The 60948-nt window shown below is 44.4% G+C and overlaps 1 protein-coding gene across 1 annotated transcript; it reads left to right on the top strand.

Annotated features, from left to right (window-relative positions):
- Positions 1-2624: 2624 nt before the first annotated feature.
- On the top strand, positions 2625-53721 carry Setd3 (SET domain containing 3, actin histidine methyltransferase). The gene is made up of 13 exons (XM_051196580.1): positions 2625-2646; positions 2759-2868; positions 4398-4490; positions 7031-7179; positions 8951-9023; positions 9299-9555; positions 41697-41755; positions 42444-42558; positions 46867-46941; positions 47762-47928; positions 48753-48838; positions 51316-51476; positions 52453-53721. The coding sequence occupies exons 2-13, from the start codon at positions 2766-2768 to the stop codon at positions 52849-52851; spliced, it is 1737 nt and encodes a 578-aa protein (XP_051052537.1). The 5' UTR covers positions 2625-2646; positions 2759-2765; the 3' UTR covers positions 52852-53721.
- The last annotated feature ends 7227 nt before the right edge of the window (positions 53722-60948 follow it).

Below are 60948 nucleotides of genomic sequence, written 5' to 3'. Positions count from 1 at the left end.
GAGTGTAAGTCTATATATCTGAAGTCCAGAGAAAGGCTAACTGATCAAGAGTGATAGAAGTTGCTTCTGGAGATGCCTGTAGACTAAGAGTGCCTAGTGGATGCTGGGGGGGGGGGTTCTTTACTGGAGGTGGTGGCTGTGTGACATATGGATAAGCCAGTGAAGCTGCGCACTGTTCTTCAGTGTGTCAAGGCCAACTGGAGACAATGGTAGAGGAGGCTGGAGTCAGAGAGGAAAGGGTCAAATCTGGCCAGGCTGAACAGCCATGGGACTTAGAAGATGACATACACATGCCCTAAATTACTGATGGGGTTTCCAAGTTTTATATTCCATACATCTGTACCTATTACTGTTTCCAAAAGCTGGCCATTTTTGAACTTAACTGTTGTATTTAGCTGTACAACAGTTACTGCCAAAAAACTCTATGGTGCTTTCATACCACTGACATAGTTAATGGTCTCTCACATGGAACAGGCATTTAACATTTTCTGTATATTACCAGGAGATAGACACTTGGCCAGCAGCTTTAGGAACACAGGTTTTGCTGTGGGAAGAGCATTAGAACTATGGGAAGAGCCGGGCGATGGTGGAGCACATCTTTAATCCCAGTTCTTGGGAGGCAGAGGCAGGGCAGGCTGATCTCTGTGAGTTTGAGATCAGCCTGGTCTACAAGAGCTAGTCCCAGGACAGGCTCCAAAGCCACACAGGGAAACCCTGTCTTGAAAAACAAAACAACCAAAAAACAAAAAATAAGAACTATGGGGAGGGCTTTCCTTGAGCTCTTAGTGTAATATCCTCTGTGGGACAAGTGCTATGTTGAGTGTTGAGGTCTGAGCTGTGGACTTGGGGTTAGGAATACAAATAAGATAGAGTGTTTCCTGAAGGGGGTCTGGGGCAAGACAGAAAGGCGTGGGGTTTGCTTCAGTGGGTTGTACCACAGTAATTGAGGGACATTCAAGAATGGTGTGTGAAGGACAGAAGACCTAGACTGGAACACTGGAAAGGCTTTCAGGGAATGCCTGGGTAGGAGTTTGAGAAAAAGCAGCTAATGAACAAGTGACTGAAGTGTTGTTGGCTGAGGACTGGCAGGGAGGAGGGGGAGGGATGTTATCAACAGTGTGCTTTCTGTAATTCTTGCCAGCCAGCAGGGCTGCTATATTTGGAAGTATGATTAAAAAGTTACTATTACAGGCACCTCAGTGGCTTTCATTTCTTGTAGACTGAGTTCTGTGACTCTCCACAGAGGTACCACCATGGACCTGGGTGGGCTTGATTCCCAGAGAAAGGCTTGAAGCTCTGTCCATTCTGTGTACTTTTTCTTAGTTGGGTGCCAGTGATGATGGAGAGCAAGCATTTGCTTCCTTTGTAAGACTCATAGGAAGAGGTGCTTAAACTGTTCCTCCTCCTGCACCCCACGTAGCTTTTGATATCAAAGCAACTACTTCCTTTTAGTTTCCTGTTTTATGTCTTTGTACTGGTGTCCTTATATCCCAGGGTGACTGACATCCAGTGTTTCACACTCTTTCACAAGATTTATGATAAGTTACATGTAATTTGATACATAAAAAAATGAAAGCGGAGATGAGCCTCTTTCTAAAGAATGCTGTTTTCCTATTTTAGTGCCTGTCTTATTTGTGTGGCTTTGGTGACAGTGACATTAGTAGGAGAATCACATTCCAAACCTTGTCCTGCCCTATCAGGTAGTTATTTCATTCCTTTTTTGATGTTGCATATTACACCCAGGTTATATACTGAACTCCATGCCCATTCCTACCCGACCCATTCATGTCTTTATTGTAATAAATGACCAGAGTTATCATCCAGGGTTCCATGAATGGGCAGTATCGCCGGGGTAACCTGTGCTCCTGTATCAAGCTCCTTCCCAGAGGGTGGGGTCCACACTTCTTCAGAAGTCCCAGCACTCTCAGTGGGTGGCTTCCTGGGCCTCCTCTCTTTGCTGCCTTGCTTCACTCTGCCCCACCTGTGAATGGTCTGAGCTTGCTTACTCTAGACATAATGTCAGCCCCTTGAGTACTTCCCAGAATGTCATTGTTAATGTCCATTGTCCCAGTATCTCCTTTGTGAAATATCCTGGTCATTTTTCACGTGTCTGGCTAAAGTGGCCAGGGACAGGAAGCCCATCTACAGCCAGGATCTTTGTGGTCCATGAAGCTTATCTTCAGCGCCTGGACTTGCTCGCATTTTGGATTTTCTATGGAACAGAAAGTGGGCATTGGAGGAGCTATCTGGAGTGTTTATTTTCAGGGTTTGTCTGGAAAGACTAAACTGTCACTGTGGGAGGTGGTTGTTTTTAAGGGGGAGTGACCGAGGATCTAATATTTCTGATGCTACCTCTCTTTCTGTCTCTCTGTGTGTGTGTGTGTGTGTGTGTGTCTGTCTGTCTGTCTGTCTGGTATATGCATCAACATTATCCTTTGGTGTTCTGCAGCAATGCTTCAGTGTATAAACCCAAGCCCTGGATAGCTAGAGCGTGTGGATTAGAAGCTGCTTCTGCTGTGCTCTCATTGGTGAGGGGTGCACTTTGACCCCAATCCTGCCTTGTGTGATTCTCTTTCCTGCTTGAGAGGCTTCAGGGCACTTAACACATTTTTTTACTGTTAAGAAAATTCAAGATGTGTTTCTGAGGTAAGATCTTAGCGTTGGAAGGTGGAAGTGTTCCCATGCCACATCTCATTTCTTGATTTTATTCTTCAGTAATATAACTTTCATTTCTTTGTCTTTTCTCTCCTCTTTATAGTCAGAAAATGGGTAAGAAGAGTCGAGTAAAAACTCAGAAATCAGGTACTGGGGCCACAGCCACCGTGTCACCAAAGGAAATCTTGAACCTGACAAGTGAGCTGTTGCAGAGTAAGTGCCTTGTTCTCTACCCCACCCCCATTTCACTTGCCATCATAGGTGACAATGGCTTTCACTCCTGTGCCTGGAGCAGGGGTATGGAGCTCCCTGAGACAGGACCTCATCAGAGCATCTTGTGCTCTGCCCATCTTAGTGTCTGTGGACATGGGCATTGGAGGGTTTCCCTCAGTCCCCTCTTCAAAGACTGTGATGTGGGTGCCTGCTGGGGCACGTGGCTGTCAGATGTCACAGCCGTGGGACATGATCCTCTCCAGAGACCCACAGGCAAGGACAGGTAACACCACTCTTCAGCAGAGTGGTCCTGTACAAACTGCTGAGACTCAGTGTCTGTCCGAAGACACAGATCGCTGTCTCTAGACCCTTGACAAGGACCACATGAGATGTGGGTTGTGAAGATGTGTCCTGGCTGTCAGGCTTACCTTTATTTTCAGCCATTACAGAAGTGTTTCTGGTTTTCACAGGAAGCCCAAGACGTTGTAGTTTGAGATAAAGTGCCATCAGTACCTACACTTGCTTTTTTTTTTTTAATGCTAAAGTACTTTGATAATTCTTGAGTTGTAAGTTTAAGCTAGTGCTGCTATTGCCTCAGACATAGCTAGAATCTTTTGCCCCTGTATTTGGGTTGACCTTTGCCCCTTTATGCCTATGTTACGTGACAGCTAAGTCTCAAGTAATAGAATAGAAATCAGCCAGTGTCAGGTCCTTCCCTGGGTTCTTTGAGCTGCATTACCCCTGCATCTCATTATTGTTACCCCCTTCCCCCTTAGGACACAGGTGGTTCTCAGCCCCGACTCCTGCTTTGCTGTTAGACTTCAGGGCCACAGACAGCACTTGGTGGGGGGGAGAATGAAGTCAGACTGGTAAAGTTCGGCGTCAGCACATAACCAGATCATGTTAATTATTTGCCACATGTTCTTTTCCTTAGTGAGGTGGGGGCAGTGGGTTTGGCAGGAGTATGGGAAGGAGACTGTCTTTAAGCTGGTGTAATATTTAATAAGGCCATGCTGCCAGGAGGCTGGCTGCCAGTGTGTTCCAGGACTGGTAGGTGTTGGCCCTGCAGTTCATCTTTTTCAGTAGACTCTCAGCTTCTTTTTCAACGTGATTGTGCCATCTTTTCTGTAGCTCCTCCAGAGTGCCTGATGCAGCCCATATGCATGGATGGGAGGTAATTGTCCGTATGTCCAGTTTAGCTGTTTTCCTCAGGGAGCGCCTTGACCATCTAGAAGAGATCAGGAAATAGTTTTACATTTCAGCTTTGCTTTCAGATTTTACCTGACATTGTATTCTGAGGAGAGTTACTACAAAGAGGTAGGCACTGGGCAGAGGTACAGTGAGGAGCATCCTTGGGTATCATGTGCTTTGAACAAAGTAAACCCACCCACTCTCTGTATATATTACCCTGGCTGGAGAGTAGTCCTGTCCTGGAATGTAAGCCAAGAACAAGATGGAAACTTTCCTTTTCCTCTAGACTGGCTGGTTAAATTGGAGGAGTGTCTTACTCAGTGGCTTTCACTTTACAGAATGCAGCAGTCCTGCACCCGGCCCAGGGAAAGAATGGGAAGAGTACACACAGATCCGGGCTCTGGTTGAGAAAATAAGAAAGAAGCAAAAAGGTACAGTTGTTGGAATGATGTGGTTGTTGTTTCTGAGTGGTCAAGCCTCAGGTCATTGTGCCTGTCTAGAGGAAAGGAGTCAGTCTCTCAGAGAGACCCCCAGAGACTGTTGTCCACTTGAGAGTGAAAGGCACAAGTGCTGAGCTATGGGGGGAAACATTTGTGCCTGATTTTTATTTTATGATATGTGTGAGCCTTGTTTTAACTGTTTCTTTGGGCATGTCAAGTGGTGTTGATTTGATTAGTATATTATCAAGTGTTTATGACTGACTCTAGCCCATCTCTTGTTTCTGTGAGACAGAGTCTTGCTATGCAGCCCTGGCTAGCCTTGCACTCATGGCAGCCCTTTTGTGTCAGTCTTTCTAGCTGTTGGGTTACAGGTACAAACCGCCACATCCAGCTCCAGCCCATGTTGATTAACAGATAAATTTCTTAAGCTGTGTGGGTTTGTGATTTTGTGTGTGTGTGTGTGTGTGTGTGTGTGTGTGTGTGTGTGTGTGTGTGTTGCTGCTGAGGATTGAACCCAGGGTACATTCTAGGCAAGCCCTCTACCACTGAACTATACCCTAATGCTTTTTTTTTCTTTTAAGATTTGCTTTTATTTTACACGTATGAATATTTTGCCTGCATGTGTGTGTACTAGTGCAATGCTCGTGGAAGCCAGAAGAGGGTGTCAGATCCCAGGAGCTGCAGTTACAAATGGTTGTGCTCCACCATGTGGGGCTGGGGATTAATTGGACCTGGGTCTTCTGAAGAGCAGCCGGTGCTCTTAACTGCTGACTCACTGCGTCTACTCTCTAGCCTCTGCACCCTGCCTCTTAAGCTGGGTTTTTACAGGACATATTTGGTAGCCATCTTAATTATTCTTAGGCAGTTGGCAAAGGGACTGTTCATGATAACCATTGTTTTGTCCTGTAAAGCATGAAAAAGATCGCTATGCACAGCCACATGAAAGGTAGCAAAGACACATTGCAAAAGATGAGACCCCTCTTTGGAGTCTGACAAATAAAGTGGTTGTTCCCCACTTGTCTGAAGTAATCAAGCTGCTCTTCTGTCTGTACACCTGTGACGATGTGGTCTGTAGCTATAGCTCAGATGGCCTTGGACTCCCAGGTGGAGAGCAGGTCCTTTTCAATTGGTTTATTTGGACTTGATGGTATTAGTCATCTCCCATCAAGTAGCCAAAAAAGTCAGTATCTCTCTTAGTAAATACTGTCACTGGGCTGCAATAAAGTTACTGAAGGAGGAGGACTCAGTTCTATTTTAAACTTTACCCAGCTCAACCTTAGTTTCTGTGCATACCTGGCATGGCCTAGAAGAGTGTCAGGAAATACACAGGGAGGTGAAATGGGTTGGGGTCTGTGCTGTTCTTATGCTAATAGCATGCCTCGTGTTGCCCACCTTATCAGAATGTAATAGTTGATTTCTCACCTCCCTGAGTATTGTAAACTTGATGGCAAGTCCAGAAAAGAAGGTGGCTGAGACTCTCCTACCTGGATCGAAAACTTGCTGAACTTATATTGGCTTAGGTCTTCCCTCCTTCCTTCCCACTCGCTTGTCTCTACCACCTTTCTTTTGATTTTTGTATTTGGTTTAAGAAATAAAATATTTCAGATAGAGCTGCAGTTCAATACTCTTCTTTCTTTCAAAGGTATTTGTCTCTACTGTGAACATTTTTATACACACTCTAAATACAAACATTACATAAATACTACCATGCTTGAGTTCAACTTTTTTTCTTTAGTTATACTTTATTATTTTGTGTGTGTGAATGTTTTACTTACATGTATGTAAATATATCATGTGTATGTCTGGTGCTTTAGAGGCCAGAAGAGGGTATCAGATCCTCTGGGACTGGAGTTATGAACTACCACGTGGGTGCTGGGAATCGAACCTAGATCCCTTTTGAGAATAGCCAGTGCTCTTAATTGCTGACTCATCTCTGCAACCACATGCTTGAGTTTTAAGCATACGGTATCACTGATGGTGTTTTATCTGTGGACCCCCTCAGCTCCCACTCAGAGACTCCTCTAGTTGCTGTGTTAGCCCTGCATCTCTGTGTTCCAAATGTCAGGTCTCAAGGCATTCTCATTTCTTCCCGAGCGTCAGTGCACAGAGACTTGCTGCTGATCTTATTTGATTGAGTTTTGTGTTATGGACATTGTGATGAGTGAGATGGCATGTCAGACTTGAGGGGAAAGCTGCTGTGTGGCAGATCCCAGCCACAGTTGTGGTAGCTAAGTCTTCTCTGCCTTTGCCGTTAGCACTATCTATGGTAGCAGCACCCGATGTGCAATGCTCTTGTCATACAGTGTCAGGATGGACTTCTCTGTGACTGGCAGGGAGTTTGGGATTTTAATTCATTTTTCCTGGAGCTTGCTCAGGTATGTAGCATGACTACCTGGTGGTTAGTTTTGATTATTTCAAGACATGGGTGTTAACACATGAGCCAGTGTGAGCTGTGTTCTGCCTGTATGCTCTCGAGCCATGTGATGACATGTGTCCTAAAGTAGCTCTTGTTTCCAACATGGATGATTTAGGTCTGTCTGTTACTTTTGATGGGAAAAGAGAAGATTACTTCCCTGATCTAATGAAATGGGCCTCTGAAAACGGGGCTTCTGTCGAGGGTTTTGAAATGGTTAACTTCAAAGAAGAGGGCTTTGGTTTGAGAGCAACAAGAGACATCAAGGTGAGTTTATTTTCTGTTGGTCTAAGGGGGTTTAAGTGTGTTTGAACCATTGTGTGGTATTGAGATTGAGCTCAAGGTATGGGACAGAGACATTGAGACTTGTCTAAAGCTTTGTGGTTACATAGGCAGCATTCCCCATCCTTTACCTGGCTACATGGGCCGTGAAGAGCCTCAGTCTGACAGTGTTCTAGGAGTCCTGCCCGCTTATGGGGAGATGTGTCATTAATCCCGTCTTAGAGCAAGGCATTTACAAGCCTCCATGCGGAGACAGCAGAGCATACCCGATAGGGTTTTGAGACTTAACTAAGGAAAAGGTGGACGGAGATGGGGGAAGGATAACTGAAAGTGCCACTCATGGAGAGGCAGCACCATAAACGGGCTGGGGAGGGGAGGGGAGGGGAGGGGGAAGGGGAGGAGAGGAGAACTAGACATCTGGAGGGATGCTTTCCCTATAGCCTTCTGCTCTTCAGTCCTGTTGTCCTAAAGAAGAAGGGAAACTTAGTCTGTTTGCCAGTTGGGGAGAAGGAACTGGGTGGTGTGGGTGCTGCTTGCTCAGGATGTTCATTCTGCTTTGTGTTCTCTACCTGTGCCTTACAGGGCAAGCTCACATAAGGGGCCTGTGGGGAGCCAGTGTGCTGTGACTAGGTGTGAGCTTCTGCCTGCTTCTTGAACTCAGCAGGTTATATATTGAGTGACCCATATCTTTCAGTTAGTGAAGAACTTGGGTAGAGGAAATGGATGTTGTTATTTGGTCCCCTCATAACCTCCAACAGCTTTTTGGCCAAGCTCTCATTAACCATTTGTCCTCACAATGCTGACATATTAGATATCTGTTGAGTCTGTACTGTGTGAGAGATAATTCATTTGTTATTATGCTAGATTTATAGAAAAACCTAGAGTTTCTTCCTGTGTGATACTTACAATCTACAGTAGGGAACAACACAGAAAAGTATTCAGACAGTAGACACTGGTAGAGGCAAGATGCCACAGGCATTTTGTGTATCAGGTAAGAAGCCTTACTTATGCCAGGCCTGCCCACTGTTTTAGCTATGTCCAGTCTTACTGGTTCTTTTCTTGGGAACATTTGTCCTCGTAGTCTGGAGGCTGGGAGGTGCAGGGTTAAAGTGCTGTGCATTGAGTTCCACTGAGGCCCTGCTTCTAGTTCTCACCTGGCCCAGTCCCAGCCCTGTCCTCCGGGACAGAGCTCTAGGCATGGGTTAAGCAGCAGAGGTAAACACAGACTTTCATATATCTAAAGATGTGGTAATATGTTGGGCACAGATTAGTGAGGTCAGAGATGTTTGTGGGCTGGTGCTTTAGCTGGCGTTGTCATTTGTATCCCTGTGCAGCATGATTCTGCTCTGCTTCTTGACCTCAGCAGAAGTACTTCACTTTTAACACATGAGGGGTTGGGTTAGAGGTAGGGATTATTTCAGTTTTAGAACTTGAAAGTCTTAAGTATAGCAAGCAGGACAACACACATGATCTACTCCAGATGTTTTACTTGTTTCAAATTACAGCTGAAAGTCTTGTTTTGTTTCATCGGCATAAAAACTATATCATGCTAGTTCTCCTCACAAATAGGATTTTACATCATGCTTCTACTCATTTAACTATAGTAAGTACACATGGAGATATTTAAAACATACCTGATCTTAAAAAGTACTGATGGACAGCTCTGTTGTGTTTCCTTGTGGGCTTTTAGACAGTAGATATGGCTGAAATCATTGTAGCATGTTGTGAGATTCTACTGTTTTCTTTTTTTCTCTAGGCAGAAGAATTGTTTTTATGGGTTCCACGAAAGTTATTAATGACTGTTGAATCTGCTAAGAATTCAGTATTGGGTAAGTATAATTTGTTTATGGCAATGTTCAAGTTATACACATATATAAAATTTCATCTCTGACAACAAAAGATCATATTGGCTGTTTTTCAACTGATGACATAGTCCCTCAAATCCATATTAAATGTTTTCCATTCTATGTCCGAAGAAGGATATATGTGACATGAAATGTTTTATAAGACCTTGGAGTTTTGTGCTGTGATTTTGGTATGTTTGGGTTGTGGCTTTTAAAAGGAGTCCATGGCACTTACACCTCTAACTTCTGGATTGACTCAGGGCCCCTGTATTCTCAAGACCGAATTCTCCAAGCCATGGGAAACATTGCGCTGGCCTTTCATCTGCTGTGTGAGCGAGCCAGCCCCAACTCTTTCTGGCAGCCATACATTCAGACCCTCCCCAGTGAGTATGACACCCCTCTCTACTTTGAAGAAGAGGAAGTACGATGTCTTCAGTCGACACAAGCCATCCATGATGTCTTCAGCCAGTATAAAAACACAGCACGCCAGTATGCCTATTTCTATAAAGTCATCCAGGTGAGCAGGGTGGGGAAGAACGGACCTGCTACTTGTGTCCATTTGACATTGTTCTTACAGGTCTCTAAGCACTTTGCTAAAGAGTATTCAGTACCTTTCTTTGATAATTTCTGTTTTTGCAGAACTACTATCACATAGCTCGAAATGTATCTGGCTTCCTCAGCATTCAGGATCAATACAAGCATCATTTGTTTCTCACTGATTAAAGTCACTAAGCTTTTTGAAAGTGAGATTATAAAAATATTTTACAAGCTGTGAACTTTATGGAATATAAAAAGGTTCCCTGTGTGTAATGTTTCTAGGAAAATTAAAATTGATTTCTAGGGGCAGGAGGCTCAGAGGTTAGGAGCTGATGTTGCTCTTGCATAAGAATGGGGGCTCACTTCCCAGCACTTAGAAGACAGTTTACAGCCATCTGTAATTCCAGTTCCAGGGGATTTGATTTATGCTCTTCTGTGACTTCCTTGGGCAGAAGGCAGTCAAATAGTACACAGACATACATTTGGACAAAAGAGTCATAGATAAAATGAACAAATTTAATAAAAATTAAAAACTTCAAAAAATAGGAAACAGAAATTGCTAAAAGTTAAAAAAATTAGTTTCTATTATATTCATTAGTTGAAAAAATTGACAGTTATGTAAACTTCAAGGTGCTTATGTTTTTCTGTGTGTACTATGTACACATTGTACTATGTACTATGTAGTTGTAAGTGAAAGTGTCATTCACAAATCTCTTTTTGGGAGGGTTGCTTTTGGCCTTCTGTGTTTGGGGTCCATCACTCTGCTCCAGGAAGGGGCAGAGCCAGCATTGCAGTGCCCCCCTGAGCTGAGCGTCTGTCCTGCTGCTCCTCACTGCAGAACAGGAATGAATGATAACGGCTTGTCCTTCCCTTTCATTGGCTGTTGACAGCCTGAACTGGGCTGCTGTAGTTCTTTTAGATATCACTTGTCCCAGAGTGTTTTGTTATGATTTGAAACTGTGGTGATCTTATTTTATTGCTTTATGGAACAGTTTTACTCGCTTTATTTTTATTTATTTATTTACTTATTTTAAAGATGACTTAATTTGTATGTATGTCTCTCTCTCTCTCTCTCTCTCTCTCTCTCTCTGTGTGTGTGTGTGTGTGTCTGTCTGCCTGTCTGTGTGTGTGTCTGTGTGCATGTACACACACTGTGGATGGAACCTGGGGCCAGCACTCTCCCACAAATGTCCATTCATTGTTTTAGCTTTGTAGCATGATTACAACAGAGGAATATCCCTCTCAGAAATACATTTCCCCTCTTGCCACATATTTCAACTATTTCTAAAGTCACATGATCCTTGCCTCATAGAAATTGCTTTGCTTTTCTAGCTTAGGACATTATGAAGAATGGTAATACATAGCTTTTATTTCAGGTTTTCCTAATTAAAAACTGTCGATGGAATCATATTAAATTTTATTTACAATGTCCTGGAGTCTTACACCTGCCATTTCGTGTGGCTTTTTGTCATTTGAAAGTGTTATGCTTTTATTCTTAATTCTCATTTGAGCACCTTGGCAATGTGTATGCCTCTGTGTGTCTGTGTGTCTGTCTGTGTATCTGTCTGTGTGTATTTGTATGTGTGTGTGGAATTTAGGTTATGGAGTGTAGTCACTTATGTGGCTTAGCTGGGAGGCCTTATTAGTAAGGGCATTTGAGTGATGGTCCCTAAACTGGAGGATCCTCTGAGTGTAGCACAGGCAGAACAAAGCCATAGAGGGTAAGCTATGTGACGAAAGCCTAGTGGCCGTGTGGGAAGAGCACGGGTGTGCATCAGGAGATACAGTGACAGATTTAAGGAACAGCTGCTCTGCATTAGCCAGGGACACAGAACGGATGGAATGAACAGGCTGTGGTCCAAGGAGTTCAACATGTGTCTCACTACAGAAAAGTCAAGAATCTGGTAGTTGTTTAGTCCACAAGCCTGGAAGTCTCTGTAGTTGCAGTCTGGTGCTGAAGTTCTAGAGGGTTCCTGGAGAGCTACTGGTCTTCAGTCTATGTGAGGATTCTTAAGAAGTTAAATTTAGTACTGACTGTTGAAACAGGACAGTACATTTGCCAGTAAGAGTGGAGGCAAGCAGGGAAAAACAAAAACAACCCCCCCCCAAAAAAAAAAACCAGTTTCCTTCTTCCATGTCTTTTTATGTGGACCACCACCAGAAGGTGCTACCGGGTTAGGTAGATCTTTCTTCAAATAATCCAGTTAAATGAAATCTCTTAATAGGAGTGTCTGTCAGTTCTGGATGCAGTCAAGTTGACAACCAAGATTAGCCATCACATTCATTGAAAACCATCTTTTGAGTCCAGCTGTTTTTTCTTGTTTTAGAATAGTCTCACTTCTGAAAGTGTTGAGTCACAAATCAGAGTAAATACAGATGTCACTATTGTTTGTTGTGTGTGTGCCGTTGCCGTCTCTCCTCCGGAGCAGTGAAGGTCTCTTTCTCATGCTTTTCCAGGCTGCTGCTCAGTGCATTATCATTGTCTTAGCTCTCAGGAAGACAGAAGAGATATTATTAGCATTTTCATCACTTGATCTGCATTTAGGGGGATCTGTGTTTTGTTTGTTTATGGTTTCTTTCTTTTGTTTCTTTTTCTTTTTTTGCATTGAGGATCTTTTTTTCCTGGAACATGAAAACCCTTCCCCAGGGAAATATGTGTGAGATTTGTCATAGACCTTTCTAGGTCATATTCCATTTGTAGTTACTATGATTTCCACATGTCTGTATATTGCTTTAGAACTGTTCTCATAGGACTGCTGGCTTTGTCAAGGCTCAGAGTAAGTGCTCCGCACCTCTGTGTGTCTTTGGTGTGACCCTAGACAGACCTGTGCTCATTAGTAGAGAGCATCACATCATTCCCTAGTGTTTGGAGTTTCCTTCTAAATGCATCATGACTAATTTCTAGTAATCAGACATTTCTTTAGGATTTTCTTTCTGTTGCTTTTTTATTTTAATTTTTTTTTTTTTTTTTTTTTTTTTTTTTTTTTGTCTTCTATTTCTTGATTGTCTAGAACCTAGACAAAGTGTTTCCTGTGTTCTCTTTTCCCAACATGTTTCTTTGGTCAAGGGCTTTTTGGTGTGGGCACTTTGTTAGTTCAAGTGAAATGACTTTAACTTGCTTCATAGAGTTTGTTTTAAAATGGAGTCTTGCCAGGCCTCTGTTCTTCTCCCTTGTGTACTGGAGGCTTGGGTGTCTGGTCTTCCAGGCATCCTTCCAGATCCTGCATTGTAGTCTTTTCTTCCCTTTTTTTTTTTTTTTTTTTTCCCTAAGAGCAGGCAAGTAAGACTTTATTGAGGAGTAACAGCTCCTGCAGCAGGGAGAACCTGAAAATAGGTTATCAGAGATTGTATTCTTAGGTGCTTAGCAATCTTTGTATCCTACAAGGGCATAAATGAGCATATGATGGCCTCAGGCAGGCATTCAGAGTCCACCTGGTGTTGACACAGCACCTGCTGGTGGAGCATTGTACTGCAGTTTGATTTTACCGCTCCAAGTACCAGAGCTAAGTTTAGAAAGTGAGTGAGCCACATGCTAGAAAAGGCTGCTAATGGGTGAGAGCCCTCAATAGGGGTAAAATTCCCATTGGTTGCAAACAGGAGCCGGAGAAGAAAGCTCTGTTGGTAGAAGGCAGAACCTGGCTTTTCCAGCTTGCAGCTCTATAGCTGTGCAGATGCTCCTAGCAAATCAGGGCATAACCACAGGTCAGCTCCATGTGAGGCTTTCACATGGCAACACGTAACCAGTTTCGTAGTAGAAGTCAGTAGAAAAGTAGGATTGGGCTTACACTTGGATTTAAAAAGCAGGCACTTGTGTGAAAGTGAATCGACTCCAGTTAGGTTTTACTCCTTATTATGCTGAGTGATCAAGTGGAAAACAGATCTGAGGGTGAGCTGTCCGTTTAACTGATAACTGTATCATGTAGCATTTCAGATGGGGACATGGAGCATCAGCTTGCGTTGATGATAAGAATTTTCATAAAGACCCATTTTCCTGTGTTGAGACTTTAAAATCTGATACAGGTTTAATGGGATTTAAAATTCATTCATTTCCCAGTTTATCTGAATTGTTGCATGTTACTTGGATTTCTTCTTGTGGAAAAAATGATTTGTGTATTAGTTGTATATCTTGTTTAAATATGAGAGAATTCATTTGTAGCAAGTTCCCACTCTCTTTCCTCTTTTTCTACTTCAGAGTGGAATATGGCAGTCTTGAACTGGGCATCTTTCCTGGACAAGCAACTTCCAGCTAGCCAGGGCTATGGTGAACAACCATAGTTCCAGTTACTGCTGCACCTGCTGCAGCCTTTTCTTAGTATGGGACTCTGCCAAGAAGCAGAAGGAGATGCCACTTTTGTTTCTTGGTGTGCCATGGCAGTTGTGGCTAAAAACAGTTGTTTGTTCTGTTTGCTGTGGCTTTACTTGTATCTGTCACATAGCAGCACAGGATGTGCACTTGCTGTCACATGGGAAAATCCTTTAACACACAAGCCTTTTAGGAACGTGCACTCAATTATGTGGAAGACTTATGTGAGCTCTAGCTTGTAATGTATACTGTCTTTAGATGCTTTGTAGGATTAGAGGTCAGAAACTGTAGGTGGTATCCAACTGTGTGTGTGTGTGTGTGTGTGTTGTTAGGGCCATTGGGCCACACTTCCAACTTCACAAAGGTTTTCTGTGACCCTGGCACTCTTTTGGAGGGTACTTGGTAGAAATCACTCTTTTGTAATTTCCTGATAATTTCTCAAGTTAGTTTGAGATTATGCATTTTTGGCAATAATGTGTAGAAGTTACACCCTGCTCAGTTGTTTACCTTTTAGTCTGAAATACTTTTATCCTCATAGACAAGTTATAAAAATAAGGTGTAGAGTTCATACTTTGCCTAGTTTGGCTTAGTAACGCCTTATGCAACCACAGTGTACCAGAGTGTAAGATGTGAGCTAGGTGGTCAGTGGTGGCACAGAGCTCCCCCTAGCCTTACCTCGCTGCTGACAGTTTATCTTCTCAGTCACCTCCAGACCCTGGCACTGTTTTGAAGAGTACTCTGGAAGCCACTTTGTACACAACTTTCATTTAATATTTATCTGAAGTTTTTTTTTTTCCCACGTTAAACTGAGATTATGTTTTTGGCAAGAGTACCATAGAAGTCAAATTGTGTCCTTCTCAGGGAACACATAAATTAATGTTCTTTATTAATGTCTGTTCCAATGAGGTGGATGCTTTGACAGTAAGCAGATACCCTGTTCTCAATTACTAGTTTTGTGCCTATCACTGTCCTCTGCAGTAGGCATATATGACTATAGTGTGTGCCAACTGGAAGTTTTCTGTTCTGTTTTTCTTCTACTTGGAGGAATAGCTGCCCCTACTTCCCTATTTGTTGATTTATTCAGTGGTTCATGTCAACAAGGATTCCTAGATACTTGTTTAATTTGATAGGTTTTGTGATCCATTGCTTTCACTATTGATTTGATACACAATGTTGTTCTTTGGTTTGAACTATTTGGTTCCTGTGTACAGTAGCTGTTGGAGCCACGGTGGAAGTTAGGAGGTGTAAAAGGGCAGTCACAATTTTTGCTTTCATGGTGTTCCTTTGACTTTTCTGGGAGCCTTTTCTGTTCAGGTTAGCAACATCCTTTTATGGAATGCTTGTGGGGTTATCCTGAAGAAGCACAGGGCTGAGGGTGGGTAGGAGGGACATATCATTAGCAATTCATGGCTGCAAATGGCAGTTCCTGTGGGGCAGAGCTGTGACCATGCCTTTGTGGCTGGAGAGGAGAAGCACAGGGACAGGGCTCCCGGCTGTTGCTTGTTTTATCAGAGGTGCGCCGGGGTGGAGTGTGTGGGAGAAGCACTCTATACCCACTACACCCTCAGACCTCCTTGATTCTCGTCCAAGTGCTTCGCTCTTTCCAGTGTTCCAGAGGGAGGGATGTGTCTCCATTGTGCACGTGAGGAATGGAAGATGCGGGAGCTGCTTTCTGGTGCTGTTTTGTGTGTATTTTAAAAATCTGGTTTAGGGCAATCCTGTTGTACCCAGGCCTTGAGCTTCTAACTGCAGCTCAGTGGGCCAGTCTTTGTTTTTAAGCTTATTTTTGGTTTTAATTTTGGAATCAAGAAGTTGTAGTTTGGGGCTGGAGAGATGGCTCAGAGGTTAAGAGCACTGACTGCTCTTTCAGAGGACCCAGGTTTGATTCCCAGCCTGTACTTGGTGGCTCACAACCATCTGTAATGAAATCTGGTGCCCTCTTCTGGCCTTCAGGCAAGAAATAAATCTTTGAAAAAAGAAAGAAAGGAAGGAAGGAAGAAAGAGAAGTTGTAGTGTAAAGGCAGAGCAGTCTGGTGTAAAATCTTTCAAGGTATTACATGTACAGGACCAGGGTGTGGCCTATTGACTGGGTGTCGTGTCCTTACAGGCAGGGCCATTCTTTGAGCCTGCTGGACATTTCTTTCAGAACATTAATGAAGTGTCCAGTCCCTTAGACTACCTCTCTGCCAGAATTGGACAGTATATGTCCTTGGAAGACATAAATTCTTCACATTCATCCTTGGGTTCTGCAGAAGCTGGCAGTGTGCCAGTCCTTCTTCATTGTCATCCTTACCTAGCCAACTTTTCACGGTACAGAAAAAAGCAAATAACCAGAAGCTGAGGAGGAGCCCAGGCTGGTATGTCCACTGGAGCTGTCAGTGCCCCTGCTGTCTTGGCTGCAGCTGCTGGCTATCTTGAAATGTCTTGAACTGTGTCCTTGCTTGTTCCTGATAGGCATTCTCGTCATTTCTCATGTGAGTTCAGTGTGTAAGAGTGTCTTTGTTCTTTGTGAGGTTCCCACATTTGTGCATTATTACTCATTTAAACATGTATCTGATGTTCATTTTCACAAGAAAAGGCTGTGGAGGTGCCGTCTTAAATCTGAGTTTCTCACTGTGCCCGCTTGTTTTGTATAATGCCATTGCAATTCCAATAGAGTCTTCCTTTATTAGACTCTTCAGGAGTTTAGTGCCTTTGTTTCCTCTATTTTTTCTGCCTTTAGTTTCAGTGACCTCTGGGAGAGTTTTTCCTGTGTCCATGGTTCTGTTTGGGGAAAATATACCTCGTATCATGTTTGTGCTGAGAGGTGGGCCCTGGACTGCACGTAGTGCTGTGTCCATATGAGTCTGGGACACTGTACCTATTCTCATGTCCTTCTATGGGAGCTCCTCAGATTAGACTCCAGCATGTGCAGCCAGCCCTGTTCACTGTAGCACTCCTACCCTCTGGTGCCCCATGCTGAACCCTGGCCTCCCTGCCTGCCTGGCCTGTTAGAATTCAAACTTGTGGCTCAGCTTAGGAGTAGACATCCAATAAAGTAATATATTTGTATTCTCCCTAGTACCAGATGTTCACCTGGTAGAGAAGCACCCGTATGGATGCCGTACATACAAAATCCCTGGTAACAGGACCCAGGCCTGATAATTCTCCAAAAAAGGAGAGAGGAAGGAAAATGACACCATCCATGCTCATTGGCATTTCAGTTTTAGCTGCTGCTCCAGCATCCTAGAGGTGTGTCCCAGTGTTCCATGTCCTTTGGCCTTGGTTTCTGTCCTAAAGCAGACCGATATCTGGTAGCATATCATGTTTCCTTACTTCCTTCTCCTCAGCTAGAATGCTACTGGCTGAAGTCAGGATAGCTAGAGACGACACAGAGAGAGTGCTTGGTAATTATTTATTGACTGAAGTCATAGCTGAAGTAGCAAACAACTGCCATTCAAAGTAAAACAAAACTGGTGGGCATGCACTCTGCAGCCCACTGGAGCTGTGCTTATATCGGCATCATTGAGGAACTGCGTGTTGGGATGGATCCCAGGGATGGTGGACACGCATTGTCCCCTGAGCTGCAGCCCTGTGTTGACTATAAGTTCAGTTTGGAAGGTTCCAGAGCCAGCACTCTAATCTGCTGGCCTCCCAGGTCAGTTCAGAATCACTAAAGCCACTGTTGACATTGTGTGATGGGCTCTTTCACAGACTGCAATGGGCCAGGTGTTCTAGCCTGTCAAGTATTCTGCTACACCCTCAGCCCTCCCCACTTTTCTGAGATGGCATTGTTATCTAGTGCAAGGTGGCCCAAACTTTGCATCTAGCCTTTACTAGTTTCAAATATGTTATCTTCCTGACTTGGCCACCCCAACTGCTGGGATTACAGGTGTGTTGCCAGCATGTCTTGTTAAGTCTGTTCTTTTTAAATGGGGGTGTTTGTCTGTATCTTGTGTTCACATTTTGGAGTTTCCAGGATTTGTAGAAGATCCTCAGCCATGTTTCCACGACAATGTGGATGAACTCTCTGTAGATTCGGGGTCAGGCTTTTTTCTGTAGATTGTGAAGTGCTGTCATTCATTTAGATACACTTTTCTTCATCCTGGAATGGCTTTTGACCCTTCCAGCCTAGGAACATCTACACAGCTATCAGGGATCTTTTTGGAATATAGATGACACCCTTTCACCCCCCTACCTCCCCTTATACTTGGAGTAAACTGGGAAGGCAAGGCTGCTCTGGCGCTGGTTGGTCCCACCCCTCTCAACACTCCCTTTCTTCTGGCCTTCCCTCAAAGCTCCTAGGACTTGATGAGCCTTTGCTCCCACAAGAGCCTTCCCCAAATCTCCAAAGCAACTCTTCACCTTACGGTTTTAGCTTAGAGTCTTCCTGAGTGTGCATTTCCCTGATAGGATTCCCTGTCACCCTTGCTGTGTGCTGCTCATTTCTTTATAGCCTCAGCACTATCTGGAGCTGGAGTTGCTTTTGTCTTTGTTACCTCTGTCCTCTGTCATGTGAGCATCTTGGACAGGCCCTCACCCCCACCCCCTCTCGGGTATCAGTGTCGAAACTGAATGAGAGAAGCCATTGCCCTCTTGTTCTGCAGGTCACATTGGCCAGGGCCTGTTGAGCTTCTGCACACTGAGCGCTTGGTTAGAGCATGAATGAAGCCCAGCCCAGCCAGGAGGCCAGTTTGTCTGGTAATCTCTGAGATGTTTACAGCTAGAACTGACAGTTTCTTGTAACAAACTGAGTATGAAGAGTTTGGGAGAACCATAGAGGATCTTACGGCTTTTTGAGTGTACTGTTTCCAAGTTTGTCTTGTTCTTTCTAGGCCTGGACTGGAAATTGTTGATAATAAATTCCCAACTTACTCTAATTTGTCAAAGCCTAAAGTGCATCATGAGTAACCTACTGAGCTTTATCTGGATTTCATTTGGACTTAGAGGGCTTTGTTTCAAACAGATGCCCTTTGTATGCAAAAATCAAGTTTGGAGCAAATTTTCATTGTTAAATTGTTAAGTTTGTGAAAGTTTATGGTTTAATGGAAGTGTTCACCTAGCCCTTTCTATGGTGACATATGAGTGTGTCTGAAGGAAAAGTATCAGAATGAACAGATTTCACTATATGCCACGGACTTTAGGACCAACTCTAATGAGTTCTAAAATTTTTGTGTCCGTCTTGTGTTTTTTCTTAAATGCTGTGAAGGCATTTAAAATTAATATGCCATTTTTTTTAATTTGCTAGTATTTACATCAGGCAAGATGTTGTTAGCCTTGAAATTCTTGCTCTTATGTTGCCTTTTTAAAGTTTCTAGTGAGTTAGAGGCCCTGGCCCCTGAACGGAAGGACATCCATCGGCTTTGTATTAGCGGCCGTGTCTCCTGTGACCTGTATGACGTGATTACTGGCACCTGAAAGTAGACCTTTGCTCAGTTATTGCTTGTGGATTTATTCTACAGTGATAGCAATATTAGGAGTGGGTCTCCAAAACTGAAAAGATCTATACGGAAGGGGTACGTCTGTCTGCTCATGCAGGTACCTCATTACATAAAAGTTCTGCATGTCTGGTGACTCTGACCCCTCTGTCTGTTTTATGGAGGGAAGGCAAACCAGGTTTTACTGAAAGTGACAGTGCTTCCTATAGCAGAGAAGGGTTTCCAGAATGGGTTGCCCTCTAGTGGCCTTTCTGATTTGGCCTTTCCCACTTAGGTACATTCGAAGTGTCACTCATACATAAGGAGCTTTGCCAGGTGCTAGCTCTGAAGAGGCTGTGAGCTTCTGTCCACAAGGAGCTGTGTGTTAAATCCAGTCCCAGAGCAGGAGTGGGATCCATTCACAGGGAGAGGAGCAGCAGAAGTAGAGACTCAGACACACAGGTAGGGCTCCTCACTGAAGGTCGCCTGGGGTGTGGTGTGATATGAAGTAGGCAGAGGAGGTGAAGGAGGGAATGTAGAAGAGAGGGAAGAGCATTAGCAAGGTCATACATACACTTTCTTAAGATCTGCATTGTGTGTAGCTATGAGAGCTCATCAGATTCCTCCCACTTGGCAGGTGAGGAACTTGCCATGAAAGTATCCTTTGTTTGAGGACTTTGATCCTACTAATTAGTGATTTGTCTGTATTTAATGGCATTTCTAACTTCTTTGTTCAAGGTGCCAAGCTCACTTTGTCTTGAACCCCCCCTTTTTTTTTTTAAATGTCTCACCGTGTCCAGTTAGTACTGCCTGCCCATTTGCACATGGGTGTGAGCTCTCCCCAGAGCATAGGCAACCTACCAGTTGCTACAACCCCAAAGAAAAGTGACTCTTCCTCCTTTAGCTGTCAACAACTATCACCTATGCTGTGTCTCTTCCTTAGGCTGCCTTTCACAGCACCCCTCCCCACCCTCTAGCTGGTCCCTTCTTTCTGTCTGCTTGTCGTCCCAGGTAGAGCTGAGCACTCACAGTCTAAAGTAAACCCTTTGAAGGATTGTTTACAGTTTATTCAGGCCGTGTAGATGGCAAATAACAGGAAAAGAGGAAGGCGTGACAACTGATAAATGGCTATTAATAATGAGCAGACTCCATTGACTCTCAGAATAGCCAATGTTAATATAGTATGTAACTTAAGAAGAGGTATCTTATAGCAAAGATGAACAACTTGGGGAATTATCCTGTTGGCTTTTAGCCTTTTTTGTTTTTTGTTTTAAATGAAATGTAAGCAACACTGTATAAAGTTGCCATGCATTGCATATGGTACTCACAGTTAAGGTTAGGGTATGGCAGCTCTCCAGTATCCTTTCCCAGTCAGTAGCCACCCTTTTCAATGTGTCTTAACTGTCACCAAACCTTGCTTACAAACCTCCTGTAGGTAGAGGTGAGCCCATGGACTCTTTTGTGTCTATTGCTCTAGCCCCATGTAATGTTTTTGAGATTTGTCCATGTTGTTGGGTATGGCAACAGGCTAACCCCTTCTCATTGTTCTGTAAGCTTCCTTGTACAAATTTTCTCTTTCTTCTTTTTGTGAGGTAGGGCCTTACCCTGTAGCCTAGGCTAGACTACGACTCTCAGTGCAGCCCTACAGCTGTCTTCTTGCAGACATTGCTTGAATATGGTTGTAAGGAGTAAGGTTTTTCCTCCCGCCGCCGAGTCTTGTTCCACCGCTGCACCAGCCCCAATTAACACACTAAGACTCTGTATTTGATATAATTCTGTTGGCCCGTTACTAGTTTCTTATCGGCTAGCTCTGTCTTAAATATTAACCCATTTCTATGTATTTCCACGTGGTCTTACCGAGAGCAGAGGAATGGCGGTTCTGTTCTCTCCAGACTCTCCATCTTGACTCTCCTTCCTCCTTCCTATTTCCCCCTCGTCTCCTAGTCCCGCCTATCTAGCTTTCCTATTGGCCAACAGTGCTTTATTCATTAACCAGTATGAGAAACATATACATCTCCCATCATATGGTGTCAGTTTTCTTACCTCAGTCTCCCAGGCTCTGAAGCCTGGTTTCTTCTGCTCATGGAGACTGGTTGTTGGCTGGCTTGGGCTGTGTGCTAGTGTCTTTTCTCATTGCTGTGACAATAGTCAGAAAGCAACTTAAGGAAGGAAGCTCTTTAGAGACTATCCCCTGTGTCTGGTCACATCACAAAGGGGCCTTAATGCTCATCTGTTGACTCAGTCCAGGGTTTTCCCTCCTTAGTATACTTCTGAAACAGCCTCACGGGCACTCCCTGAGGTATGACTTCTGAGGGATTCTAAATCCAGTGAAGTTGACAGAGAAATTAACCATCATGGGCAGGTATGGATGAGAGTGGGAGAAAGAGAGACAGAGAGAGAGACAGGGAGGGAGGGAGGGAGGGAGAGAATGAGAATGTCTGTCTATACACGTGTACCCATGCATTTGTACATGTGTCACAACGGCTTGTGGAGGTCAGTTCTTTCCTTCTACTTTACATGGGATCCAGGGATGGAACTCAGGTCATCAGGCTTGTACAGAAACACCTTTACCCACTGGGCCAGCTTTCTGGCACACTTGTAAGTAGTCTTCTATGTGTCTTCCTTTGGATATGCAGGCCCCTTCCTTCTGGGCCTCTCTTGGGAGAGGCTTATGGGAGTATTGCATGGTTGCTCAGTTAGTCTCAGCAGACATTGCTTAAAGCAGTTTGCACTCCCACCAGCAGTCATGTCTGGTTGTTCTTCTTTACCAACACTTTGTCCTCTGGGACTTGGGGTGGGTGTGCACCTAGCTTCTTGTAGTTCTGATTTCTACTGGTGACTGAAAGTGGGTTGCATGCTTCTGTTTGCTTACTAGCTCCATGGACTCTGTCGGAAAAGCCGTGCAGCTCTTCTGCTCATTTAAAATATGTTTTATTCAGTCCTGTGGATCTAAAGTTCATCCTATAAACACATAATCAGTATCAAATTATTAAATACTAGGCATAATTTGAAATTTTTTTGAGATCCTGTGTCTGTTTTTGGGAGGGTTATATAACATTATTTTATGATTTCAGAAAAACACATATAACTTACTTTCATAGTGTTACATAATCTTCACTAAGTATTTCCTAAGCTTTTCTACCACTTGGGATAGAAATTCTCAACATGAAGTAATAACTCCCTCCTTGTTGGCTGCTTTTAGTTTGTCCCTCTCTTCTCGATATGTATCCTTCAAGATGTAGGATTTGTACTGTCTTTTAGTTTGTGACTTGTGGAGTCACTTTCCAAATGAAAGTTTGATGTTACCAGTCTTATTTTAAAGATAGTGCCTTTTGTAGTCATCTCAAGAATGTTTTGTCCAGCCCAGAACTTATCAACTGTGATGGTTTGTTCTTTGGGAAGTGGAGACATTTTTGGCTGTCACAACTGGTCCACGGATGGTGTAAACATCCCTGGATATCAACAGATGAAGTTGGCTCAGGCCAGCTGTGAGATGTGATACTGTGTTTATGTATGTATTTGCTTCTGGAAGTGTTACAGTCTCTGGAAAGAAATCTTGGTCTTTCTAACATGTGTGCCCCTAGCCTTTTATTTAAAACAAAACTCAGTTTTGTGTCTGATGGAGAGCTTTGTATGGGTCATATTGACAGGTGGAACTAAGATGGTGTTTGGTGGTTTAAAGGCAGTATCTGAACATTAGGGAAAAAGACCTGGCCTTTGCAGAGGTTGGGGACTTTATCCGTTTCAGTCTGACCACTGTGCAGATTTTCATGCAGGCAGAACACTCACGCACATAAACAATCTTTCAGAACCCAGGGTTTCTTGATGTTGCTTGACTTTAAGGTTATAGCTGTAATGAGAGCTGAAATCCTGACTGCTTTCCTGAACAAAAGAGAATTCAGGAAACAACTTGACTGTGAAGTGTGCTCTCATAAGACTTGCCAGCTGGTTCTTGCACACACGTGTGATGGTAACCGGATGCTTGCTGGATGGGGAGGAATTTGTCCTTTCATTTTTATCGTTGTAGTTCAGTTGTGTTTCCACCTATCAGGTGAGTCATAAAGTTGACTGTTTCAGTGTGCAGACTGTGGTAAGCTTCCCATGTGATCGTGTAGGAGAGCAGGGAGGAGAAGCACACTGGACCTTGTGGGAGATGGTGCTCAGCAGGCAGTGGTGTGGGGACACTCCCTTCCATTCACAGCCTGAGTAAATTCGTAAGAGTCTTAGCATTAAAATCTACTTACTTTGAAACCAGAATCAGCACTGTAGGGTGGTCAGATGAGGAAATTATCGTGTCCAGTGTGTATTCTGGGAGGGATGGTAACTGTTCTGCTGGTAGTGACCCCAGGAAGACTGATTTAACAGTTAATAAACCAGTTGATGTGAGTTGATCAGTGTCAGGGTTTTGTTTTAAAACTTACAAACACAAGCTGTTGGGGTACTGCCGTGGCCTCTGGTACTGTTCCATCTTGTGTGAGCACTACTGCTGGAAGGAGTATGAGCTTGGAGTTAGAATCACTATGTTGAGGCCACTGTGGGGTTGTCAGGTCACTTCATCTCAGTTTCCTCATCCAGTAATGAGGGTGCCAGTGACCGTCTTAGGTTGGGAAGATTGGCTGACAAGTTTGAGTGTTTTCTGGAAGGGCCTTGCTGTGTGGACCTTTTCTGCATTTTCACCCCGTGTGTTCTGTGCTGTATCTGTGTACAAAGCATTGTGGCAGGTAGATGGAGTCTAGGGACCTTCTATACATAGTAGGTGGGTGACCTAGAGTTTTTTCCAGGCCTTAGTTTATATGAAGTGAAGGTGGTGACAGTACTAGTCACATGGAAGTATTGTGACATTTAAATCCATTAGCACCTGTAAAACATTCAGCATAATTATGAGCCCAACACCTGTGGACACTCAGTGAATGTTGGTTGTCCCCTTGCAGTTACTGTCGGAGCTGATTTGGATAAGAGTGAAATCCAGGACTGCTCAAGCCCACCCGTACCCTGCACTAACCAGCACTGACACCAGATGGGGTTGGCTCTTAAAGCAAAACACTGGGCAGTGCAGTAGGCATTATAGGTGGTGGGGGATGTGATGTGGTGGTGAGTCAGGTGCCCAACGGCTGCAGGTACCTGCTGAGTGAATCCCCATCATTGTCCGGCATGTGCTGAGTGAATCCCCATCATTGTCCGGCATGTTAGGGTGTAATAGGCCCGTGTCCTGGAAAGGGAAAGGCCACAGACCCAGAAAGCTGCCTGCAGCCATTAGAACTGCTATAGGAGCTCATGCTGTTTCCCTCTGCTTCACAGCTTTCATCTGTTTCAAGGAATGAAAGCAGGTGTGTGGTGTTGATGAGACCAAAGCAAACCCTTAGTGTACATGGTAAGCCTTATGGGGGTCTTCCAATGACCTGATTTTCATATGTACCTTATGTACATGGTAAGCCTTATGGGGGTCTTCCAATGACCTGATTTCCAATGCAACTTTGCAGATGTTCAGGTGGGTCCTGTGTTGGATTTGGTTCTGGTTAAGATCCAGCAAAGACACATTGGTGTGATGCATTCATTGTAACTGGCTAGAGTACATAGCATGCATTTAAAAAGATTTGCATGTGCCTGAGAGCCATATATTTGGAGCTAAAATAGAGTATTGTCCTGAGGTGAGTCAAAGTGGAGCATAAATGGGGACAGGACGGGTAAGAAGCTGTCCCTGTGCTAACAGCAGTTCTAATAGGCCAATGCCCTCCAGCTTCACTGACTGACTCTTGCCTCTAGCTGAAGAGAAGCAGTGTCTTCACCTTCACTGGTCCCTCCCCCTCACCAGTCATCACCCTTCTCCTTTCACCATTCTCCCGGCAGCAGAGCACACCCTTGTCTTCCTTAGAGGCAGAGAGACTACCAAGTGCCTTGTTGGAATGAGGGAGCCAAGGCATCACCAGCCTGCAGCAGACACACATGGAGTGAGGCCAATCGTGCAGTTGTTGGGCAGCCCTGAGATTTCACTTTACTGTGGCAAATCCTAGACCATCTTTACTGAGAACGTGTGATGTGCTTGTGTGAACTTTCTTTGATATGTGTACTTGGAAGTTAATTTTTAAAAATTTGTTTTCTAGAGGCTTAAAACAACACATATATTATCTCATGTTTCCTAGAGGTTTAAAACAACATTATCTTGTATTGTCTCTAGGCCAAGAGTGCAGGTCTGGCCTGACTGGGTGCCTGCTTCCCTGGCTCTTACAGGGGCATAGTCACATGTGGTTCTGCCTGAGGGTTCAGCTGCTGAGCTTGCCTCCAGGACTGGCTGTAGGGTGTACCTCCTTAGGCCCTTGGCATCTTGTTGTTGGCTGGAGGCCGCTCTCCATTCCTTGCCATATTAGGTCCTTATATGTTGGTGTTGGTGTTGGTGGTATTGGGGTTGAACCTAAGGCCTTACACTCTATCATTGAGCTATGCCCACAACTTTTCTCTTTAAGATGGAATCTCACTAAGTTGTCCATCCTGGCTTTGAAATCAATCTGTAGTCTAAGAAGGCTTTGAACTTAAGATCTTCCTGCATCAGCCTCCTTGGAAGCTGGGACTGTAGGTCTATGCCACTGGGCCTGGTTAGGCCCTTATTTTTTTTTTTTTTTTTTAATATTCTCAAACCTTGTTGCCCTCTGTGGTGGTTAGAATGAGTTGTTCCCTGTAGTTTCAAGCGTTTGAATACTTGGGCCCCACTTGTTTCAAAGCCTTGCACCATTTCCAGTTCACTCTCTATTTCCTGCTTATGGCTTAAGTTGAAAGCTGGGCATGGTGGCACACGCCTTTCTTTAATCCTAGCACTGGGGAGGCAGACGGATCTCTGTGAGTTCAAGGCCAGCCTAGTCTACAAAATTGAGTTCCAGAATGGCCAGGACTATTTATTACACAGAGAAACCCCATCTCGCCCCCCCCCCCAAAGGGATGTAAGTTCTCATCCTGTTGCTCCAGCTACCATACCTGCTGCTTCCCTGCTGTGAAAATTCTGGAACCATAAGCCCTCCCCTCTATAAGTTGCCTTAGTCTTGGTGTTTTATCACCTCAATAGAAAAATAACTAAAACAGCCTTTCTCTTCTCCTTCTGTTAGATCTACCCTTTAGTAGACTGCCTTCCTCAAAGGAGAGAGAACCTTATTTCCATTTTACTTACCAGGGTTTCCTAATCCTGTTTTTTTTTTTTTTCTGGAAAGATAAAATTCATTGGTGTGTCTCAGATACCAGACCAGTTGGTGGTAGGCATTGTATTTGTTTTATATATGTGGAAACTAAGATCAGAGAAGGGGAACTGCTCAGGGCCCCATAGGTAGATGAGCTGAGCCCTGGGCCCTCCCCTGGGCTACGTCTCCACTGTGGGACCTTGTGTGTTTGGATGCCACCAGCTTTGCTTCTTTTACCCTCCACTCTCTTGCATCCAGTCCTTGAGCAAGCACTTCCTATTCTTACCTTGCCTTATGCTTTCTGCCCCAAATGTCAAAGCTTGGCTTTGTCTAGAGCCCCACCCCTTAACCACCCGCGAGATCAGCTTCTGCTGATAGTGCCTGCGGCCTCTGCTGAGTAGTTCCAGCATGTGCCTAGCATTCTAGTGTTGATATTTTCAGCATTTGGACTCCAACCTTGGTGTTAATTTCTGGGGAGGACAGAAGGCCCCTCTGATATTGTATCCCCTGTGAAGACTGGTGCATGGCAAACAGCATCAGTTGGAGTTGGTGGAATATACCCTGCTTCAGTGTTTTGGTAGAATAGATAGGACATGGGACATCCCAGGTAAAGTTTTGTCCTGACTTCAGCCTTAATTATTTTCTTTGAAGGAATAATCAGTTACTTTAACTTGGTTATTTTTCTGAGGTTGATAAAAACCTTTTGTAAAGATTTTACACTTGCCCCCATCCCCTTTTTTAGTTGTTGCTGATATAGTTCATCCCATAGTCTTCACATCTATTTGCTTATGAGAATTTCACAGAAAAAGAAACAAAACAAAGCACATTTATTTCACTAGTACTTGCTTTTTAAAAAAAGATAAGAAAAAACAAAGGACAGTGTCTCATATAGCCCAGACTCCCTTTAAATGAAGAGGCCTTTCTCCCTCCTTCCTCCTGTGCTGTTATTTGGGTGTACACCACACCTGGTGACATAAACAGATAGCAGACTGAAAGATACAGCTATTTACTGTAAGTTTCCACTGAAGCAAATGGGTTCACTGTCTGGTCTGTAACCAGAGCTTTGTTGATACAGATTATAATAAGGACCTGACTAGAAATACTCCAGACATTCCTGCCACCCACCAAGTCCCCTCAGGACCCCTCAGAACATCTTGGGCCTAGTCTGCAGCTTCTTTCTGCCTGCTGTTCCTATGGAATTCATTGTTGGGGGCAGACAGCATCCAGTGTTGGAGAGAGAAGACTGAGTGCAGGAACAGGAAAGCAAAGCCTCTACCATCTTGATGGGCAGGGCCTTCGGCAGGCACAGGAAGCCAGGATGTTCTGGGCCTCTCTCCTGTCTTGCCCTAGTCTTCTGGTGTTCACTGAAATTGCACCAAGCCTTTGAGGATGCCCTTCTTTTCTTTGTTTTTTGTTCTGAAGATAAAGTAAAGGATTGAAAAGGAATTCATACATTGGCTGTGTGTAGGACAAGAGGAGTAGACACTTACTTTTCGTTCAAACTGTGTTATTACTTCTGAGAAAGCCAGAAAGTGGCAGTTATGATCAAGGGTCCATCTGTAGCACCAGCACCCAAACTGTTTAGAGCCCATTGGCAGATCTCGGATCTTCTCCCATCCCTCCTTGGCCGTTAGGCTTCAGCATGCTCTGCTCCCCTTTCAAAGCTCTTATCCTAAGTGTGACTTGGTCAGCATCTGCCTTCTACAGACAAACTTAGCAAGGGCAGGAGACCAGATCTTACTTTCTCTTTTAGCTGGACAGACACCATGGATATTTCCTAGGTGAAGGATGACTGAGTGGATGCAGAAAGCAACCGAATGGCACTTCACGTGGTGTGAAGTCAGAGGCTAGTAGTGCCCTGCAGGCTGCATGTGCTAAGAATTCAGAGTTCACGGGAGGTCACATGAAAGTTTAAAGGAAGATGAATCTTAAACTTTGTTGTAGGATTTGGCTAAATGAATCAGTGGGAGGGGGAAATTATTCCAATCTGGAAAGTGTGAAAATGGGCAGGAAGACTGTTTCCCACATCAAGTTTTCTGAGGGATAAATGATAAATGGCTTAAGATGACTTCCAGATTCTGCAACTTTTTCAGGGGTTAAAAGGTGAATCGAAACATTAACGGTCATTCTGCTGAGTAGAGTCTAAATGACACAGCCAATGATCTAAAAACCTATGTTGGAAAATGTCACTTTATTATATGCGTCTGGAAGTGCAGATGGGGAAACAGATTTTTTTCTTTTTGCAATAGATTCATTAAGTGTTTAGGAAGAGATTCTCTTCTGCACCGTCTCCAACAGCCTGAGTAGTTTGAAGCTGAGACCAAACTCCAATTGTGCTTGATTGCTTTGTGCCACTGTGAGACTAAGGTCCGTCCCCAGTGCAGGCATAGCACCTGCCCCATACCCTGTCTGGGTTGGATGATGATGATGCACTTACATGCATGAAACAAGCGTGCCAGAGATTGAAGAATGGAGGCAGCTCACACTTACTGAACTCTCACTCTTGGCTACCAATCTTCCTCTGAATGCACCAGGTCACTCGTGTGGAGCTGGTGCGGCGTCCAGCTCCCCCATTTTACTAAGGATGATTGGATGTGGGGTGGGAGAACACTTCAATCACCACCCTCTCCTGCGCTGAGCAGGCGCTCCTCCCGTTTCCCATGTGCATTCTTTTTATCCTCGAATGCACCAGTCCCCCATGGCTCCTGCCCCAACAGAGCTAAACTCCAAGGTGTTCACACCACTTGCTGCTGGTTATCCTAGAGAGGCAGGCAGTCTGTTGATCTTTCATTTTGTAGCAGACTCGTTAGCCCTATAAACCTGGTGCAGTGTGATACTGCCGAAATCATCCACATGGAAACAGTTTCTAGCCTTGTCTCTTTGCTTGGAGCCATATAATTGAAAAGAACAGGGTGTTTTTAAAGTAAGACCATGCTTACTGTGATGGGGTCCCTGAGCTACCCATGGGCCATGCACCTTTGTCCCTGGGGACACCACAGACTTTGCTGCATGTGTAACCATTGGCACATCCACCTATTCATTCCTCTCCCTCCCCTCCACTTTTTGAGCCCTGAGTTGTGGTAGTCTACTCTTACCTTAAATTGGCATAGTCCATCTATCTCCCTGTCTCTGGCTTCCTCCATTCTTGTTCTGTGGAGAAAGATAAGGCCATGTGACAAGAAGTCCTGTCTCTCTCTTAAGTGTCTTTGTATTCTTACTTTCCTCCTGCCGAGGCAGAGTCCTCCCTTGAGAGCTATGGCAGAGCCCATGGTCTCTCTGAGGGACCAGGGCATTGCTCTTGTTGTCTCTTCGTTTCCCCTCATTGTGTTCCCTATCTTGCTTCATTCCCTTGGTTTACAGATTGTCCCTGAGGCCCCTGAATAATGATCTGGTGGTCTTTAATCATAACATTTATTCTCCAGCTCCTGAATCCTGGTCTGTCAAGAACCACCAGCTTGCTGCCCCACCAGCTTGCTGCCCCACCAGCTCGATGCCCCACCTGCTCAGTGCCCACCTGCTCACTGCCCCACCTGCTCACTGCCCACCTGCTCACTGCCCCACCTGCTCACTGCCCACCTGCTCACTGCCCACCTGCTCACTGCCCACCTGCTCACTGCCCACCTGCTTACTGCCCCACCTGCTCACTTCCCACCTGCTCACTGCCCACCTGCTCACTGCCCACCTGCTCACTGCCCACCTGCTCACTGCCCACCTGCTCACTGCCCACCTGCTCACTTCCCACCTGCTCACTGCCCCACCTGCTCACTTCCCACCTGCTCACTGCCCACCTGCTCACTGCCCACCTGCTCCTGCCCACCTGCTCACTGCCCACCTGCTCACTGCCCCACCTGCTCACTGCCCACTGCCCCACCTGCTCACTGCCCCACCTCCCCACCTGCTCACTGCCCCACCTGCTCACTGCCCACCTGCTCACTGCCCACCTGCTCACTGCCCACCTGCTCACTGCCCACCTGCTCACTTCCCAGCATCTTTACTCTGCCAAGCATGTTGCTCCCCTGCATCTGTTTTCTCCCCAAGGTTTCTCTGATGTCACCATTGCTGCACTGCAATATTGTTCCTGCAACACTGCATAGTATTTCCACAGTTCGTGGACTCTGGGTTAGGAGCCAGCTGGACTGCTTTTCAAACCCCAGTTCTGAAATCTTTTCTCATCTGTGATTATGGTCAAATACCATGTTCACTTGAAAGATAGCTCAAATCAATATATTGACTTCCCAGCATTCTGTTCCAAGTGAACAATTAACAATTACCCATGTTTTACATCACACTTAAAAGATAGGCACTGATTAAACTTTCTTTCATGAAAAAATTGTTTCTAGAAATTGACTTTTCCAACTAAATTGGATTATTCTTAGAATGAGAGATAGTATTTCCTCTAAAACAAAACAAAACAAAAAAGTAAAATCCATTTCAAAGCTGTTGGCCATTGAAGCATTTGATTAGGAAAATATGAGGTAAAGTGAACTTTTTACGGAAAAAGTACTCAGCCTTCGTATTCCCACAGCTTGGTGTGCTCCCTGCAGTTTGGCCTCCTGCTCCTTTTTTTCTTTTAGATTTTGTTCCCTGTTCAGTTTAAAGGTAAAGTCTCATGCTTCAGAAGAATTTTTCTTCATGACATTTTCCCCCAAGAAATTTTAATGTTAACTCAGTAATAGCCAGTGAGTGCCAAAGGCATCCCAGTGCCTACCCTCCTCTCCCTTTCTTCGTAGAGCAGTGTTTGACAGAAGTTGCTTCCTATTTTATATTCATACTGAATTGAGAGGGAATTTTATTTTCTTCCAATTCTGGCGATTGAACTTAGGGCATCATATACATCAGAAGCAAGTGCTCTACTACTGAGCTATAGCCCCATCCTGAGAGGGAATTTCTGTGCAGTGTGTGTTGAGGTGGCTTTCACATGTATGTGTTTATGTGCATGGGGTTAGGGGCAGTGGCAGACAGCCTCAGCTGCTGCTCCTTAGAAGCTATTTATCTTGTTTTTGAAACACGATTTTTCATTGGCCTCAAACTCACAATGTAGTCTAGTTTGGCTGACCAGTGTTCCCCTAGAGATTTACCTGTCTGTCTCCCCAGCCCTGGGATTACAGACAGGCCCATCACCTGCTTTTTAAAATGTGGGTTCTAGGGGTCAGACTCAAGTCTTCACACTTGCATGGCAAGCATTATTGCTATACCTGACTCCCCCCCCCCCCAGCCAGTTGTCATAGTTTTGTGACAACATAATGAAACACCCAAGTTAATTAACTGAGAAGAGATTTATTTTGGCTCATAGTTTTAACAGTTCCAGTCCACGATTAGGGGCCCTATTGTTTTGGGCCTCTACGAGGTTCCCAATGAGGTAGCACATTATAGTAGGAGCTTCTGGAGTAGGAGTACTGGAGGAGCTTCTCACTTTGTGACCAGAAAGGGAAAAGGAGAGGGCTGGGATCCCCAAATCCCTCTGCAGGGGAGGCTATATCCCCAGTAATTTAAGGGTTCTCCATGGGAGCCTGTGGCGCTTCTTGGGGCCAGTTGTTTAACGCATGAACTTTTGAAAGATGTTCATCCCACCCAAAACATAACAGAGTGAATATAAAATAAGTTTGCCTAGTTAACAAATGGCTCTTAGCCACTACCTCCAGAGGTGTGGGTACTTCAGGTGAGCATCTCAGCTGTGGTGACATTCTGTTTTGACTGCAATGAGCTAATTTGATTGTTCAGTTCATTATGATCCTAAGAGGCACACTCACCACTGATGTTAAATGTGTCACTTGTGACATCTCAGGGCAGTATGTTACCGAAGATGCAAAGGCAGTAGCTTAGATTTCCAGAGCAGAGCTCATTCCACAAGAGAAAGTTCTGTGGTCTTGCTGAGAGGCCTGTGTAGCTCTCAGTGAAAATGTTTGACCTGTTGTCTTGCCTTGATTAGCCTGGAGAAGTCATGTTGGATTTTTCTCTTTTGGTACGCAGAAACTGCCCTCTTCAAAATTTGAAACTTCATGAGAAATGAGGTCAGCTGTTTTTTACTTGTTGGTTGCTTACATACCCTCTGATCCCAGGCTAACCTTCATTCAGAGGTATGTGCACTGAGTGCTTACCTAACGGCCACAGGCAGGATGTGGAAGGACAGAGCCTTGACTTTGTAGCTTTGTCACTAGTGGGCCTTTACACCTGCTGGTGATAGAGTAGTGTGCATGATATATGGGTTCACGTAGAGGATGGAGGCTGTGGATGTCTTGCAGACCTTCTCAGTGTGCAGTCCTCCTAAGCTATTATAAAGGCTCAAAACATTACACCAAAATGGCTGGTATTCTTTAAAGTCCTGATGAATTGACATCCGTTAGTTCTGAGAGTCTGTAGCGTACCCCTCAAGTTTATAACTCATTAACTACTCATATACTTATTTGATATCCATTTGTTTGTTTGTTTTGTTTTTTAAACATGCCTCATGTAACCCAGTCTGGCCTTGAACTACTCCTAATCCTCATACCACCACCTCCCAGGTACTGGGTTTACTTGCATGGGCCATGATTCCCAGCTTCTTAACTTGCTTTAGGCTTAAAAGCTATGTCTCAGTTACTGTTCTCTTTTATTGCCATGAACACCTTGACCAAGACAACATACAGAAGAAGAGTTTATTTGGGCTCATAGTTTCAGTAACTGAGAGCTCACATCCTTATCTGTTAGGAGGCAGAGAGAGCTAACTGGGAAATGTTGTGGGCTTTTGAAACCTCAAAGTCTGCCTCCAGTGACACACCTCCTCCAACAAGGCCACATCTGCCAATCCTTCCCAAACAGTTCCACCAACTGGGGGCTGTTCTCATTTAAGAGTCCAAAGTCCGTTTTGCTATCCACATGACTAGGAGGGTTGAAAGTAGCCAGAAGATGCCACCACTGTAAAGCTTGGAAGTGTACAGGCTCAGTGATTAATAAAACTGTGGGGTGTCTATGGAGCTGTTGAGATTTATCATGAAACTGATAGGAATTTCAGATAATGAAATATTGGAAGTGGTTAGAATGCCAGTGTGGCATAATTCTATAAGAAAGTACCAGAAAATGAATTGTATGTATGACCTCTGTGTTTTAAAAAAATGTTAAAAAAAGAGGACTGAACCATATGTATGTATGTGTGTATGTGTGTGTGTGTGTGTGTGTGTGCACATATGTTTATGTTTTCTAGGCAAGGATGGGGGTGTTGTTCAAATCAAGGCCAGGGCCTCTTTTGTGCTGCTGAGTTGTAGCCAGAACCAGTGTTTTTTTCTTAATGTGCTGTGAGGGGAACTAGGCCTTATGATAGGTAGGGACTCTCCAGGTCTGCAGTGTATTACATGTGTGCTTTTCCTTCCCGTTTGAATGGTCACACTGTTAGTCTTGTCATTACTGCTGGACACTTGGCCATGCACTTCATTTTGTAGCTCCTGGTGGTAAAGCAGTGTACATTTACATTGAGGACAGCTAGCCTTTTCCCTAAACTCCCGAATAGGGACATCTGGGTTGTTGTTCCAGCCTCATCGTTGTTAACTGTCCCCCAGTTTCCTCGACAATAGAATGAGGCTGCTGCTAGCTATTTTGGGTGTATTTGTTGGATATACACAGATGAAGTCCTTGTCATCACCTGCACAGAGCACAGAGCTGGCAGTTGTTTGTCCCCTGTTCTTCTGGAGACAGAGTGCTCTACTGTGTCTAGTTAGGCTGTTCCTTTCCCAGGGCAAGAGTTAGAGGTGCACTCTGGATGTCAGCCACCCTGTAAAGGAAGTGGCTCCAGGTGCACACTCCTGACCCTGGTCACATGCTGGCCCACCAGCTTAGACAATGAAAAACAAAACAGTATATTGTGAAGCTGAAATAATTATAGCTTGTTTATTTGCTTTTTGTTGTTTGAGGTAGGTTATCACCTAGTATCCTTGGCTGATCTGGAACTCACTCTGTAAACCAGACTGGCTTTGAACTTGCAGAGATCCACCTGTCTCTACCTCTTGAGTGCTGAGATTAAAGAAATATGCCACCATGTGCCACTAGAATTCTTTTTTATTAAAACATGTTCATATAAGACAATTGCTTTGCTCCTCCTTCTTTTGTTTGTGGGGTAGTGTTGTTGATTATGTTGAGAGTGAGGAATGTTAAGTTTGTGCTGCTTCTGAGTAAACATTGGCCTTTTGATGGAACATGGTTTGATTGTGCTTAGTCAGTCAGCAGAGGTGTCTGAGGCTGGGGGTGTAAAAGTAAGTTTTAAAAAGTAGATTTCATTCAGGTGATTGGATGGAGGCTCTGAGATGGCACAGCAGTCTCCTCAGCCAATCTTCCCAGCTGAGCACTGCATAACTGCAGTGAGCAGTTGCGTGTGCACACGTGTGTGCACAGGGTGGGCTGGGAGCTGGTCTTATCTTGCTTACCCCTTGATGAACTCTAAGATAGAGATGTGTTCAGAGACAGTTGAACAGGCTTGACAAGGGTCTCTGCTGCTCAGGGACAGACTCTACTGAGAAACAAAAGGCAGAAAGGAGGAGGGAGAGGCAAGGGTGCTTCCAGAAGCTGTGTGTGTCTGTGTGGTGTATTTATGTGTGTGTATATGCTTCTGGGTGTGTGTGTGTGCATACGTGCGTGCTTGTGTGTGTGTGTGTGTGTGTGTGTGTGTGTTTGCCTGCCTGTGTTTGTGCTTGTATATGTCTGTCTGTCTGTCTGTCTGTCTGTCTCTCTCTCTCTCTCTCTCTGTCTCTCTCTCTCTCTGTGTGTATGTGTGTGTGTGTAAAAAGGCTTCCTGGGAGTGCTCCTCTGGGTTCTTTGAAGTGGTGTTGTTTTGGAAAGTTGTCACTTGGCATGTTCTTGCCTGCTGTCCAGGCCTGTGCAGGTTGCCATTTCTCAGGTGCCTGTGTCACACAGATGTCCTCACTTGAAAGAAAGCTTTCCTTCTTGGAGGGAAATATGTGTTTGTGGCTCACTGAAGGCCCTGGGGACTTGCCTTAGAGTGACAGGGCTTTGGGAACCTGGGAAGTTGTGAATGTGACTCTGCAGTGTGGAAGAACTGGGGTTTCCTACATGTGTTGTTTTCTTTGACCTTTCTCTGGCTTTCCTGGACAGTAACCCTCTGAGAATATTAATTTTGTGTTTTCCTCTCCCCTCAAAGGCACTCAAAATTTGTTGATGGACTGATTTCTTTTTTTTAGAGATTTTTCTGATGAATAATTGCCTACTGTTTATTTATCTTAACGCCTTTTCTTTCTGAGTTAGTAAATACTTGAATAAATATGTGATTGACAGCCCATATGTGGTTGATTTGGGTTCAGTTTAGTGTAGATTGATTGTCCCTTGGTATATACACATGTTGACTAATATACACTGCAGAGATGTGTTTTTTATAATGTTTTAACAAACTGCAATTAAATTTAAATTGTACATAGATTATACATCCAGTCATCTAAAAAGCATTTTTTAAATGTAATGAACAATAGTGTTACTCTAATGTCATTTTAAGGTGACATATATTGCTAGAAAAACTCTATATAGGAGTGAAAAGCAGAAGGTCTTGATTCAATGTGTATCGATGTAGTTAAAATTTTATTTGATTATATTGAGTGAGTTTGAAGAACTTTATGATGAAAAAATTCCCCAAAGAATTGAATGTAATCTGTGTTTAAAAATAAAGGTCTTAAAAATTGATTTTTCCCTCAAGAGCTGAATATATGAACCATACTTTGATTCTGATTTATGGCCATCAAAACTAAGTTGTAGATTCAATAGATGTTTTATAATTTGTCCTTCTGTTAAACTGTGCTGTATCCACTTAGAAAATAAAGTACAAGAAAAAGGTTCATTGACCCCCCAGAAATGTGCTGTCCTGCATGTGTGCTGTTTGCAGCTTGCCTTGGTCACTTAATGTCATGGTCCAGTGTCTGGCTTCCCTTTTGTTCCCATCTTTCATCTCTCCTTTATTCCGCCTCTTTCCAGGGAAATCTCTTTTCCTTCTTTAGTAATTGTCTTGAAGAGAAAAGGGCTCCATCCAGGCCAGCAGGACCTCGTCCACAGGGCTATCTGTTGCTTCTCTTTTCTCTTGCTTGATTTGCTGAGGTACCTATGAGTGTTACATCAGATGATGCTCTGTCAAAATCCCTGCAAAGCATCCAGTTGTGAAGCATACATGACTGTGCCCACCCCAAAAGCAGATGTGAAGTTCTGTGTCTTGTATCATTCTAGTAGCAATAAGAGAAATAGGACCCATCTTGGGAGTTAAGTGTGTCTGTCTTTGGCAGATGAATTCAACTGTCCCTTTTAAGTCATGTAAACATGATGTGTTTTCATATTAATTTAATTACTTGGTATTATGGCTTTTCATCAGAACAAGCTTAGGTGTAACTTATAAAATGCATTCCCTTAGCTGTTGAGAAGAGCAGTTGCTGGACTGCCATGTGTATTTTGAGATTGATTATGCATTGCAATAGTTGTAAATTCTTTAGAATATGATATTTAGGAGTCATTGTTATAGAGTGATTGACTTCCCTTTTAGCATATTTGAATTTCTCTCTGAAACGACTGTACTCAGTTGGCCTCCTGAAACATCGCAGTCCTGGCATAAGAATGACTCTAGCCAAGCGATGGTGGGTTTTGGAAGATTCATGCTCTAGTCTCTTAGTGTTGGAATCTTTCTTTTCTCCTCACTGTTTTTCAGCCTTTCTTTAGGTTAAATTTGTTTCATTTGAGAATTGTTTAGGAAATACCTAGCCATATTCATGTAAGTGCATTTTAAGATGTTTACAAATGCGTTTTTCTCAGTGTTAAACACAAAACCACCCTTAATTCAAATGCATTTTGTTCCTGTGCAGAACTATTAGTGTTTCGAAGCTGCTTCGCATACTAAATGTTTCTGGATTAGGGATCCACATAATAATGGAGTATGCTTGTTTTGGTTCTTCACAGAGGTTTGTTGTAAGAGCTTAAAATAAGACTGTAGCTGATTTGTGTGACGCACAGTAACTGTTTATTTAATGTAAGTGCACCCTGTATCTTTCCTCTCTGATCAGCCTGAGGAATTTGCATGCTGCAAAGCAGCCATCTTCTTTTATACTTTATTAAATATCTGTCAATTATAAATATCAAGGTTTTACATTAATGTCAAGATAGTACATCAAAAATTCATGGAATATGTGACTTTTTCCAAGGGTATTTAATACTTAATGCATTTGTGTCATTTTTCTTTTCAGAGATATTGACAGGTTTTATTAAGTGTTTGTTAGGGAGATTTCATTTTTATCAAGGGACTATAAAGAGAAGCTGCATGCTAAATCAATTTTAAAAGCCAGAATATCATTCATTTTTCCATCTTCAAACACTTATAATCCATAGATTTTATTTAAATTTCTTCTTGGTTTATTTTTGTTTTATGTGAGTGATAGTTCATGACAGAGCTTTAATAAGGATCAACTATGCTGACTGTAGTGGTTTTTAATTTCCTTAAGCACTGCTACCAGACCCATGCAATATGGTAAATTCTTCAAAATGTCATACTTACATATTTAGCAATATTGCTCCTTTTTATTGAAGCCAAACAAACAATTTTAGATATTAATCTTTCCCAAACATAGTGATTATTTTGTCCTAGGCACAATATTGCTGTTTCTCAAGGAGGATGCCTCCTTTGGATGGAGAAGGCAGTGAGAGATTGCTTTAGAGGGTCGCCTACTTGGCTTTGCACAGAGATTCTAGAATCTTTTTTATTTTCACTTGTTTTTGAGGTAGGGTTTGTCCATATAGCCCCGGTTGGCCTGTGGTTCCCAGGAAACTGAGATGGCAGGTGTGTGTCAACAGCCCTGGCTTTAGAAGTAAGGCTGGCCTGCCCCCTGTGTGATGTCAACAGCACTGGCAGATATTTGCTTCTCCAACCTTAGGTATTAGTTATGCTCAAGAACTGAAAACCATTTGTTTCTTGTGATTTGAAAGAAGACCTATGTCTGGTTTCAGAGTGGGCCCCTGCCTTGGAGGCCTGCTTCTTGTGTCAATTTGAGGGTGCCCTGTACCCCAGCCTACACAGATCTCTGTCTGGGAAACAATAGCCACTAAAATCAGTTGGTCACCGAGAGTGAAGGTCTTGTTTGGACTGGCTGGAGGATCTTGAAAGTGCTGGTAAAGTATCAGGATGAAGGATGGGCTTGAGCTGGTTTACTCCAGTTTACTCCAGAGGGAGTAGAATATTCTTGCCGTGTACTAGGAGTTTGAATATGTTCATGTGAGAGAGGGCATTTAAGAAGCTCTCAGTTCACTTCAAATTAATTTTAGACAAGGGTGAAAGTGATTTATTAAAAAAATATTCTATCTAGGTATTAAATGAAAATTGTTTGGAATCAGCATTTGTCTTTGTTCATTTTTTTTAAAGGAGGCCATTTATTTCCTTCATTAAATATTAAATTAAACTATAGATGAATTATTTTTTACATTGAATACCTCAAGAACCTTGAAGAGTACTATATAAACATGATTGTATGAGAGGTATGGGTTGTTGTTGTTTTTTGTTTTTGTTTTTTAGAAATGTGGTTTTATTCATTTGAAACTGAAAACACTGTAGGCTATCCCAGCGTTGCTGGTAGGGATTGCATGCACGCTCTTCCATGTCGCCAGTAGATGGCACTGGCGTCACAGCAATGAGAGCCCTGCTCAGGCTCTCAGTGATACATTTTGCTTCAATCTAACTGCTAAGTTCATGTGTCACTGTAGACTGGCTTTTACACCAGAATCTTGTGTACTAGACACACCCTGTGTTTTGAGAAAAACTATTTCTAATGGCTTCTCAAAATACTATATAACCACAGAGAAAAAGAATAGTTAACTTCTACCTGAAAATGTACTTACACATTTTTAATGAGGTGTTTTTTTTTTTTTTTTGGGGGTCAGGACTATTAGGTCATGTAGGATATATGTAAATTATTGGACAGAGCACATTGGAGTTAACCTTCCCTTCCACCACTTGGCCCTGGAGTGGTCATCCATGTTCCTTAGGAATCCAAGGCTGTCTGAAGATACTCAGCTGTTGGTAGAATCTTCAAGTCGTTTTGAAAACTGAAAATTGTCATCTTTTTTTCCTCCTTAATATCAGACTTTTGAGGGGGAAGGTGTTAAAATTTGAGTATGAGATTTCACATAGGAATTTGCCAACCTCCAAAAGGCTGTAGTAAATACCATAGTTGAAGTAAATATGTTTGTGTGTGTGCATGTATATACACACATACACACTCACATACACCATACATACATACATACATACATACATACTTACATATATGTTTTTTTCAAGCCAGGGTTTCTCTGTGTAATAGCTCTGGCTGTTCTGGAACTAGGTCTATAGACCAGGCTGGCCTTAAACTCACAGAGTTCTGCCTGCCTCTGCCTCTGCCCCTGCCTCCTGAGTGCTGGGATTAAAGGCATGCACCACCACCCAGCTGAATTAAAATATTTTTTAAAAAAATAAACATTTTCTCACCTTTTAGACTTTGAAAAGGGACATCTTGGGTGTGCAAAGATCTCAATAATGCAATACTATGAGATTTTATTTTATTACAGGAAAAAGGAAAATTTATTAATAGGATCCATTTTGTTTACTATTTTGAAGTTTCTTATCAGGTTAGTTTTGAGAGGAGACAGGGTCTTATGCTGATTAGTATGTTTAAAGGAAAATCTGGGCTCTGTCTTAGCTAAATGTAGTGATTAAGAAGAAAACATACCTCGTATCCCCAGAGCCCAGCAGATACTTCTTGGCAGTCTCCAGGCTCTGGAACAGACGTGTCCTCTTACTGACCTTCTTAGGGATAGCATTTTCTGAATCAGATGGGAATGCCATGTCATGTGCTATATTGTATGTTGTCATAAAGTCTCTCATTTAGTTTCACATTGTTACTACAAATTTTCATTGTATCTCCTGGTATTTATGCTGAGTTCTAGTAGTGCAGGCAGCTCTCAAACTCTTGGTCCTCCCACCTTAGCCTCTCAGGCTGGTGTTTACAGGTGTGCACCTCTACAGCTGGCCCAGTGTGCATCTTAAAGGTTATGTGAATGTATTTCTACGTTTTGACTTTTCTTTCAAAGGGTTAAAATGGGGCTAAGAAGAGGGGAGATGCTGGCACCTGGGAGCTAGCACCCAATTGGCCGCCTTTTGTAATAAATAATTTGCCTAAGATTGTGCACTGAGCAAAAGCTTTTGTTTTCTAATTGATTTACGGTTTGAGCCACTTTTACCTCATCCCCTACTGCCCTGCACACAGTGCCAGCAAGCACATTACAGGGAGCGGTGATGAATTACAGTACATTTGTGCTGCCAGTACCTGGAGTCAAAACTGTGCTCAGGAAGAGAGCCGGAGAGAGCCACAGTAACAGGCTCAAGGATGGGCTCCGGCAGAGTCTTGTCTCCAGCTCAGAAGCAACCATTTGTTATCTGATCACTTGCTACAATCTGTCTATCACACTGTAATTGAAAGTAAAGATTAAAATCACTGTTACAGCTTTTAATTTCTTAATTGAGACAAAGTCTTAAGTGCTCAAAGGTCTAAAGAAGGGGGACTTGTGAAGAAGGAATGTGAAACTATAAGATTTTTGCCTGTGTATGAAGTTTTGGATATTTTATTAAATGTTCTTTTGTCTAGGAAAAAGAATCATTTAAAATAATGCTGGTCTGTTTCATCTTTATCTTACTTGTAAGATTCACTTCGTTCTCATGAGACTTTGCTTGGTTTCCTGTGTTTGATTCACATTTACTGTGTAAATAATTCATTTGCACATAAGTCGATTGTCATAAGTGATATAAGTTAGAGAGTGTTGAATAATTTCCAGCACACTATAGGACCTGTAAGTGTTGCTTTTTGTGACATACAAAGAGATTAAAAGTTGGTCATAGGGCGTGAGACCCCAGGATAGGCAAGCCCCCACTCCTGGCTTTGCAGGCTCTGCTGTTCCCTTCAGAGCTTGTGCTTTTAGCAGTGGGTGGACCTGCTTTGTGAAGACAGGCCACGTTATACTATGTTGTGTGTGATGTCTGTGGGTTCGGGGATCGAAGTATGAAGGAGCAGATTTATGGCGGCCGCTGGGCACAACAAATTAAGTTGACAGTGATGTATGAGGGCACAATAGCATGCTGATCCCTCAGTTGCGTGGCTGGACGCCTCCTGCTTCATTTGGCTCTTGTTAGGATCTGTTAGCAGCTAAATAATGAAATTCTGCTGACTGATTTCTGTTTTCCTTTTTTCTCTTTTCACCTCTGCTTCCTAAATCCACTCGTTCCCAGACCCATCCTCATGCCAACAAACTGCCCTTGAAGGATTCTTTCACTTACGAGGACTACAGGTTAGTGTAAGGGTCACTGTGTCAAGCATGGTTTCTGAGGAAATACAGAATCTGGAGGTGAGGGAGGCTCATCAGTAAGTGACCCGCCAGAAGCCACTTACGCCGCTGAGCTAGGGTGGTCCCAGAGCAGCCTTGATAAACACTGGCACTTTGACAGCCACTTAGAAACTGCAGTGAACCTGTAATGCTACTGGCTTGGTTGGATAGCCCAAGGATGTCTGAGCTTAACATTTAGGCAAAGTGTTGCTAAAGGTGTTTTTCTCTTTTGAGTAGCTTACACTGGTGTGAAGAGGGGATTCTTTTTGAACAAAAAAGTTAATGACCTACACACAACATAATAAAAGTGTCATGGCCCACATCTCACACACACCTTAGAGAGGAGAGACAGCACCCACTGTCAATGAGGCTTAAAGCAGCATGTGGATGAGAGAGGGGAACTGGCTCTGGGGATGCTTCCTCACCTTGTTGCTAAGGACTGAGGCCCCTGCTGCTCCTGCCTCTTCTTAGCACCCTTCCTTGCATGGGCTTCATTTTCTCCTCCCCTCAATTCTGGGAGTAGCTCTAAGTGGCATCAAAAGGACTGAGCACTGGGAGCCGTTCCATAGCCCCCACTTTCTGGTTGCGTAACTCTCCTGCAGGTGGCTTTTAGATGTTTTCTCTTAATTCTCCTATTTTGTTTTTGTTACAGGTGGGCAGTCTCTTCAGTTATGACACGACAAAACCAAATTCCCACAGAGGACGGCTCCCGGGTGACCTTGGCCCTGATTCCTTTATGGGACATGTGCAATCATACCAACGGCCTGGTAAAGATCTACTCCTGGGGTTGAGTTTGGAGGCTGCTGAGCTTCTAGGTGGACGTTCTGCTTGGCTTCCTGTTTCCCCTTGTCAGCTCCTACCAGGACAAGCAGAAGCAAAGCCTGTTGCTTCCTGTCTCTGATAGAAGCTGGGTGTCCTCTTCAGACTGCAAACTGAGAACACTAGTCTTGGGCCACTGGAGAAATTGCAGTGACTGCACTCGTGTGTTCCAAATCACAGCCCTAGCTCTCAACGTTCATTCCTCTTCTTGTCTTGCTGGGTCATAGACTGAACGAACCACTTTCCTTTTTCAATCTCTCACAAGTGTGGGTTTATTGGTGGGAACTTCATTTTCCTGCCTTCCTCTCTTCTGGCACTTTCTTTTCTCCTCTGATGACTCATTTGCACCCTTTGTCCTGCTCTGCTCCTCACCCATTTGATTTACCTGCTTTGCTCAGGAGCCCATATGTAGGGAGGTTTGTGTTCGAGGTTCTGGACACAAGTGCAGGGCTTGAGAGTGAAAATAGGAAGGTATTCCTGTGTCTGATCTGTGAAGGAGGAGGGCAGGTCCCAGGCAATGTGGGGCTGAAGTTTTGTCTGCTGAGGACTCCCTAGTCTTCAACGTTTAGAGGGTGACAAAACCCAGATCATTCTGAAGTCTTCAGCACTGCTAGTCGGAAGGGTGAGTTGGGTTTGATTCCTGCTTCTCAGTGCCAGCTTGCTCTGTTATTATTAGCCATATTATAAATAGATTAAAGAAATGCTGAAAATGATTATTTCACATCTATACAGCGGCCAGAGCACATGCGCTGTACGCCAAGCACTTGAGGCAGACTGTCCTGCTAATTCTGGTAGTCTTTCAGATCTTAACAATTTTTAAATTGTAGCAAGGACAAATTACACTTTTATAATTACATTTTGTCTTAATTTAGATATGCTTAATTTAATTAACAGAACTAAGAAATAGTCCTGTTTCATTAATGAATATAATTTTGTATTCTTTGTCTTTTTTTTTTTCCTCCTTTAGAGATATTTTTAAACTGATGATAAGGTTGAAATTTAAAAAAAAAAAAATTCAAGTAGCTCTAAATATCTGAACCCTGTGTTTTCTTTTTCCCTCTTTATGTGAACTAGATCACCGTTTCCCAAACTCAGTTGATCATTAAAGTTTGTTTTCATTTCCAGTTTTAACAAATGGAAAAGATTAAACAACACAGAAGCCTCTAGTAAAGTCAGCCATTCTTCCCTGCGACCCCAGTTTCTTCTGGTTTACTAGCTGCTCAGAAGGCTGCTGCAGCTCAGGGCTCTGCTCTCCTGTCCTTTGATTGGTGGCATCACCCTAGCGTGTTTGTAGGCGAGCAGAGTTTGGGCCTTGGAGTTCCTTCCCTGCCAGTATGATGAAGCTGTGCACTCGAGTTTATCTCAAAGTCAGACCAACAGGCAGCTCTTGGCATATGTTCTTCTCTAATGTAATCTGTGTGGCTTGTGACCCACCACACCTTTGTTGATATGTTCCCGTTGTCACAAGGTTTCGTGGGACATTGGGTGTAGCAAGCTTTAAGGAATGGAGTTTTCAAACTGGAAATCTGTGTGTCCTGTGTATCAGTTAGCTTCCTTTTGCAGTGAAATCTGACTTTTCAAGCAGAGGGTTTCCCTCTTTGCCTGTGCTGACTGTCTTCATACTATTAGGCTGCCGGGCTCTCACAGGGGAGCTCAGGAGAAAGGTGTGCCCACTGGTGCGGTGTGCTTTTAACGGAAGTCCTGACCCCTATGGGCCCTCCACAGCAGCAGCATGGTGGAAGGCAGGAGCAGCTCTGCCTAGGGTTTTGGAGAATGAGAGTGAAGTCCTTTGCGACCTGGGCAAGCAGGCTTGAAAAGGTCACAAGGCCCCGCCCTAAGCTGTAGAAAACATGCCTTTGTGTGCCTGTGCTCTCCCATGTGCACATGTCCACAGGTGTGTCAGTGTGTGTGGGTGGAGGCTTCCTCTAGTCTTCTTCCCCCTGAGTTTTTGAGACAAGGTCTCCCACATTAACCCTGAAGCTCACTGCTTTGGCCTGGCTGTCTAGGAGGTCCCCCCACCCCCATGGTGTTAAAGGTACACACCACTATGCTTGGGCGTGTGTGTTTATTTAATGTGGATGCTAGGGATCCAAGTCTGATTCTTGTGCACATACAGCCAGCTTCTACCCACTGAGCCATTTCCCTCTTCTTGGAAATATGTATCTTTAAATCTTGCTTGATCTGCCTAAAATTAACAGAATTGACTGAATTTCTTTCCTGAAGGATTCTGCTCAGTGGTTTACAGCATGTGTTGTGGTGAGTGTATACATAGGACTGTCAGTCAGTGAGGAAAAGTCTTTGAGGGCCCTCCTAGTTAGCTATTGAAGATGCTTAGAGCAGAACCCTGCTTCCATAAACACGAACAGGCCTCCCCCACCTCTGACTTCTTGCTGTCCCTAACACCAGCACAACCTACCTCAGGACCTTTGTGCTTGCTGCTGCCCCTGCCCAGAACATTTGTCCCTCAGATGCTAATGAGACTCGAAGATCGTCAGGTGAGGGCACCCTCAGTATCACTTCTGTCACATAGGCCCCCTTCTTGCCCTCTGTGTATTTCCTGCATTGCCTAGGCATTATAGTTCTTTTTTTTTTTTTTTTTTTTTTTTTTTTTTTTTAATGAAGTCTTTTGTAGCCTGGACTACATGGCTCTGTAGCCATGACCTTGGGCTTCAATTTCCCTAAGTGCTAGGATTACAGGTGGTACTCCTCCACAGCTGGCTGACCTCCACACATTATTTTGGGAGGTCGTATTCTAGTGTTCTGTGCTTCGAATTCACCAGCACACATGCTCTGGCCTAGGACGAAATAGCAGGACACACAGACACAGCTGCAATCTGTTTCTTCAGTTTTGTACTGTCTTTTCCAAGGTGAATCAACAAGTATGCATTACTTCATTCCTTTCTCCTGCACAGTGCAGATAGAGGCGCGCTAGGAGGAAACTGAAAAATGATTGAAATGATCATGCCCTCTGCATGTTTGAGGGAGTGAGCGTGTGGCACTCTTGCTCCTGTGGTGGGACTTAATGAGTCTGTGATTCTCTAAGACGGACTGAGTGTGGCCAAAAGGAGCCAGACAAGTTTATAGTCTAGGAGGCTGGCAGTGTTCAGGGATGGGGCATCAATCTGGGCCTTTGTCTCTCCCCGTGGAGTCTGTCCTCAAGGCAGTCCTTTCAAAGGCAGTGTTGGGTGTTAGTGACTGTCCATCAAGCGCTGGGGACTCTGATTTGATGGACACTCCTGGTCTCCTGGAGAGTGGGGGACACAAGTGTACAGATACATGTAGTGGCAGCTTGAGAGGGGAGGATGAGGAGGTGGAACAGGGGAAGGTACTCCAGAAAGAAGAAAGGTTTCATAGTCTCAGAACAGACCAGGAGTTAAAGGTAGCTCTGTTCAAGAGGGAACAGAACAGTGGCCTATATGACAACACCATGTTCTGAGGCCTCCAGAGTCACTGTGTGGTCAGCAGAAAGAACCGTAGTACAGGAGCTTATACTGCCTAGGAGGGCCTCGCAGATGCTGCTAAAGCAAGGGTAAGAGCTGAGGTCACAAGGGAAACTGAATAAAAAGGGTGTTTAAGAGTTCCTGGGTAGTTATGAGCAGTCACTTCTGTGTATTGTGTGCAGAGGCCCTTGCCAAGAAAGGTGTGCCTGGAGAAGACGTGGGCTGTGGTCAGGATGGGAGACTTTCCTGTGCTGTCTGTACCATATGGACTTAGAAATGCTCACATTTATATCTCTTAGCTGAAAATCTTAGGTGACTTTGTAATTACAGAACAAAATATATCTGTAATATAGAAGCAGCCACTTTTCTTGTCCGCTTGGTTCTTGTGTAGTGGGAAAACCCACTTTTTTGTATTGCTGGTGAAAGAGTCCAGGGCCTCATGCAGTGCTCTACCACTGAGCTGGACCCTGCCCCCACATCGGTTTCTCACTACAAAAGTTATACAAAAGCAACACTTCTAAGTAAATACAGGCACCCAGAGAGCCCCGCCCCCACCCCCGGTGTGGGCATGTGACGGTCATCGTGGAGACCTTACTCAGGTAGTGATTTTATAATGGTATGATTGGTGGAGACCTCCCAAGAGAGATTTACTTCAGTACTGCAATTCCCTGCACAAACTTTGTTGGTCATGGAAATGACTGACACCCTCACTAGCTCTTTGCTGGAGTCCTCAAAGTCATTGTTGTCCCTGTCAGCACGCAGACCCCTTTGTCCTGAAGGACATTTGCTTCATCACCGTCTTTCTCTCCTGCCTAGATCACCACTGGTTATAACCTGGAAGATGACCGCTGTGAGTGCGTAGCCCTACAGGACTTCCAGGCTGGAGATCAGGTAGGTCTCAGGGTTCTGCCACTAGCTGTGAGCCAGCCTGTGGGCTTTGGTCATCCTAAGAGACACTGAGCATAGGGAGGAGCTGGGATGTTGATCCTTAACATTGTTTTCTGACCAAAGAGACAGAAAGATGCTTGGAATTACACTTCCATCCAAAGGAAAACAGTGTAGCTCTTTGTACAGAAAAGAGCACAACCCTCTGTTAGTGTGAAGGTGCAGGGGCTGTGGAAGTGGGTTCTGACAGGAGTTAATTTAAATGCCTGTTCTAGAATGTTCCTGTTTCAGAAGGGAAGGAAGACATAGCACATCCTAAAGAGCAGTTTAAGAGGGGGCTGGCTGGAGTTGGATGAGAGGCTTAGCAATCCTGGGTCAGTATCTCCATGTACCTCCCTTTCTCCCTGCCTAGTAATAGCAGATATAAGGGCTTGGCTTTACTCTCTTTAGATAAAAGTTTGGGAAGTTAGGATTGCACATCTTTTCCTTCCATGCATCATGCTATACCAAATGGATGTGTGGTTAAAAGTCTGTCTGCTGATGTAAAGTAGCATTAACATATGAGAACTAAGCTTTGCTGGAGAGATGGCTCAAAGGTTAAGAGCACTTATTGCTCTGCCAGAGGTCCTGAGTTCAATTCCCAGCAACCACATGGTGGCTCACAACCATCTGTAATGAGATCTGGTGCCCTCTTCTGGCCTGCAGGAATACATGAAGGCAGAATGTTGTATGCATAATAAACAAACAAACAAATCAACTTTAAAAAAAAAGAATACATACTAAGTTTGTTTTATGTTCTTCTGTTTTTTTCTTTACTGCATCTCAGATTTACATTTTTTATGGCACTCGGTCAAATGCAGAGTTTGTGATCCACAGTGGGTTTTTCTTTGACAATAATTCACACGACAGAGTGAAAATAAAGCTTGGAGTAAGTAAAAGTGACAGGCTCTACGCCATGAAGGCTGAGGTCTTGGCTCGCGCTGGCATCCCAACGTAAGTAGAAAAAAATATGGGTTGGCTCTTTCCTGTGGTACATGCAGTATTTCCATTGCATAGTGTTTAATTGGTGTGTTAATAAAAACTTCTCCACAGTACTGTGCCTTAATCCCTTTATCCCTGTTACACAGCAAATTTAGACCTTGGAGATGTGTGGTGATTTACCAGCACTTCCAGATAGACATAATTGTGTCGCTAGCAGCGTTCACAGCCAGTTCCGGGGGCTATGGCCTGCAGTCCTCGTTAAGTTCAATAAGTGCTCTGGTATCATTAATGTCTTTCACCTTGAAAAGGCTAATGACCCGGATCAATTTGTTTTATTTAAGTCTTTGCCACCATTAGTTTCTGTAATGAAGCCATGATCCTCAGTGATTCCATGAATTTCTGGTTAGAGTCTTCAAAATTTTTTGCATCTAAGGTGTGAAATGGTAAAGAAGGTGAGAATTATGATTTATTAGTCCTCCAGGGACTAGAGGAACCAATCTTAATGAAAATGGATTATCTGAACTTTTTTTAGTGAACTTGTCAATATTTGATTAATGATAAAGTGTGAACTCAACATGAATTATTGTTAATGTGTCTTAAGGACTGTGGGTGTGTTTAATTCTCTCACCATGAGCATGTGTCCTGAGAGTAAGGCCATTTGGCAGCAGGGATGCTGGGAGGGGCCACCAGTGCCTGGCAGGGCCTCCCCACCCGCCCCCTTCACACTTTTCAAGTGCATGTCTTCGTGTAGTGAGGACCACTGCTTGTTTGTGGACCGGACGGACACCTTCCTGTGGAGGAGCTGTGGAGCTGACCTCAGATTTTGCTTTTTTCAGATCCAGTGTTTTTGCATTGCATTTTACTGAGCCGCCCATCTCTGCCCAGCTTCTGGCTTTTCTCCGAGTATTCTGTATGACTGAAGGTAAAAGTCATTTCAGATGAGAAAAAGATTTTTTTAAATTGTGAAAATGTAAAGCATGGGGAGTCAGATTAAAGATAAAATCCTTGAAATGGGAAGGACTCTTTGGTGGAGGGATGCTGGCAATATTGGAGAAAGTACACTGGGATGGCAGAGGCCAGATATCTATCTGGAGAGGGTAAAAAATACTGCAGACAGCAGCTGTATTCAACGAAATGTTCCTAGCCAGAGCCAGGAAGGATGAAGTCCATGTATTGCTCACCCATTTTTTATATTAGCTTAGAACAAGTCATCAGAGCTTGCTGTGCTTTTGTTTTTGGTCCTAAACTGTGCTCCAACACTGGTCCTGAGGTTTCGTTTGTCCTGTGCAGAACGGCCTGGCTAGAGAATAAGTGACGCATTGACTGAACAGACAATTTTTTTTTTTTTTTTTTTAATTATAACAATGCTGCCTGAGAATTAGGGAAAGTGTAACTGGCTAGAGCAGTCCATTTTGGCCACAGAGAAGTGGCTGTTCCTTAGTGTCTCACCCCCATCTCTTGTGGGTTCAGGGAGCTGGATAAACAGGAACTTAGTCCTGGAATGTAGGTAGGCAATATAGACCCTTTACAGAACCATAGTGAGACAGGGTAGCTGTCCTTGAAGAGCAGGCACCTCCCAGAGCTTCACTGCCACTCATGCAGGAGCTTCTGTGAGCATAAGCTAGGATGATCTGTGGATTTCTTTGTATTTGAGAGAGAGAGAGAGAGAGAGAGAGAGAGAGAGAGAGAGAGAGAGAGAGATTGGTAATGGCCATCTTGCAGCTTGTGCAGTGCATTGCAGAATGCCCAACATGGTGCTGCCTGTATTTCCACCTCTTGTGTCTTGTGAGTTGTACCCTGTTGCATTGATGCAGTCTCCAGTTCAAAGAATATGGTTGCTTAGGCCAGGGATACTCAGCTAGTAAAAAACAACCTGACTCAGACCAACTCACTCTCAGAGTTCATGCCCCAGCCGTCCCCAGGTCCCTGCTGATGTGCAGGTAATAGAATTCATGGATCAGTGTCTTCACATGTGGGGAAGGAGGGGGAAAGGTGGAGCAGGGTGATCCTCTCTGCAGAGTGAGTGTCCTTAGGGTGGCCAGACTGGGGCCTTGGGAAGGGGAGTGGTTTGGGGATCTCTGAGGGAGGGATGCCTGGTTTGTTGTCTAGGGTCAGGTCAGCAGCTGCTTTGCATGTTCCATGAGCTGCATCCAGCTTCTCTGCACTCTCCCTCCTGTCCTGCAGTGTGAGCTCGGGCTGGGAGGAGTGACAGCAGGGACTTAGCATTGGAGATTTCTACAAAGAATTTTCTATTTCTAAGGAAGTGGATTTTTTTTAAAAGATCTTTATCTCTAAACAAAGGTTATAAACTGATGAGTGAAATATTTAAAACCCTGAATTTTACCATAGAACTGGATAGTTTTTTTTAACATTAGATAACATGCATTTTTAAAAATCATTTTATGTCTCTTGCTGTTCTTTAGTTTCTTTTCAGTCATCAGAAGACAATTTGTCATGTCAAGACAATTGATGTATTCTTTGAATTACTCCAACTAATACTAATAAAAGTTTGGTTTGCTGGCAGCACAGCTCCTCAATTTGAATTGTAAATAGTGACAGCTGTAGGGCATTTTGCTCTGAAAGAGATCCTGTCTCACAGTTACATAAGAAGCATGGGTGTGTTTATTGAACTGAATAGGATGGGCAGGAGATAAACTGCTCAGAGCCATTGCTGAATTCTTCCTTCCTACATATAGTTTTGAAGGTGATTGAGAGGTTGTGTTTATGTGTAATTTAAATTCCTTGAGTGAGAAAGAGGCTCATTTCTCCTTGACTAAGATTTCTATAGTCCATGTACTTGTTCCCTCCCGTCTTTGACTTCCTTGTTATAAGATGGGCACATAATTACCACTTGGAGGGTCCCAGGAGGATAGTGACTCTCCTCAGTGTCTTTAAGACTTTTTTTTTTCATTTTAATTTATTTATGTATGAGTTGCTTGCCTGCGTGTATGACTGTATACCATGTGTGTGCAGTTCCCACAAAGGGACTGTTGTTATAGACGGTTATGGGCTGCCATGTGGGTGCTGGGAATTGAGCCTGGGACCACTGGAAGGGTAGCCAGTGTTCTTAACCCTGAACCATTCCTTCAGCTCCACTCAGTGCCTTTGATCCCGGTGGGTCTGGAAAGAAAGGGTCTGTGATAATGAGGGCGTGGCATGGAGGGTCTGTAGAAGGACACTCGCTCTCAGTGTCCCTCAGGAGAGAGTGGTAGTGGGGTGCGTCTTCAGGGCTGCACCCATACACTGCCTTTCGGGGAGGCCTCCCGTGACCTTCTGCCTCTGCTCAGAGAGTCTGAAAGAGGCTGGAATATGCTGGTGATGTGGAGGCCTAGAAGGGGCCTGTTAAAATGAGGGCCGTGCTGCTCCTTCCTGACTGGCTACTGTGTGTCTTCCTTGTAGAGGAATTGAAAGAACATTTGCTAGGGGACAGCGCCATTGACAGGATCTTCACTCTGGGGAACTCTGAGTTTCCTGTCAGCTGGGACAATGAGGTCAAACTTTGGACATTCCTGGAAGATAGAGCCTCGCTTCTTTTAAAAACATATAAAACGACGATTGAGGTAATTAGACCGATGAATGAATATCATGCTTTGTTGCATTTCTGGTCCTTAATGTATTCTGAATCTTAGCAAGACTATGTTTATTTGCTATTTATTATTTGCTGTCAGTGTTTTCTGTTTATCATGTGTATACTTAACAGCATTGCTAATCTGTTGATAAATTTTACAAATTTGGTGCCTTTTTAAATTTGTTTGTTTGTTTTTCGAGACAGGGTTTCTCTGTGTAGCCCTGGCTGTCCTGGAATTCGCTCTGTAGATCAGGCTGGCTTGGAACTCAGAGATCCGCCTGCCTCTGCCTCCTTAGTGCTGGGATTAAAGGCATGCGCCACCACTGTCTGATTCAAACTTAGTGCTTTTAAAAACTGTTTTTAATTCAGATGATACCACAAACATGAATTATATTTCACTTCAAAACATTCATCACTCTCCTACCCTGGTCCCTCTGTCACCTTCACTTTCTTATTCTTGCACCAGCATGTGGTGCGACTGGGGATTAACCCTGGAGCCTTGCCTGTGCAGCAAAAGCTGCAGCCCTCTCTACTCTTAGGACAGCCTCACCAAGACTGCCCTGGGCTCTGTAGCCCACCCCAGCCTCAGACTTGTAACCATCCATTCTCAGCCTCCTGACTAGCTAGATCACAGGCTGCACACCAGACCGGCTGGAAGACTTCTTCTGTCTCTTATTTTTTAATGCATGTCCTGCACCCTGGGCCCAGCATGAGGGCCCCAGTCAGGGTGATTGAAGTGAGCAACTCCCTCCTTTTTGCATTGGCTCCATTTGACTTGGCCTTTGTTTTGAGAGATACAACTTAGTATGTAAGATTCATGAGTCAAACTAGTCTTGATGGACATTGTTGAGTTGTTAGGTGATCTGAATAGCTTCTAGCACCCTTGTCCCCCTCAGGCTAACCTACCGCTCTTTGCCGCTTTGCTGATCTAGACTTCTTTAAATTAATTTGGTGTCTCCTGCCTCTAGGAAGATAAGATCGTCTTGAAAAACCCTGACCTGTCTGTCCGTGCTACAATGGCCATCAAATTGCGCTTGGGTGAAAAGGAAATTTTGGAAAAAGCAGTAAAGAGTGCAGCCGTGAACCGGGAGTACTACCGCAAACACATGGAGGAGAGGGCTCCGCTGCCCAGATATGAGGAGAGTGACCTGGGACTCTTGGAGGGTGGTGTGGGGGACTCTAGGCTCCCTCTGGTTCTGAGGAAGCTGGAGGAGGAGGCAGGTGTGCAGGAGTCTCTGAGCCTCACGGAGACTGTCAGCAAAGCCAAGGCTGCTGAGAACGGGCTCGTCAATGGGGAAAACGTGATCCCTAATGGGACCAAAGAGGAGTCTTCAGACACCAGGAGCGAAGCGAAGGAGCGGCTCTGAGATGCACTCTTGGGAATCCAGTGTAGCAGAAGTTGTGGACAGCCCACTACATTGCCGTGTTTCTTATTAACATTTTTTCTTTTCGCAGAGAGGAAAATATGTTTTTGCTGCTTTATATAAAAGTGATTTTTAAGTTATTTTAAAGATCTAGCTTCCCTTTTTGATTAAGATTGCCATTTTGCTTCTGGGCCGAACAAACTAGTCAGCAGCGACAGAGGGAGGAGGTGCCTTTGGGAGACTGCAGAGCAGTTGTGGGCACTTGCAGCCTTTCCGGGGGAAGAGTTGCGGTACTCACTCACTCACTCACTCACTCACTCACTCACTCACTCACTCAGCTGTGCTCTGCAGGCCTGCCATCCTTGGTCCAGAGGGAAAGCTGGCTCTGCCTCCTGCTGAGGAGCCCAGGTTGGAATCTAGGTATTCAGCGAACAGTGGGGATGAGGCACAGTGGAAAGAAGGAAAGCCAAGTGAGCTCTGGGCAAATCTTGTTTTTCCTCTCCTTAAAAATAATATCCCCAGTACCAAAAGAAAAGGTAAGGTGGCAACCTGATTTTCCATGGCTTAAAATGTTGATGATGATCTTAATTATAAAATACACACATATATCTAGTGATTTCTAAGGATTTGTTTTCTTTTTTGTGTTCTGTTTTGCTGTATTAAAAACTTGTCCTCTTCCTTAATTTTAAATGCTGACTCTGATTTCAGAGAGGCACACTGACTTCCAGTGATGGCAGTGGACTGTCGTCAAAGACACAGCTTCACGCAGTGGGTTCAGGCTGAGGTAGCTCCCTGGCTTTCCCAGTTTTCACAAGCTAGAGATTTTCAAACCTACCCTTTTGAGTAAAACCCCTTATTAAAAGAAAAGCATGACTGGTGTTTTGTTTGTTTGTTTGTTCCCTTTCTTTGGAAGTAGGGCAGGCCCTCTGAGTCAAGCTTTTATGCAGACCACCCCACATATTCCCTGACCATTTGAGGACTGTTGGCGTGCTACAGGTTCATCACGACATAGAGACTTGATGGGAGCATGCCTGGGTGCCCCGAGGCCTGCAGCAGCCCCATCCCAGCTTAAGCTGCCAGCAATGCTCCAGTGGGATCCCAGGCCACAGGATGGAGAGAGAAGGAAGGTTGGCTTTCAGGGGATGTAGAGGGTGGGGCAGTGTCCCTCTAGAGGAATGGATGGGATAGATCACCAAAAAGCATCTAGTTTTCAGGCTACTGATTGCTGTCCAGTTTTCCTTGACCACACATTTTTATGTCATCCTTGACATCTGAACTGTCAAAGACAGGGCTCATTTTGAAAACGACTGTGTAAATGATTCACTGTAGAGCTACAGGTAGTTGTGTAGCATTCATGTTCCTCCTCAGAGAAGACATGGCTCCAGAGACAATTTACTTGGCTCTGTGCTCTGGGTTCAGATGGGCAGTACGATGGGCAGAACCTTGTATCCCAGCTGGACAGGCGCATCTGCTGCACTGGCTGCTAGTACGGCTGTGTGAGGCAGGGGCCATCTGTAACTACCCGCTGCTGTTGTGAGAAGGCAAGACATTTTACCATCCACGTGGAGCTTGCACACTGATCTCTGTGTCCTTGAATTTTCTAATTAATGCTGCTGAGACAGCAGGTTTTGCATTAATTTGCATAGATAGTTTTTTTTACTAGACTAAAAGTTTTCAAGTCTAATGCTAAAAATGCCTTATGCATACCACACGTACAGTGCTGAGGTAAAAGAGCATCGTAGCATGGGGTAGATTGCAAGCTACCAGGGCAGTTTGAGTTAGATAGAGCTGAGAGAGCTAGGATTCCAGCCCCAGTCTTCAGAACACCTTTGGCAGACATGGTGACACCCATTCCTGAAGCCCCACAGTCTGTTGCGTCAATTACTTCTCCATGGACCACCATGTGACTGAGTGTGATGTCGGAAGGCAGGGTGGCTATTGAGCAGCTCTGCTTTCCTGAGGCAGAGGCTTCCCCACAGGGACTCCTAAGGAGGGGAACCCAGCTAGTCTCCTGCCTGTTCCCAGGCAGAGTGCTGCTCACACAGGTCCCCTTTCAGACACGGAGGGCAAGTGAGTCAGTGCTATTGAAGAGCCCTCGTTGCTATAGGTCATGAAAATGAATCTTCTCACATCTTGCTGAAGTTCTCTTTCTCCCTAGAGCTGTTGGACAAGAGGCCGCCGAGGCCAGTCTTGGAAGTGCCACTACCTCTTGGCCTGCCAGCAGCATGAGATTCTCTGGCCTAAAAAGCACCTAGTTTTTCCTACAAACTAGCAATTGATTGTTTTCTCCCAGTAGTTTCTAAAACAGGCCCACTAAGGTACATTAATGTTTTTAAAGAGAGATGGGGCAATATGTTAATAATATCTCCAGGCTCCCATTATATACAGTGTTGCTGAATTTAATATTCACTTAAAATGACAAAATTGGGCTACGGATGTCGCTCAGTAGGCAGAGTGCTTGCCTAGTGTGCACAGAACCCTGCATCCAGTCCTTTGCACTGCATAACAGGGTATGGTGACACATACCTGTAATCCCAGCATGGGGGGTGGGGTGCAGAAAGAACAACTCTGGGCTGCATAAGACTCTGTCTCCAATTAAAAATAAATAAAAACACCAGGGGGACTGGAGAGATGACTAGTGTTGCAAAAACATGTGGACCTGAATTTGGATCCCCAGAACCAATGTGAAAAGGTGGAGATAGATAGGTGGATGTTGAGCTGCCTAAAATCACAGAGCACTAGAGGACACCCCAGAATGGCTGCCTCTCCGACCACCCTTATTCCCTTTGGCAGTGTCAGGGTTCTTTGTACCCTTGAGCCCTCTCCACCTTTCACTCATGCAAAGTCCCTTCTCCAGGGTGCTATTACTAAAGTGTCAGTGACTGCTGGGAGTCAAACCTTTCTAGCCTGTCTGTATTTGAGTCTGTAAGCAGGACCACAGTCTAGGGAGTCAGGTAGACCTGAAGTAAAATCTTGACACACCACCTTCACCACTGCCTGTGACCCAGAACAGCTGTATTGCTGCCTAGGGTGGGATTTATAGTCATTCTTATTCCCTCCCTCTCTCCCTCTCTCCTCTCCCCTCTCTCCCTTTCTCCTCTCTCTCTCTCTCTCTCTCCCTCTCTCTCTCTCCTTTCTTCTTTCCTGTCTCCCCCTCCCCCCATCCTTTGCAAAATGGTTTTGTTCAGGCCAGCCTGAAACTCCTGATTCTCCTGCTTCAGCCTCTTAGTGTTAAAATTAGAGGCATCACCTACTCCTTGGTAACAGGCTTGAACCTCTTGACTACAAAGTGGAATAGACATAGGATATTGTTGGGAGAAGGCCAGGGACAGAGAGAGATTCAGCAGTCAGCTCCCTGGACTGTTGAAGTGATGGTGGCAGAAGCTGAAGACGCCAATCACATCCTGGGATAGGGCAGGGCTCTCTAGTGGGCAGAGACTTCCCATCAGCCCTGGGATTCTAACACATGGCCTTGGCTCAGGAGGCTGCTGTCATATCCCCTGTGTACACTGAAAACATTATATGTATTAATGTCACTGTGAACTCAGCTTTCACATCTCACAGATAGTTCAGAATAAGCCCAAATGTTGATGGAATTGACAACTGACTCAAGTCACAGCAAAAGATGGCAGTTAGAGCCGCATGCACCTCAGTTGGACAGCTCTGGAAATAATACCACAGCTGGTGACAGCGCATCCTGTCGAGCAAGTCCTGAAAGGCAAATGATGGAAACTTCCTGTTCTTCCTGGGGAAAAAAAAAATCAAGCTTGTTCCTTTGTGGTCATTAGTGTTTGTTGAAATAATCAATGTTGGGCATGTATTATCTGGTGGTTCCAGTGCTGATACCAGAATGACTTGGGTAATTACAGCCAGGGATTTGATCCTAACATTTTTTGGGCTTTAAAGGGACTATAACTGGTGTCTTTAAAAGGTTCTTTCAGGACAAAAGAGAAATGGGACTTTATTTCCGGATCTGCTCTTGGATCAAATTGATGCCACGGTGGTGGTGTTGGTGGTGGTGGTGGTGGTGGTGGTGGTGGTCATCATTGTCCTCCTCCTTTCTGCCCCTCCTCTCCTCTTCCTCTTCTCCCTCACACTATTTTAAACCAGATGCTGAAGTAGAAACTCACAGCTGTTGGCCCCTGCTAGCAAAGGTGTTGGAACTTTACCTAAAAGACTCTGCAACATTGTTTGTGCAAGGCTGAGCTCCATGTGGGAAGGAGCTCTGCACACGTGTTGGGAGCTGTGGGAGCCGATGACTCAAATACTAACACCATTAGTAACTTAGAGCAATTTTCCCAAAGCCAGGAGACTTTGAGTTCTCCACCCTTACTTTGTGGCAGACGACAGGATGCCTCCTCTGGGGACTCCATTCCTTGAACCTGAAGTTGGCAAAGATGGAGGCCCTCAGGTTCAGGGGCCAATGAGTAACAAGGAGCATCCAAAGAAAACATTTTTCCTGCTACAGGTTAGACACTGGAGAACATGATCCCCAGGGATCTCTCCCTCAGGATCCCAACGGGCATCTGGTGGCTACAGCGCCTGCCACTCGCAGGTGATCAAGGCATTGCCTCACAGGTGGCAAGTATAGGCCCAGCCACTGCTGGTGACGGGAAGATGACCAGCTGTGCATTTGGTCTCATCCCAGGTTTTTCTTCATACACTTTACTCAGTGACATTGGCATCACCCTGCAGTCACTGGGGTGCCTGATTAGTGCTGGGCCAACCAGGGAGTGACAAGACCTTAATGTAGCCAGGGAAGATGATCGAGAAGAATGCTGCCTTACCCATCCCTCGGTCAGAGATGTCCCATAGGGAACATTCCACCTGTACTAGGTTTTAAGGACTACTCCAGTTTTCAGTCACTAATGGGAAACTTGCCAGACCACACTCCTGAGTCTATAGTCTTCCTCAACCTAACTTTACCCTTCTCTATACAAGTAATTTGTCTACAACTTTTAAAATATGCCTGTGGGGTGCGGGGGACTTTTACTACCCTGCCTAACCTGTAACTCTATGTAGGTAAGGCTGGTCTCAAGCTCACAGAGATCCACCTGAGTTTGCTGGGATTAAAGGTGTGCATCTCTACACCTAGCTATTTTTATGTGGATAAGTGTATGCCTGGATGAGTTTATGTGTACCACGTGTGTGCAGATGCTTTCAAAGGCCAGATGAGGATGTCCAGTTCTCCTGGAGCTGGAGTTACAGACAAGTGTGAACTGGCCAATGTGACCTCTGTCCACACTGAAGCAACCCATGCCACCGACCTGTGGGGCCCAGCTTGTTCCTCAGCTCATAGCTCACAGATGTCCACCCCAATGGTGGCACATGGAAAACCATCTCTCAGCTCCACTTGGGTCAAATCACAGCCCACACCAGCGCACCTTGAACAGGCAATTCAGAAATGGAAAGTTCCATGTGAGTGACTGATCTTCTCAGCCTATGGTCTTTCTTCCTGGTTTCAGTGACCAGTTTTGTTTATTATTGCCCAAGCTGCCCATGTCAACTGCAGCTTGAATCTGCCTGTGACCATTTAACCAGTCTAGAAATCCAACTGAACAAGGAAGTATACCTCCCTCCAACAAACATAAAAAGCAATTCCCACAGGCATCCAATGGCTCCGCAGGCTGTCTTGGAGGAAGCCAGGGGTTCCTGCACCAATTAAATGGCCCAATTGGATACAGGGGGAGCTTCATAATTGCTCACAGGTAGCAATTTATTAGGATGGCTGTTGCTCGTGACATGTGTCAAAAAGGTCAAAGTTTATACTTTCTTGGACATTAACCTAATCTTTGAAACTCTAAAAGTTACACTTTTTGGTCATTAATTTTTTTTTACAAGCAGAGATTTTGACAATTAACCCAGTTAATAAAGGTCAAATTTCAATTTTTTCCAATTTCTGGAGCATTTAACTTATTCCCTTTTGAAAGTGGGAAGATAGCAGATGATAAATAGTTATTAAGTGAACAAGGATGTAGTCCTGCTGTCAGGGAGATGATTATGAAGCAGCTGACCCTGGAAGAATAGAATTGCTGTGTATCTGATGGGAGGGAAAGTAGATTACAAGCCCGGGAAATAGAAAAATTAAGCCCAAATAGTGTGTGCCGTGAATAGGATAATGTATGTGCGCTTGTTAACTCATCTCGGTCCTCACCATTCAATTACGCAGCCTTCAGCCCTCAGCTATCGAATCTGCACATTTTAAAAGAAGTCATTTCTGCAAACTAGCAATGAAGTGCAAGTTGGGTTAAGAATCAAAATGTCACCACCAGGCTGCAGCCCTCACACAGAGTCACTGATGAGCCAATAGCAATGCAGCCATGTTGTGTGAGTCAGTGCTCATCCACCCCAGATAGGGCACCAGCCAGAGACCAGAGAAGCTGTTCAACTCAGGTCTAGCCTGGTTCACTCAGCGAGTTTAGTTGGAATTACTTATAGGTGCATGGGCAGTAATGGCTAGCTACATCATTATCTCTCCCAGCAACCATTAACAGTCCGTATATCCTTGGGGAGGGTTCTAGACTTGTGAGTCCTCACACCAGCAACCATTAATTCTGATAAATCCTGAGGAAGGGTGGAATCTTTGGAGCCTTTCTCACCCCTGGCAGAAAGTTAACTAGCCCTATCTTAAGCAGGTCCCCTTTGCTGCTAACAGTTCAAGAGGACAGCAGTCATGTCGTTCCTGAAGGACATTGGTCTACAACACCAAACCACAGTGACCCAAAGGGTTAGGACGAAGGCTGAACAGTAGGCACCCCACAGTTCCAGCCAGCTACCCTGTCATATATACCCAATGTGAACAGCCCATGTTGGACTCAGGAGGTTGAGAAGAGATCAACAGCATGGGAAAAGGCAGTTCACAGAGCCCCCTTCTGCCACCTGAGCATCACCAACCTCCTCAGCCCAATCCGCAGCCACCTTCCCTTTGGGCCTGTGGGAGGTCTTGGACAGTGTTTCCCCTTCTCTGTTGGCGCCCCTTGGTGGCAGTGCTGGCTGGGGGGAGAGGACAGCTGCCATGTTGCCCTGTGAGAATTCTTGCATCCTACCTCCTGAGTGAGACCAGGCATCCTCGCCCACCCAGACCCCAAGGAGAAGGGTTTTGGCTCTTCCTGGGAGATTTGAGGCCATAGCTGCCACTGCTTTGGGGAAACAATGAGTGTTGTGTTCTGTGCTGAGTAGACAGTAGTTTGTACCCCAACTGTTACCCACACAGGACCAAAGATAAGCCGGGAGCTCGCACGTGTGCCTGCTGGCGCTCTCTGCCTTCCCACCCAGCTTCTCTAGGTCTCTGCTTGCTGTGGTGCAAGCACCCATTTCATTTTGCAGTTGACATCCTAGGTCTGCCTCTCTCCTAGGCTGGAGCTTGCCCAGCCCAGTCTCCACTATTCTGTCCACACAATAGATGACCAGAAAACGCTGAGCAAGACATCCAACTCATTTAACTCAGCCAAAAGAGCTTGAGTGTACTGAATTTAAGAAAAAAATAGCTTTTAAAAATGTGCAATTTGGGAAATTGTTAGAATAGTGACTTTGACTATAATGCTTAATTTCTAACAATTCTGCCAACTTCTGCCTGGGATTGAGTGTGGATGCCATGTTGGATGGAAACAGAATGACTACATACTTTTAAGAAGTGTAAATTAGGGAGCTGGGAAGATGGCTTAGTGGGTAAAATGCTTGCTTTGCAAGCACGAGGATCTGAATTTGATCCCCAGAAACCATGTTTAAAAGCCAAGCAAGAAGCTTGCAAGCTGGCTTAGTGAGGAAAGGCTCTGTCTGCGAAGCCTAATGATCTGGGTTCAATCCCCTGCCCTGAAAGTTGCCCTCTGACAGCCACATGTGTGCCTTGGCATATACCACCCCCACCCCAACCCCCGACTCCATATAAATTAAAAAAAATATATATTTTTAAGGTGGAAAACTGGGCATGGCAGTGGACACACACTTGTTAACCCAGTACAGGTGGATTCCTGGAGCTCTCTGGCCACCCAGCCTAGTCCAGTTGGTGAGCTCCACCCACTGAGAGGCTCCTGAGGAACAACACTCAAGGTTGTCCTCTGGTCTCCACATGCATGCACCTACATTTGTACATATACGCCT

The sequence above is a fragment of the Phodopus roborovskii genome, unplaced genomic scaffold (genome assembly GCF_943737965.1).
Source record: "Phodopus roborovskii unplaced genomic scaffold, PHOROB, whole genome shotgun sequence".
Taxonomy (NCBI): domain Eukaryota; kingdom Metazoa; phylum Chordata; class Mammalia; order Rodentia; family Cricetidae; genus Phodopus; species Phodopus roborovskii.
The sequence above is the reverse complement of the archived record's forward strand: the minus strand, read 5'-3'. Positions and strand labels throughout refer to the sequence as shown.

Bases quoted from the DNA above. Each gene is read 5' to 3' on its own strand.
- Setd3 (XM_051196580.1), top strand. From the start codon at position 2,766: ATGGGTAAGAAGAGTCGAGTAAAAACTCAGAAATCAGGTACTGGGGCC. The intron at 7,180-8,950 runs GTGAGTTTATTT...TTTTTTCTCTAG, and splicing joins GAGCAACAAGAGACATCAAG to GCAGAAGAATTGTTTTTATG. The intron at 41,756-42,443 runs GTTAGTGTAAGG...TTTTTGTTACAG, and splicing joins TTCACTTACGAGGACTACAG to GTGGGCAGTCTCTTCAGTTA.